General features: G+C 34.8%; 1 protein-coding gene across 1 annotated transcript; it reads left to right on the forward strand.

Moving 5' to 3' along the window:
• Positions 1–36745: 36745 nt before the first annotated feature.
• LOC114184984 (elongation factor G-1, mitochondrial) lies at positions 36746–57848 on the forward strand. Its single transcript, XM_028072434.1, has 20 exons — positions 36746–37244; positions 38354–38575; positions 39250–39371; positions 39463–39613; positions 40798–40869; positions 42280–42375; positions 42927–43015; positions 43138–43204; positions 44915–44953; positions 45143–45203; positions 45640–45749; positions 45833–45907; positions 45991–46059; positions 46146–46267; positions 49087–49212; positions 49414–49534; positions 49666–49766; positions 49843–49903; positions 57099–57152; positions 57243–57848. The coding sequence occupies exons 1-20, from the start codon at positions 36855–36857 to the stop codon at positions 57345–57347; spliced, it is 2253 nt and encodes a 750-aa protein (XP_027928235.1). The 5' UTR covers positions 36746–36854; the 3' UTR covers positions 57348–57848.
• The last annotated feature ends 14241 nt before the right edge of the window (positions 57849–72089 follow it).

Here is a 72089-nt window from a genome sequence, read left to right on the forward strand (position 1 = left end):
GAAACATTAAAGGATAATGCAATGGGAAAAAGCATGTACTATTTCATGTAGTCTCGTTAACACACCAAAAACTTTCTTCCAATGATGCGTCTTCCTACATCCATGTTATTGAAGTAACCAAACTATCAATGTTGCAATTACATCTATTGAAGGAGTATTGTATACTATGTGATCTTTGAATTGATGTTTAAATCACCTTAACACAAAATATGATTATGAATCTTCATTTATGAAATCTCTTACTCTTCTAAATGTTTGAGCAAGAACATTATAATGATCAATTATGTTAGTCAAATTTTGTATCAATGATTTATCAAATGTAGATTGTTCTATATTTGACCTACAAAAGAAATGAATGAAAGAGTTTATTTAAATAAATGTTATGTTTGCTAACAAAAAAAATTGTCACAATCCAAACCTAAAGTTACTAACTCTATTTGTTGTCTCATTTTGTGCCATAAATATAAAGTTGTGCAACCTTTAGACTACAAACCTTTTTTGGCAATGAACTTCCAATGCAATGATAGTTTTGATCATTCAGAATAAATTGAGGAGGATTAGGTCCATCATTTATTGATGGATGAATCTTAGGACCAATTGAACTAAATGAGAACATGTTGTTGTAACTTCTTATCTTTTGTAAAAAAATGCTTGCTTTTTTTGCCTCACATTTCAATAAAGATCCAAGCAACTTTGGATGTCTTTTTACAACATATAGAGAAATCAACTTATTTTGATATTTTTATTTTTTAGCTTCACAATAATGACATTCAATGTAACAGTCCAAACATTAACAAATTCTTATTAAAAAGTATAATACATAATAATATTTATGTTAACATACTAATATACAAAATATACAAAGATAATGTTAACAAACAATCAATTTTCACCTTGACATTTAGATTTTGATTACAATTCATATGTAAAATAGTTTTGTATATCATCAGTAAAATTATAAACAACGTAATTCATGAAATTGAATATATAACAGTATGAATTATAACAATTGTAACATATAAAATTAAATATTGAAGATATAACATTATGAATTAGCATAAATTTCTTCTTTCGTAAAACGTTTGTTGGAATCCAATGTCTTCGAAATTGATTTAATAATGTTCAAAGGATATTTAGTATTGAACTTACTAAAAGAATAATCAGAGAGGTTTACAACTTCATAATAAGGACAATATTGAATTTTGTTTATGGTTGCAACAAATGAAAGCAAAGATTCATCTGTATAACAAAAAATTGTATATTAATTCAAAGTTATATTTTGTGTTTAATAATATTTTAATAACTTGAGGATGGTATTGCGTGACAGGTCACAATTTTATTTATATCATTGTTGTGAATATCAATAACAATAAGTCTTTGTCTGTGATTATAGTTGTAGTACTGGTCAACTTCTCATTAACAATGCATTTCCTTTGTTTTCTTACAGTTGATGAATGATTTTAATCTATATTGTGCTACCATTAGTTGTTTATTAAAAAAAAATGCTTTCATGCTAATAAATATTGTTATGAAAAAGTACCTACCAACTATTAAATCAGATATTGGTTTGGTATTTCTAATACAAATTGCTTCGTTATGAACATGTATATATTCACTTACGTCTTCAATGAAATTAGTAAAGTCATAAATGATTGCACATAACAATGCAATTAAAACAATTGAATATCAAATTTATATTTTGTTTCTAAGAAAGATTCATCAACCTTGTCAATTATTTTGAACTCACTAATGTCAACATGAGTGATGTTGTTGTTGTCAATAACAGTGGTTTCATTTATTATTGTTGCAACAATATTCAGTAAAAATTATTGTAAGCAAATTGTTATAGAAATAAACTTAGAGATGTACCATGTACTTGATATGTGTTAATAGGTAGTATTGGTCAACTTCTGACTAAGAATGATTTCAACTTTTTTTCTTAATTTTTTTTAGTCATTTTGATCAATACATGATAATTATTTGTGAAAAAAGTTGAAGTGAATTTAAGGTTTAACTTAAACACTTGTTCACATGGCAGTACAAGTAGATAATTTTGCATCTAAACATTTTAAAGTATCCATATGCAGATTCAATAATAGGAATATCAATGATTTACTTGTGTTGTTGAGTTTTTATACCTAAGCTTATAGTTCTTCTACATGCCAACTTGTGATCAAGAATGAACTTCCTCTTTTTTCATGTGAATCATTTTGATCAATATCTGAAAAATATTCACAATGAACTTTTACTAAATTGTAGGTTAGATCCTAAAATCTTGGTTTTAAAAAAATTAAATAAATAAATATTACCACAAAATATTAATTTAATCAGTGGTTTGCTATTTTTAATATGAAGTTGTCAACACCAAATTTCGTCCGGACAATTAAAATTGTTTTTTATAAAAATATCAAAAGATAAATGTTAAATAAAAAGGATAAAAATAAATTATCTTAAAATAATAATAATAATAATAATAAAATGGATTAAAAAATGTTTCCTTAACTTATGCTTCTAAAAATTAAAGTAAAATAATTTTTTTGTGTTTTAGATTAAAAGTTAAAAAGATAGTATTAAATATTTTTCATTTTTTATTAATTAAATTCAAAAAATTAAAAATTAAAAATTAGAAAATAAAAAAAATAGTTTAAAGCATGGGGAACAATTCTTCTTATGGTTTCAATTTCCTAGTTTCAACTTCCTCTCACGGTTCCAACCACCGCCATTCCCAAACCGTTAGACAGTTTTTTATTAATATTCATTGGATAAAAAGAAATTTTTGGGGGAAATTCATTTTTTTCACTATTGTATCACACACGTGCATCATCTTCTTCCTTACATCTCCTTCCATCACTAAACTCCACACGCTCATCCAATGATAGTAGTATACAAACAATCCGTCAGAATAGTAGTATATAAACACTCTGAGAAAACAATACCCACAGGCACAAGGCATCATGGTCCATTTCACCAACGTTTTCCCGATCAGAAACAGAGAACTTTCAAAGGAAAAAGGTAGTAAAAATATAGAATGCATTGAACTTGAAGGTACACTTTTAATTGTGTTCTTATTTACTCTATTTTTCTTCCTCTTCTCTGTTACAATCTCAAATAATGACATAAATCAAACGAGAGAGATTGAGTTAGTGCCGAAGTAATTTGGGGTTTAGTTTTGGAGAAGAAGTGAACTTCTTGTGCAAGAGAAAAGTTCGTCGTGGTGGCTTTGTTCAGACACCGATGGTTGCCATGACGGCAAGCATTGGCAACACGGGTAAGTATTCCGATGACGAACATGGTAAGCGCGAACCACAGGGGTTGTTGTGCGTTGGGATTTCGCAACTGAAGAAAGGATAAGTGTTGGCTCGCACCGCCGTTGGTAGTGGCGCGATGACGGAGGTTGTCGCTGAAGCATCACCGACGGTCCTGGTAGTGAGCAAAGTGTTGATGTTCTTGTCTGCAACAGTGTGTCGTGAGGTGGAAGACGAAGTTTCAGAGAAAAAAGCTTTTGAATGCAGTGTTTTGAATGGTTAAAGTAAATGGGGCTTAGGGTTTGGCAGATTTAAATTCTCTTCATGCACCCCCACAATTAATTCTTACACCACCATATTAATCGGGTTAATAACTTTAAATATTTTGACATGCACTCCCATAATTAATTCTTACAACACCATGTTAATTGAGTTACTAGTTCCATTAATTTGGCATGCATCCCATAATTAACTCTCGCACCACCACTCTAACTTGGTTATTAATTTTAATACTTTCTGCACCTCTGTGGTTAATCTTTGCACCTTTATTCTATTTTGGGCTTTTCATTTTAATTTTTTCGTGCACTCCCAAATGTAATAATCACACACCCCTTACATTAAGTTTTATTTTACCCATTTTCACTTTGCACACACTCCACTTTTTTAATTTCCTTATTTTAGGCTAGGATGTGTTTACATTGTGTACTAGTTTCTCTTTATGCACTCCATTTCCATGTGTATAGTTTTGCTCATTGCACCCACATACTCACTTATGCACTCTCATTTTCTATTACCAATTTTACCTTTTTCTAATTAAATATCACATTACAACCACATCATTTTAAAAAATAATAAAAATATTTTAAATTGAAATAAAAATTAAAATAGTTTTCAAAAATGATAAAAATAAGAATAAATAAAAATTTAAAATTATTTTCTTTATTTTTTTTTCTTTTAGTGTCTAATCGACCATCCATGTCACACAACACTTCTTTTTAAAATAAAAAAAATTATAAAAATTGTATTATAAAAATAGTTTTAATGTCTAATTGACCGTTCGTGTCGTACGACACTTGTTTTTAAAATACAAAAAAATATAAAAACTGTTTTGGTGTCTAATCGACCGCTCGTGTTGCATGACACTCCTTTTCAAAATATAAAAATCATATAATACTTTTGGTGTCTAATCGGTCGTTCGCGTTGCATGACACTCCTTTTCAAAATATAAAAATTATAGAAATGTTTCGGTGTCTAATCGACCGCTCGCGTCGCACTACACTCCCTTTCAAAAATACAAAGTATAAAAAATGATTTTGGTGTCAACTCGGCCACAAGCGTCGCATGACACTTATTTTCAAAAATGTAAAAAAATAACTTTAAAAAATTAAATATTCTAATCAAGTTTTATCAAGAACAACGTGATCCTTGATTCTCCATTGTGAATTGAGATACATAGGAGCAGGGCAAGTCCTTGTCAAGTTCACTTCCCAAAAATCAAAAGATTTTCCAAATCATTTTCAAATAATTTTATGAAGAACTACATAGCCCTGATTTCTCATTTTTAATGAGAATACGTAGGACCAAGGTTAATTCTTGTCAGGTCCTTTTTTACTAAAAATATATTTTGTTCAATTTATTTTCTTATTTTTGGGAAAAATAAATATTATAAAATAAACACATCTCTTCGCAAATTTAATTAAAGGTATCGTCTTTGGACGGGCGTTGTAGGGTGCTAATACCTTTCCTATGCGTAACCGACTCCCAGATCCTAAATTTGGTTTTCGTAGACTTTATTTTATTTTTATGGTTTTCCATAGTTTTCCAGACTAAACTATGATGGCGACTGCAAATCTCGTTTTCCAAACAAAATTTATTTTTAAGTTCGTCGTTTCGTCGCGATTTAGGTTGCGACAAAAGTTATGTTTTTGGACAAAATTACGATAGATTTTTGAACAAAATAGAAATAGTGATATATCCAAATCCTCAAAATTGTTTGTATCATAACTTTTAAATGAGCGTACATTAGATTAAAAAAAGTAAGACAATGATTTCTTGAAAATCATGAATGATATATAAAAGATTAAGTCGATCATTAGGAACAAATGTTGCATACCTCGTTATCTAAGTAGATGCTAACAAACTTTCACATGGTTCTTACGTGAGTTACATTTTTTGGATACTCCATTGAGTATGGACTTGGAGTAACACTAAAAAAATTATTTTTTATTAGCGGTTCTTTATTTTTGGTTACATGAAATTGTAAGAAAAATTATAATTTTAACAAAATATTATATTGTTTAAATATTTTTAACAATTTACAATTACAATTTCAATATCTTCATTTTCACATTTTTCTCTTATATGTTGCTCTTATGTTTGTCTACGTCTTCCTCACGGGAGAGCATGTGCCTATCTTCCTTTGTACAGTGGTCTACTTCCTCTAGTGTATTTTTGTTCATGTGTAGAAGAGTCTCAATGTGATTTTTGGAAGTTGTTTCAACAAATTAAAGTCATTAGCTTTTTCAAATTTCAAAGCATGTGAGAGTTCTCATTTTTTGAAGTAATATGCCTTATGTGACCTATTTTAGTCAATTTATCATTGTCAATTTAGTGTTTGGAACTTCTAATCCCTAGATCCCTCATTTTGCAATGAAAACCCATGTCACAAAAGTAGTGGTCAATATGGGTTACTTGTAGTCTATAACTAAAGCTAGGATTTCATTAGATTAGGTAAGCTCTCAAGTTTAATTTAATTTGTTTTGTCTATATGAACTTTGTTTATGGAAGAAAAGCCTCAACACAACAATATTTAAAATACTTACACACGAAGCAACATACCTATGAAGTTAGTTAGGGTGTTCACATTAATAGAAGTGTAACAACTAAATTATTAGTTTTATCTCAACTATGAATGATTGTGAATTGTTATTTTTATCCCTTGTGATGGAAAATGGCTGAAGAACAATTCAATTTCTTATTTTGTTGTGTACCGAGGTTCCCCTCTAAGAATCTTACAATGGTCATCATAGGTACTCGTCCTATTAGAGTAGTACTTCTACCCAATATGCATTGGTTTAAGCTTCTATTTGCAAGTGATATTAGCAAATATTTTTTGGATTTCTTTCTATTATATTCAAAAACTATACTTTCTTATTATTATTTGGTTTTCAAGGACGAAAAATCCAATAATCGAATTGAATCTAATAAATGCTAATGGAAAAAATATATAATTTAAGAAACAAATTTTGAAGAATTAAATTATTTTAAGTTTTTCATTGTGAGAAAAACACTTAAAAGGAATAAAATCCAACAAATGAGTTTGATAGATAATCAAATATACAACTTACACTAAACTGAAAGATTTATTAACAACAACATTAAATTATTATAAAACGGAATGTATTTTAATTTATACTAAATTTTTGTAATTATTAATTAATTAATACTCATCATGAGCATGCTTTAATTGGCAGAAAAGACTATCTCTTAATCAAATAAAATAGCTTTGATGGAAATGTTGTTTGTGGAATTTATCAATTGAGTTTTATCTAATGTTTGAATTTAGGACCCTCTTTTCTTGTTTTGAACTAAGTTTCATGTCTTTATCTAAAAAGTTTGTATCCAATCTTTTTATTTGAAAGAAGGGTTTGAGGGGGGAATCTAAGGTCTGGAAGTAGTTGCAAAAAAAAAATTGAGGAATATACATAGAAGCTGCAAATTTGATCCAATGGCCAAAGTTGAACATATTTTTGTTTCATGACACATTGCAATGTTTCATGGCTAAAGAGGAACATATTTTTGATCCAATGGACAAAGTTTGGATTTGGCATGGAGAGATATATGACACATTGCAATCAAAAGACACAAAAGTAGTAAATGTGCCATTACAAAATGAAAATGATATATATGATAAATGATGTTTTTGGGATTAATTGAAATGATGATGTGGATTTTGGTGTATATGAAAGACCTTTCAAATTTGTAGAAACCATGTCAAATGAAGAATATGTAGAGTTGCTTAGAGATTGTAATGAAGAGATGTATGAAGGATGTCAAAAGTGCTCAAAGTTGTCTTTTCTATTAAGGTTGTATCATAACAATGTGTGTGGTATGACTAATAATGCTATGATGATGATTTTAGAGTTATTAACATACACATTTGAATATGGAAAAATTCTTACTTCATTTTATGAGGCAAAGAAGGTGATATACAAGTTTGGTCTTAATTATACCAAGATTGATGTTTACCCAAAAAATTGTCTGTTGTATTGGGGAGAAGATGAAAAATTGGAGAGTTACAAATATTGTAATAAATCTGGGTGGAAGAAAAATGGTACTGGTGGAAAAAGGAAACTACTAGTAAAGTTATAACGTTACTTTCCCTTGAAACCAAGCTTACAAAGGTTAATCATGTGTCAAAAAACAGTAATGTCCATGAGATGACATGTTTTAAACAATAGCCCAAATGGATTGTTGAGACATCCAACATATGTTAAAGCATGGAAGAGTTTTGATCAGCTTCCCCTTGAGTTTGCTTTAGAACCTAGAAATGTTCGGCTTGGCCTCGCAATTGATGGCTTCAATACTAATTGAACCATGAATAATAGTAATAGTATATTGCTAGTGATTTTAATTCCATACAATAGACCTCCTTGGGAGTCCACGAAGTAATCATCTTTTATTCTTTCTATGATCATTCCAAGAAAAAAAGAAATGCCAAGAAACAATATATATATATATATATATATATATATATATATATATATATATATATATATATATATATATATATATATATGTACTTAGTACCTTTAGTGAAATAAGTTGAATGAGCTATGGACCGAAGAGATGGAAACTAATGATTATGTTTCAAAAAAGTTGTTTATAATGTGAAAGTCTCTCACGTGGACAATTAGTGATTTTCCTAGACTTTATAATCTATCTGGTAGAATACTTATATTGGTTATGCTTGTCCAACTAGTAATTTTGAAGTTTTTCCTTGTCGATTAAGACATAGTAACAAATGGTGTTTCTTAGGTCATCGAAACTTTTTAGAGAGAAGCCATAAATTTAAATTGTTGAAAAAACACTTTCATGACATAATTGAAGAAAGAGGTGCACCAAAATCATTATCTAGGTTAGAAATTTTGAAATAATTTGATGTCGTAACATTTGGTAGAAATCTTGAGTTAAGTAATAGAGGAAACCAATGGAAAAGAAAAAGCATATTCTTTAATCTTCCTCGTTGGAAGGACAATCTTTTACGTCATAACCTTGAAGCTATGCATATTGAGAAGAATGTGTGTGATAATGTGTTGTATATATTGCTCAAAAACGAGAAATCAAAAGATCATCTTCAAGCTCGTCAAGATCTAAATGATATAGGGATAAAAGAGGACCTTTGGCCGGATGAAAATGGAAAATATATTCCTTTGCTTTTTACAATGACAAGAGAACAAGAAAGATATTTATTAATACATTAAAGAATGTGAAGATGCCATATAGTTACTCAAGTAACATATCTCATTGTGTTTATGATGAAAACTATAGGATATTTGGCCTTAAGAGTCATGATTCTCACATTCTCATGCAACATTTACTTGCAATAGTTATTCGAAAGGTTTTGTTTGACCATGTGACTATAGTGTTGGTAGAAGTTACAACATCGAATTGTGCTTACTCTTTGCCATTTGGAAATTTGTTTGCCTCCATCATTCTTCACTATGATCGTCCATTTAACTTGTCATATTATAAAATAAGTGAAATTAGGAGGACCAGTTTATTACCGTTGGATATACCCAATTGAAAGGTAAAAACATGCAATTATTTTTAACCCATTTTCTCTGAAGAAAATATTGGTTAAATTATTGTTTTTCCTTTTTGTAGAATGTCAGGACATTTGAAGTCCTTTGTATTAAATAGAGCACAACATGAAACATCTATAAGTGAAAGTTATTTAGTAGAAGAAACTCTCACTTTTTACACATTGTATGAAGAAGTTGAATAGAACTCAATGTGTTGATGCTTGTCCTAATGAAAGTGAGCATCTTCAAATTATTTATCCTCAAATATGCAGACTAGTCTGAAGTTCATCAACTTTCACTCTTACATCATTAGAGAAAATACAAGTGCATACATATTTGTTACTAAATTGTTTAAAAGTTTAGCCCTGTGTTGAGTAGGTATTTAGACATCTTATATGTGGTGATTAATTTCCATGAATTAAATTTAACATTATATTCTCTCATGGCAATGAATTCAAAATATTCACCAAGAGGAAGACAAGAAATCAAAGACTTTCAAATATAGAGTTAGAAAAGATAGTTAGTAAAAAATTTGCAAATTGGTTTAATCAAAGGGTAAGTTGAAAAATATATTAGTGTAATTTATGATTTGGTTTTATGACTAATATGATTTCTTATATAGGTTACAAATCTAGACAATGCAAATGTAATTCCATAAGAAATAAAGTATCTAGCTAGAGGCCCTTGCCAATTGCAAATAGATATTCTGCATATAATATCAATGGGTACAAATTTAGAACTGTAAGGTGGGATGAAGGTTTACAAAGACAAAATAACATTTTTTTCTAACCTCAAACACATCATGTGTTGTAACCAATAATGATAAAAATTTGAGGCTAGCAAATTTGCCATACTATAGGAATAAGAAAACATAATTGTGGTTAACTATTACAGTTTTCTTAGAGTTGTCCTCTTTAGATGCAAGTGGGTTGATACTACACGTTCTAGAGGATTTAAAAAGGAGGCTTGGCAATTCACTTTTGTAAACTTTTCTCAATCTATTCATACAGGTGAACATAAAGAGCATGTCCCATATATTGAAGCTTCGCAAGCACAAATGGTGTATTATGTTAATGATGAGGTGAATAAGGGATGTAGTGTTAAACCACATTTTGCCAAGGAATTTGAATGATATGGGAGAAGTTGGTGAAGATAATTACATTTGAAAGTGAGTCATACCATGATCAAGATTTAAACAATTTATTTACAAATGAAACTGAGACAATAATATTGGCAAAAGATGATTTAGATTATGAATTATCACAAGTCATGATGAAAACCCCCTTCAAAGAGATATAAATATGTTTAAATAATTAGTAAAAGTATAACGGTAAGATATTTACTTTATTGTCATGCTTTTGACCTAGAATTGATTTAAATTGTGTTGCTATTGTACTTTGCTACTTTATTATAGTTTCTCTCGTACATCTTCATTTGTAGTAGTTTAGAATTGTACTCTAGTTTAAATAACCATGGTTCTTAAAACCAAACGTATTAAAAAAAACTACACCTAATCAAGAACCACATATTCCTCCTCTTGTGGGTCCTACTTCCTAACCACATGTTCTTTCCATTGTGGCTCCAACTCCTTGACCATATATTCCTCCACCTATACCTCATACTCAACAACCATATATTCCTTTTCTATCTACACATTAACATCTTCTTCCTCCTATGACTTCTACTCCACATCCACATATTCCTCCTCCTATGGATCCACAACCACATATTGCTCATCCAGTGGATACTACATAATGACCATATGCTAGACGTGTGTCAAGTAGAGTATGAAATGTACATGTTATAGGTAATTTTAAGTTTCATTCTACTTATAAATGAGAATTTATAATTTGTATAAAACTTCTTGCTAATTATATTACCATTTGATAGGTGAACAAGGCAATACAAAAACCAAAATTCAGTTGACAAAGCCATGTTTATTTGAGATGCCTTGTGGTGAACATATAATTGTACCATTTGACAGACAATTGCAAGCCTGTAGAGAAACAACTTCACTTCCTTCTTCAACTTGTGGGCTTATTGCTAAATATTTCCATTAACCTTGATAGTTGGACAAATGTTCCAAAGTTATACAAGGATGATTGTTTTAACATTTTAAAGGTACATGTTGAATATCATATTTTTATGTGGTTAACTTTGTTGTTCTTGAATTGCTTTTTAGCTCTAATGCATATCTAAAAATGGAGTTAAGTTCTTCTGCGAGTTTTACCAATTAGAATTTAGTTTGAAACAATATACACCAATTAGAATGTAGATTGACATTTGTTCTTTTTTTTTCAGTTGTTATTGCTTTCCTTTCCTTAGTTTCATATTTCAACATTATCCTACTTCATTAAATTTCTACCTCTCCACTTTTAATTTCAATTTTCTACATTCATTCACTTTAGTTTGTAGTCCAAAACAAACCTTCAAACTTAATTCCATTTTGCATCCATTTTCAATTTTACTCAAAATTGAAATTAGGTTTTCCAGTTTTTATGGTTAGCCCAAATTTAGAAACTCTCCTCTATCATAAAAATTAGGTTTTGTGGTAGTGTTAGGAAATTATGTGCGTGAAGAAGATCTAGCAGTAGCAAAAGCCCCAAAACTCTTCCCCTACTTATCATGTGTGTAGATTCGTCTTTTTTTTTCTGCAATATTATATACTAACTTTATTTTTAGAATTTATTTCATTTCTAGGCATCGGAGAAATTCGTTTAACGTTATTATTCCCTTTGCATGTCAAATGAGTATAGAAATTGAAAGATGAATTTGTGTATCTATGTTTATGATAGTTCATTATCAAGAGAACAATTAATTGCTAACGTCTCTAATGGTATTAAAAAAGATCAATGGTCTTCATTTGTTGATTACCATCTAAATGTAGACTATAAGATAGTTTTCACAAAGGATTGTTATGAATAAATATTTTGTTTATCTTTCTTTTTAATTAATAACTTGTTTGCCTAAAAAATTGTGTAAGAGATTAGAAAAGAACAAAAATTCCTCATATTGATGGTGCAAAGCTTTTGTTTACAAAACAACATGAGATGGTAAATATTTTTTCATTATTAAGTTTAATAAAAGTTTGCGTCGTGTTTTATTGTTCTTATATGCCCATATGTATTAGAAAGTAAACCCTGGACATGTTATGGGTAGAGGAGAGATGTATATTGAGACTCGTAAGAAAATAAATGGGTCTTATGTCAATAAAGAGACAAGGTCTATTGTTTTAAGTTTAGTTAAAGTTTATATATTCATATAACTTTACAATATGTTTTTACTCTAATTTTCATATATTGTTACGATATTGCCAATCAGCTCACCACTTTCAGCTTACGTGTTACAATATAAATATATTTAAATCTTCAATATGTAAGTGACAAATGTAACATCCTGACCGGATATTATGGATTTAAATAATAAAATAAAAAATAATAATAAATACACTTCCTTTATTGAAATCTCATTTCCCCACAAACACAGGAAAACTAAAACTCTATAACATTATAAAATATCGCAAAACCTCTATTATAAACGCAATTATAAAATCCATGTTCAATATCAAAGATTAGTAATATAAAATATTACAATTTATTTAAAAACATAAAACATAAAACTCTGAAAACTCTTTTCTCCCAAACTAGCCTCGCTCCGACTCTATGCCTCACCAGATCCACCTACAACATCATCTGCTCCCGTATACCGCGTACACGATCATCGCCAAACACAAGCAGATAAGTTGAGCTAACAAATAAATAATCATATATATATATATATACGTGTTCTACGTCTTCTGATGAGTACCTCGAGATGTCTTGCTGTCACACCTACCAGCCACATCTAGTAGAGCACGTGTCGGAAACCATGCTACGGACCACACTTTGTAACGCCAAGTGGAGTTCCCAATACGAATAACATTCCTAACGTCCCAAGACTACCAAACTTGTCAGCTTCATATTGAGGAGGGCAATCTAACTGGACCCATCCGTACGTGCCACAACACGTACACTCACACCGGCAACACTCGCTAACCCAAGCCACAACTCAAGAGTTCCTCGTGTTCATCTACCATCTCGAGCCACAACTCAAGCAAAGCCACGTGCTTAACCCCTATCTCGAGCCACAACTCAAGGGATACGTTCTGAGCCACAACTCAAGGAACACCAGCAAGCCGACCTTCGAGATATCATCAAAGCCTTGTAGACCACGCATATCCAAAGCAAGTAAAACACATGCCTAATCTTTGCTTTATCGATTGGTTCTGCTCTTGAGCCGCCACGCGAAACACTCTTCCAAACCGCCTGGCAGGGGACACATGCTATCAGGCGCCGAGCGACTCTGGATCCTTTGCCTGCAAGTGTCGCCTGGCGGAACAACCCTCACCGCCAGGCACCACACTTTCTAGTAGCCATTATGAATGTAGCTATCGCTTGGCGGTCTAGACTCCACCGCTAGGCGCTACACCAGTTCAACGAATTATACTGGTTTAGGCTTCTAAGATTTGATTTCAGTCTTGCTCAACTCATCCATGATCCATCACAAAATTTCCAATCATACAAGTTCCATTCTATGTTCTTGAACTTGCCTTTCTTAAGTCTTGTTATCATAATCGTCCTCATTGATAAATTCACTCTCTTGACTACATAAATCTCTTTAAATCAACTAAAGTCAAACCATATTACTCTGATTTATACCAAAGTCACATCTAGACCTGAAACTTATCACGGTTTACCCACTATTACATCAATCTCAAATCAGTTACAAGTAACCTACCCATTTATGCCTTATCTTAGCTTTATATCATTTCTTCACCTTAAGCAATTCCCCCTCACAACCCATTCTTAAGTTAGATTATGCCTCGTCATTCAGTGATGTTTTGGCTTTTAATAACCTATATTGCATTATCATTATATTCAACTCTTTTAGCACAACTTAAACTTTATAGTTCCTTCTAGTATCACTCCATGTATCACAAACTCTTCCTAATACCATAGCCAACACATTTCAACTCTGCTTTTATATACCACAAACTGACCCTACACTGAATTTCCCACTCGCTACCAACTTAGTTGCACCCTCCATTGTTCTACACATGTCGCCTAACAGCATGTCATGCCCCGCTAGGCGGTGCATCAGTTTCTGGAAATTCCAGAACTGATTCTGCACCTGCGCGAGTTCTCAACTCCAATTTCTCTCGATTTTCCATTTAATAGGCTACCCCAATGTATTTAAGTTCATAATTCTATTATACTGCTTCCAACTCACAGAATTATATTAACATTCTCCCATTAATTCAATCAAAAATCTATAACCCCCAATTCTCAAGCCCTAAAAGATGTTCATGGCTATTTTATGCAATTTACTTCCAATCTCAATCTAATTCAATAATTTTAGCATCCAACAACCAAACAACTAAATTAAATCCCTCATTCCCCGATCGAAATCAACTTAGAATCCAACAATATCACAAAATCGAGTCATGTTGCTCGCATCGCCTGGCGGGTGTTCATCACCGTCAAGCCCTTTATAGAAAACCTAGAAGACTGGTTGATCAGCCATGCGTCGCCTGGCGAATAAGCTCGTGCCGCCAGGTGGTTCCATCTCTGGGACCCAAAATTACCCATAAAAAGATGAGTCGCCTGGCGGTGGTTCATCACCCGCCAGGCGGTTTCTGGAAAATTCTAAAAAACACGAAAAATACACGAAATAGGTAGAGTATATGCATCAAATTCATCATACATTTCAAGCAATTAACAACACTAAAGAAAAGGTACGGTCTCAATGGCTTGCCTTAGCTCTCTCCAATTCAGCCTCTTATGCCTTAATCAATACCATAATTTCACTCTGAATTTTCTCTCCTTACTAAGCACAACAAAGGCAGCCTCTAACCCTCTCTCTTTTTCCTCTTAATTGCCAATTTACTAAGCCTTAATCAAGCTTAATGTCAAACGAAAATTGACATTAAACGTAGCTTAATGATCATTCAATGGTTGTTTCATGATCATTTTCATAGCCCTCCTAGCTGTGTAACGGCTAGGGTTTCTATGACCTTTCCATTCCGTGCCAAAAAGAATTTTGGTGAAAAGGAAAGTTTAATTTAGTTCTACCAAAGTTTGAACCCCTAACCATGCCAATGTCAAATCAATGCACAACCATTCAACCAATTCATGTTTCGTGATAATTATTACAATTCTAGGATTATATTATCAGTCATCATGATCCATCATATTATTAAAATAATAATAAATTAAATAGCACATAAATGCCACACATAAAACTTGAAGCCAAGTCCTCTCACACAATTAAGTACTCTCAACCATTTGAGTTAGTACTTTTCCACATCACGACAGTCAATATTAAATGTCATAAAGGCTCCCACTACCCACATTTATTAATTAATTAATTATTTACTTAATTAAATTTTGCGGGTCTTACATTCCTCCCACCTTACAAAATTTTTGTCATCGAAAATTGGACTTACCAGGAAATAGGTGAGGATAAGACTTCCTCATGAGATCCTCCATCTCCCACGTCATCTCTTGAGTTGCCTCGTCCCAGAGGACCTTCACAGTCCGGATCTCCTTCCCTCTAAGTTGCTTGACTTTAGAATCCAAGATTCTCACTGGTTCAACTCCAATTATCAGGTTCTCGCGTACCTGAACATCGTCCTCCTCCAGCACATGAATAGGATTTGCAATGTACTTCCTCAATTGTGATACATGGAAGACATTGTGCAGGTTTGCCAAGTGAGGTGGCAAAGCAATCTCGTAGGTTGCCGGTCCAATCCTCCTTGTGATCTGATACGGACCGATAAATTGAGGAGTCAACTTCCTCGACTTGAGAGCTCTCCCAATTCTTGTTGTCGGTGTAACTCTGAGGAATACATGGTCACCTACCTCAAACTCAAGTGGCCTCCTTCTCTTTCCTGCATAAGACTTCGACCTGCTCTGAGTTGCATGCATTTTATCCTTTATTACCTTCACCTTCTCAGGGCTTTGCTGCAAAAATTCTGGACCAAGTACTACTGACTCTCCATCCTACTACTAGCATAATGGTGTCATGTATCTTCTGCCATACAATGCCTCGTATGGTGCCATCCTGATGTTGGAGTGATCATTGTTGTTGTACATGAACTCAACCCATGGAAGCATATCACCCCAAGTCCCCAGGTGATCCAACACACATATCCTGAGTAAGTCCTCCAATGATTATATGGTTCTCTCAGACCGACCATTTGTCTGAGGATGATAGGATGAACTCATTCTTAACTGAGTACCAAGTATTTCCTACAACGACTACCAGAACCTTGATGTGAACCTCGGATCCCGATCTGACACAATACTCATTGGTACTCCATGTAACTTGACAATCTCTCTAACATACAATTTTGTCAGTTTGTCAATAGACATCTTTTGATTAATTGGCAGGAAATGTGCACATTTCGTCAATCTGTCTACAATTACCCAGATTAAGTCATGACCCTTCACTGGCCTCGATAGGTGTGTGACAAAATCCATGGAAATGTTGTCCCATTTCCACTGAGAAATATCAGGAGGCTCCAATGTACCACCTAACCTCTAATGCTCAATCTTTGCCTTTTGGCATACTAAACATGATGCTACATAATCTGGTACATCCGTCTTCATACCAATCCACCAGAAAGTTACTTTTAAATCTTTATACATCTTAGTCATACCTGGGTGTATGTTAAGACGACTCTTATGCCCTTCCTCCAAGAGCATTTTCCTCGGTGCAAGTTTTCTAGGTACACACACCCTTTCTCTGAAACGTAGGATACCGTCTTTGCCCATCCTAAAGTCATTTCCTTTATCAGTGCCCAACCATCCAATGATCTGCTGCAGCTCTTGATCATTGTCATGTTCCACTCGAATCTCCTCCAGAAACTCGTTGGTGATTCTCAACATGCTACACCTGATATGACATGCACCCATATTTAGCCCCAAGTTCATATCGTGTAACTTCTCCGTCAATTCTAGCTCCTTCATCATCATCGCCGACATATGCACTCTTTTTCTGCTCAGAGTGTCTGCGACAACATTAGCTTTACCTGGATGGTATAACAACTCAAAATCGTAGTCTTTCAAATATTCCATCCACCTCCTTTGTCGCATATTAAGTTCCTTCTGATCAAATAAGTACTTCAAGCTCTTATGATCACTGAAAACTTGGAACTAAGAGCCATACAGATAATGCCTCAAAGTCTTGAGAGCAAATACCACTACAGCTAACTCCAGGTCATGCGTCGAATAATTCTTCTCATGCACCTTTAATTGCCTCGACGCATAGGCCATTGGCCTTTTTTCCTGTATCAGCACACAACCCAAACCCTGGTATGAAGCGTCACAATACACCTCAAACGTCTTAGTTGTGTCTAGAGTAGCCAACACTAGGGCGCTTGTCAACCTTCTCTTCATAGCAAGCTTCGCACTCATCTGCCCAAGAGAAAGGTTGATTCTTTCTAGTGAGCTGTGTCAACGGACTCACCATCTTGGAAAAGCCCTCAACGAACCTTATGTAGTATCCTGCCAGACCCAGAAAACTTCTCACTTCAGTCACGGTCTATGGTCGTTCCCACTTTATCATTGTTTCTATCTTTGTTGGGTCCACCACGATTCCTTGAGCTGATATCACATGACCCAAGAATTGTACCTCCTCCAGCCAGAACTCACACTTTGACAACTTCCCATACAACTGATGCTCTTTGAGAACTGCCAGCACCACTCTCAGATGATCTGCATGTTCTTCCCGACTTTTAGAATTTATCAGTATGTCGTCAATGAATACTACGACAAACTGATCCAAGTATGGTCGGAAGATCCTGTTCATGTAGTCCATGAAGATTGCAGGAGCATTTATCACCCCAAATGGCATCACCACATATTCGTAGTGTCCATATCATGATCTGAAGGCTATCTTCTGTACATCCTCAGGTTTGACCAAGATTTGATGATATCTAGACCTCAAGTCAATCTTGGAGAATAATGTTGCTCCTCTCAGCTGATCTAACAAATCATCAATTCTTGGCAGTGGATACTTATTCTTGACGGTCAGTTTGTTCAATTAGCGGTAGTCAACACATAGCCTTGAGCTGCCATCTTTCTTCTTCACCAATAGCACAGGTGCGCCCCATGGCGATGCACTCGGTCTGATGAACTTCTTTTCTAGTAGATCCTCAATCTACTTCTTAAGTTCAGCTAGCTTTGCTGGTGCCATCGTTACTAGGCTAGCTCCAGGGATGAGATCAATAGTGAAATCAACATCCCTACTTAGTGGCAATTCAGGAATTTCATCTGGTAACACATCTGCATATTCATCAACCACTAGAATCATGCTAATTTTTTCAGTCGTGCTCTTCTTTTCTGCTTAAGACCCGTGAAATGTAAGACCAGTGGAATGCAATTGATGACATTAAATGGTATTACGTGGAAAAGTACTAGCTCAAGTGATTGAGAGTATGTGAAGAGGACTTGGGTTCGAGTCCTATGTATGCCAACTATGTGTTTTTAGTTATATTATTTTGATAATGTGATCGATCATGATGAGTGATCACTTAATCTTAGGATTGAATTAGTAAGAAATACGAATTTGGCATAATGGTTGTGTATTGACTTGATGTGTGGACGGTTGTGTGTTCAAACCTTGATAGACATGAATTAAACCTTACTTTTGCTAAATTTAGCTTTGGCATGAATGTGAAAGGGCAAAGGAAAACCTAGCAAAGGAACAGCCAAAGGGGGCTGGGAAACTAGTATAAACCACAAATTCAATGATCATTAAGTAGGTATAAAAGTAATTTTCGTTTTTGCACTATTTACCTCTCATTAAGGCAATATTTAGTGACCAAGTAAGGGAGAGAGAGAGAGAGGGTTTTTGGGGCTGTCATTGTGGCATAGGAAGAAGGGCACAAATTCAGAGTGTGTGTGGTGAGAATTGAGTGTTATTGGGAGTAGACTTGAGTGGAAGAACTAGGCGGACTGGTGAATCGAAGAAGAACCCTCAAAGTCTACAATCTTTAAGCAAAGGAATCCAAGTTAGGGTGGGTTGTCCTTATGTGTTTAAATTAAATGAGATGTGTTACGATTCTGAGTCTTGCTCTTATCATTTGATTCCTGCGTGCTATGAAATTTCGTGCTATATGTGATGTGATTGAGACGTTGGTTCATTGGATGTTGTTTGCAAGGTCTCTTATGCCTTTGTATGAATAGGATGAGGGTTTTTGGTATTGTATGGTTGTTTATGGGTAAATCACAAGTTTTGGTTGTTCAAATGGACTTAAGACAAGTTCATGTAATTTGCTTGTTGATATAGATTGCTTGGTACTGAGTAATTCATGGTTTGGCATGGTTTTTTGGTTTTCTCGTGCGTGAGCAGGGAATGCATATGTTAATTTCGCTCAAGCGAGCAAGCCTCGCCTAGAGTGTCTCGCTTAAGCGAAGAGCCCATGTTTAGGGTGACGAATCGTCTCGCTCAGGCGAGCGTGTCTCGCCTAATCGAGAAATCGTGGAAAAATATGTGTTTTTGCTTGAATCACAGCCAGGCGAGAGACTGTTGTTTTGGGCGAAAGATGATCTCGCTCAGGCGAGAAGGTCTCACCTAAGCGAGAGCTCGTGGAGAGCCATTGTAACTAACTCGCTTAGGCGAGGAAGTCTAGCTTAAGCGAGACAAACATACTCGTTTGGGCAAAGGCTCCTAACCTAAGCGAGAATAGTGAAGATTCATGCTTTTGATTCCTGATTAAGCTAGTTTGCTATTTTATTTTCGAAAATTACGTGAATTATGTGAATGTGTTGGGATTTTGGGCTTGAAGGACTAAGTCCATAAGATTTGGGATGTGCTTGGTTTAAGTCGCGAGCGAGGAGTTCGCGATGGGTGGACCGCATGCGGAACGTGAATGGTTTAGTTTACCGGAGGTACTCTTGTTTGGGATGAGTGAGCAAGGGAGTTCATTTCATGCTTAAACTTGAGAATGCTATGAGCGAGGGAGTTCATAATTGGAAAGACAGGTATGCATGTCCAGGTCTGAGTGAGAAGTTCGGATGACAGGCGAGGGAGTCTGTGAAGTAGGACTACGAGCGGGATAGGCTTGTAGGTTGGACCACGAGCGAGGAGGGTCGTGGAAGCACAGGAAAGTCCCATGATCAAGAGTACATGCATAAACTCAAAATGTTTATGAGTTTGGGAAAGTGAGTGTTTATTGTAAAAAGATAAATAATTATGAATGTTTGGGTGGGTTTATTTCACATTTATTTTATGTATGTGCATAGCTCACCCTATTTGTTTGTGTGTGGCGATGATCGGTAACTTGTTATCCGGGAGCAAATGATGTTACAGGTGAGCCAGGAGATGCTTAAAGGTGGAGAGCGGGAGTAGATTGCATGAGGATTTATATAGACTTCTTTATTAAACTTTCATGTAATTTAATTATTGGTTTTTACGGCTGCTTTTCACTTTTGAATTGTAAAGTTTAAAAATTTTCCCGCGTTTTAGGAAATGATTTGATAATAAATGAGGTATTATTTCAATAAATTATTTATTCAACCCGAGCCACAACTCAAGAGTTCCTTATGTTCATCCGTCATCTCGAGCCACAACTCAAGAGATGTCATTCTGAGCCACAACTCAAGGAATATCACGTGCTTAACCCCTATCCTGAGCCACAACTCAAGGGATATGTTCCGAGCCACAACTCATGGAACACCAACAAGCCAACCTTCGAGATATCATCAAAGCCTTGTAAACCACGCACATCCAAAGCAAGCAAAACACAGGCCTGATCTCTACATTATCGCCTGCACTACTCCTAAGCCGCCAGGCGAAACACACTTCTAGACCGCCAGGCAGGGGACACGTGCTGCTAGGCACCAAGTGCCTTTGTATCCTCTCCCTACAGGTGTAGCCTGGCAGGACGATCCTCACCACTCGGTGCCACACTTTCCAGTAGCCATTGTGAGTGTAGCTATCGCCTAGCGATCCAGACTCCACCACCAGGAGCTACACCAGTACAACGAATTGTACTGGTTTAGGCTTCTCAGATTTGTTTTCAATCTTGCTCAACTCATCCATGATCCATCACAAAATTTCAAATCATACAAGTTCCATTCTATGTTCCTCAACTTGCCTTTCTTATGTCTTGCTTTCATAATCGTCCTCATTAATAAATTCACTCTCTTGACTACACAAATCTCTTTAAATCAACTAAAGTCAAACCATATTACTTTGATTTATACCAAAGTCACATTCAAACCTGAAACTTATCACAGTTTACCCACTGTTACATCAATCTCAAATCAGTTACAAGTAACACACCCATTTATACCTTATCTTAGCTTTATATCATTTCTTCACCTTAAGCAACTCCCCCTCACAACCCATTCTTAAGTTAGATTATGCCTCGTCATTCAGTGATGTTCTAGTTTTCAATAACCTATACTGCACTATTATTATATTCAACTCGTTTAGCATAACTTAAACTTTATAATTCCTTATAGTCTCACTCAATGTATCACTCACTCTTCCTAATACCATAGCCAACCGATTTCAACTCTACTTTTACATACCACAAATTGACTTTACACTGAATTTCCCACTCGCTGCCAACTCAGTTGCACCCTTCACTATTCTGCAACTATCGCCTAGCGGCACGTCATGCCCCGTTAGGCGGTGTATCAATTTCTGGAAATTCCAGAATTGATTATGCACCTGCGCGAGTTCTCAGCTCTAATTTCTCTCGATTTTCCACTTAATAGGCTACCCCAATGTATTTAAGTTCATAATTCTATTATATTGATTCCTACTCACGGAATTATATTAACATTCTCCCATTAATTCGATCCAAAATCTAAAACCCTCAATTCTTAAGCCCTAAAAGCTATTCATGGCAATTTTATGCAATTCACTTCCAATCTCAATCTAATTCAATAATTTTAGCATCCAACAACCAAACAACTGAATTAACTCCCTCATTCCCCGATCGAAATCAACCCAGAATCCAACAAGATCACAAAATCGAGCCATGCTGCTCGTGTCGCCTGGCGGGTGTTCATCACTGCCAGGCCCTTTATAGAAAATCGAGAAGACTAGTTGATCAGCCATATGTCGCCTAACGGATAAGCTCGTGCCACCAGGCAGTTCCATCTTTGGAACCCAATGTAAGACCCAAGAAATTTAAATAATTAAATAAATAATTATTTAATAAATCCGGGTAGTAGGAGCCTTTAAGGCATTTAATGCAGATTGTAATGACGTGGAAAAGTACTAACTCAAGTGGTTGAGAGTACTTGATTATGTGAGAGGACTTGAGTTCAAGTCCTATGTATGCCAATTGTATGATATTTTATTATGTGCATTATTTTAATGATATGTTTGAATGTGATCAGTGATAATGTAATCCTAAAATTTTAGGAATTATCATGAAACATGTATTGGTTAAATTGGTTGTGCATTGGCTTTGTAATTGAGTGGTTGTGGGCTTGAATCTTGTTAAGAATGAAGTTAACTTTCTTTTTGCCAAATTTTCTTTTGGCATGAATGTGAAAAGGCTAAGAAACCCTAGCTGCCAAGAGAGGCAGCCTAGTAGGCTGGAGACAACCAAATAATGGTTCATGATTAGCCATTAACATAAAACTTAATGGCATTTTTCGTTTTAGAGTTAATTACACTTAATTAGGGTAGTAAGTGAGAGAGAGAAGGCAATTGGAGGAGAAAGAGAGTGTTGCATTTTCGTGTGAGGGTTAGGCAAAGGTTTTCCAGAAGAGGTGGTACTGGTTGAAAGGAGAGGTGAGGCTGAAAGACGTTGTTAGAGTGGGACCAAAGGCTAGAAGGGTTTTGGTTGAAGGATAAGCACACCAAATTCGAGTTTTAGCAAGGAATCCAGGTAAGGGGAGCTATTTCTTGTGTTTTAATTCGCGTATGAATGATTATGCATTTCCATGATATGATTGCATAGATTTTCCCCGTTCTTTCGCACTGTTTACGTAAGTTTCTGGGTTTCCGCCTAGAAATTGCCTTGCGGGCATGAAGATGCCGCCAGGCGACGCATCAGTAGTGACCCAGTTTATTGGGTTCTGGTATGAACTGCCTGGCGGGTCAAGGATTTCCACCAGGCGACGCGAAGCTATTCTGGGTTGTTGGTTATGTTTTGGTGCAGGAGTCATTGACACTTCTAGAATTGGTTGTTGTTTATCGTGTATGATGCATCATAATGTAAATTGTATGATTTAATTGTATGATAAAGTGGTGTGGAAATGATGTGAGGATAACCATTGAATCATGAGTCGAGTTGGATTCTTGAAAGGGAAAAGTGATGAATAGAGGTTCCTTAAATCAATAATTATATGATGTGAAATGAAGGATATTGCGTTGTGTTGTTCTGACAAATTTTATGTGAATTGGTGCAGTTTGGTTTAATTGGATTGTGTGTCAAATTAGGGGGAATTGGATTTCTCGCAAGTGCAGAAAACCTGGTTTTTTAACTAGGAACTGGTGCGCCGCTTGGCGGCCATTACGATGCTATTAGGCGACAACAATGAACCAACACTGTTTTAGAAATTTGGTTGGTGACTGTGAGGGAGGGTGCTAGTGAAATGAGTCTCTAGGTCATGAGTATGGATTTAGGTGACGAGAAGAGTACATTAAAGTTGGGAATCAAAAGGACTAAATGAGGAGAATACAATAATGGTTATTCTAAGTTTGTAACTAAGGAGTACGATTAAATGATAATTGCAAGGGAATTGTAAGGGATAGTTAGGATCCCATAAGATGTCCAATATGAATTGTAGGAATTTCAGATTCTGATTTTGGGTAATTTTGCCATAAACATCCTTGTGAACGTTAAAGTATCAACCATAAAATTTGGGTAACTTGGAATGGAGATATTAAACAAAACGTTAGAATCATTTCAGTAGGGAAGTTGCATATAGTCTAAATTTCATGTACTAGATTGGTAGTCTTTTCCATGAGCTTGATTGAGGTATTATGAAATATTAAAGTGCTCAGTAAAATCATAGGTTTGGAATGAGGGGAGTTACAACTACGAAGGAGAGGCACTAGAAACCACGAGAGTGGCAGATTATCAATAATTCAACTTTGCTTGAAAAGTGTATAACTGAACTTTGGGAGTAATTTAGACTGCAAGTTAAACTGTTTTGGGTGCCAAAACCAGCAGAGGTGTGTTTCTGGTATAGCGCCTGGTGGCACGGGTATGTGCGTCAAGCGATAGGACTAGCGCGAGGGGTCCCTACACTGTGTGGCGCTTGGTGACAAGGTGTCATTCGCCAGGCGACAGACCCTAAAATAGTGGGTCTGTCTGGAGCTTAACGCCTGGCGGTGAAGAGGTTCCGCTAGGCGATAATGCTACAGTTTGTGACTTACGTGTGTTGCTCTTAAGTAATGATGCTATACTTGGATCAAGAGATGTTGTGCCATGAGCGGGTAGGTTCATGGATGGTGGTGAACACGTGATGATATGAGCGGGCAAGTTCATATCTTGTTACTCTCATGTGGGGATACGAGCGAGGTAGGATCGTATGTTTCGTGCTTACACTTGAGAGATGTTGTGTGCGGGGGAGGTACATAGCTGGTGGATCACGTGAGTTGGACTACAGAAGGGCAGGTTCGTAGAGCAGGACTACGAGCGGGGAGGTTTGTAGAGGCAGGACCACGAGCGGGCAGGTTTATGTGAGCATCGTCAACCCTGAATCTGAGGCTAACTATTTGTGTGTTGTAAAGGCTGAAAAGCCTTGGGGATAAGGTCTTGGCCAAGAACTAACTAGGAGGAATAAGATGGGTTTATTGCTTTTATTTTGTTAACTTATATGTTATTTTGTGTATAAGCTCACCCTTTTTGTTTGTGTTTGGCGATGATTGTGTGATTCGTTACACGGGAGCAGACTATGCTACAGGTGATGTTGTGGATGTGTAGATGCGGAGAGAAGTCTAGCTTGTGTAACATCCCTGGCTATCCCTCCTCGGGCCCTAGAGGCTGTCAGGTTACTACAGCCCAATGCACCCGAACCCATCACCATTCTCCGTCCATTCATATTGGGTGGGTTGTTGCTAGTGGGGATCGAACCCCCAACCTGACCTTTAACACCTCTGGCACACCAGTAGATGCTAGAGGTGACCCCAACTGGTAGCATCTACTGGTGTGCCAGAGGTGTTAAAGGTCAGGTTGGGGATTCGATCCCCACTGGCAACAACCCACCCAGTATGAATGGACGGAGAAGGGTGATGGGTTGGGGTGCATTGGGCTGTAGTAACCTGACAGCCTCTGGGGGCCGAGGAGGGGTAGCCAGGGATGTTACAGCTTGGGATACTATGAGCTAGGGATTTTACTATGTTTTCATTTGTTTATCGAACTTTGGAACTTGTAATACATTATATTTTAGTTTCATTTAAATTTTGGCGCACTCGATTTTTATTTTAAATTTTCCCGCGTTTGGGAATAATAAAAGTTATGACGTTTGAACTTCATTTCTTATTTATTTTATTTAAATAAGTAATTTTCAGTAGGGACGTTACACCCAAAATTACCCAGAAAAAGATGAGTCGCCTGGCGGTGGTTCATCACCCGCCAGGCTGTTTCTAGAAAATTCCAGAAAACACGAAAAATACATGAAATAGGTAGAGTATATGAATCCAATTCATCATACATTTCAGGCAATTAACAGCACTAAATAAAAGGAACAGTTCTAGCTCTCATATCCTGAAAATCCTTGCTTAAAACTTGAATATTCTTGATTTCTTCCTTGATCACAATGCTTGCCTTAACTCTCTCCAATTCAGCCTCTTATGCCTCAATCAATACCACAGTTTCACTCTGAATTTTCTCTCCTTACCCTCCTAGCTGCCCTCTGACGGCTAGGGTTTCTATGACCTTTCCATTCGATGCCAAAAAGAATTTTGACAAAAAGGAAAGTTTAATTGGTTCTACCAATGTTCAAACCCCTAACCATGCCAATGACAAATCAATGCACAACCATTCAACCAATTCTAGGATTATATTATCAATCATCATGATCCATCATATTATTAAAATAATAATAAATTAAATAGCACATAAATGGCACACATAGGACTTAAACCCAAGTCCTCTCACATAATCAAGTACTCTCAACCATTTGACCTAATACTTTTCCACATTACAATAGTCAATATTTAATGACATAAAGGCTTCCACTACCCGCATTTATTAATTAATTATTTATTGAATTAATTAAATTTTGCGGGTCTTACAACAATAGTATGTTTGTTAAGAAATAATTGTCCAATATTAAACTCTTTTTCATTTTGCTACACCACTTTCTTGAATTGATTTTGAGGACATGAGAATCATGCATGTCAAAATTATGGATGATAACAAATATTATATATTCTCATCATAAGGAAAATCAAATCAAATTAGAGGTACCTATTTCTAGTGAGAGGATTACAATCTTTTATAAATCAATCTCACTCTAATTTCCATTAACTTCTTCAACATTATTGTAATGGTTTTTAGAGTTCCAGAATTGAGTAAGTATTCGTGAAATTTTTCTATTTTTCTTGAAATATGTATATCTTTAAGCAATATTAGGGAATTACATGCAAATCTTGTACTCCTTTTTTTTTTGCAACTTTTGGCAAATTCCAAAGTGAAAACAGGTAGTCTTCATTGAACTCGTCATCCCACTACATGCTACCAATATTTAAGTGTTTTCATTAAAAAATATTATGTGCTTTAATTTTTTAATTTTGAATATTTTTTAACTTTGAAAGTAGATATACTCAAACACACATTATATGCCTTCCTTTATCATGCACTATGAAATTTTGAATGTTAAGGAATGGATACTTTGAGAGTGTGAAGAAAAGAAATATCATAGGTTTAGTTTGGACTCCTTATCACAACTTTCAGTTTCATTGCCAAATACACATTTAAATGGACTTGGTTTCAATATTCTTCTTCCAATTCCAGTTTCAATATTCATTGAGTACTTTTATATTTACAGGAGAACATAACACAAGAAATTAGTCAAAATATTAATTTTAATGAAATCTCAGCTGATGATTGTTTTAGTAAAGTGTTGTGAAAGAATCATCTTGGACGTGTATGTTGCATAGGACTAGGATGTCTTCATAGTGTTGCATTTCAGTCCATAACAAGATTTAGTAGTGAAGGGCACAATATCTCAAATTTTGATTTGAATGAAACTTCTCAATTAAAAGAGGAAGTTATTAATTTGATGGAAAAGTTAGCAACTTCTTAAGAAAATGTAAAGACATAAAAATGTCATGCTTGCATACATCCAAATGAAGAAAGAATATATTTCTCTTTAGTTAGGTGTATAATAAGGACATGAAGTTCCAAACTATATGGCTTCCATACAAAACAAAATACAAATGAAGATAAATAAAATGTTCATGGCTTCAAAATTGCGCTCAATCATATAAGTTAAATTATGCTGCAAATACACATGATATTAATCCCAAATGCATTTCAATAGATAACATTGTTCTTTAAAACACATAACGTGCTAAGCAAATCAGCTACTAAGCATTTCAATAAATAACATTGATAAAGTATTGTTCTCTCCTACATATTCCAGTGACCCATCATTGAAAAACTTTCCCCCATGGTGAAACACCACTTCAAAAACAGGCTCATTCATCTCAATTACTATATTTGTCTCTCTATATATCCCTATAAAATATGAAAGTGCCCAAAATATAAAACAAAATTTACATTCTATACCACAAACACACCACGACAAATCAATTTAAAATGGAGGACCACAACCTCACCACAGTCACCGTCACATATAATGGTGAACCACCATTGTCAACCAATTCAATGAACTAATACTGACTCCACCACATTACATAAAGAATTTACAACTTGAAACACATAAAATACACTAACCCTGAACACAAAAATCACCAGAATCTTCAAACACTTCTAAAACCCTAAAATAACCATACTAATTATTTATTAATAACAACTTCAGATTTCATTTTCACATACTAATCGCACTAAAACCCCAAAATCTTCTCGTCGTGTTCTTCTCATGTTGTTCTTCTCGTCATATTTTATCAACAACACAAAGCCTCTTCCCTAAACCCTAAACCTTAAATCCTAAAGGGTAAAAAATTCATGTTGAATGAGAAACAACTAATTGTTGCATTGGAGAATTGAGAATTGATTCAACTAGAATCAATTCTCCAACGTTGAACCAAACACAAATCAGTTAACGATTTAAACAACATCAATAAAAAGACTTGATTGATGCCCATTATCCACTTTAGGGATCAAATTGACATTTTTTTTTAAAACGGGTACCAATTTGACACACTACCCCAAAATGGGACTATCCGAGTATTAAACCTAAAAACAACAAAAAAGAAACAATTAAATAAGTGCATAAAATTAAATAAGTAAATATTGTTCCCTTCTCGAAGCCTATTTTGACAATAAAATTCCTCCTGTAACATCCCAATTTAAGATGTCACAAATAGTTGTGAAACATACACTTCATACAAAACCACAAGAATAATAAATATATAAATAAAACTTCGATAATATTTCAAACAATTAATTCAAAATAAAGTTGTCTAGGAGTTTTAAAATAGTAACAGTAAATAAATAAAAAAAATTACATCATTTTTCTCATTTAACTTAAAATCAAACAAGAAATAAACCACGAGTTCTTCCCACACTCACGTCAATCTACTCTCGTTCGAAAACACCTGCATTATTACTTGCTCTCGTATAACACACACGTCATACGATCATCGCATACACTACAACACACAAAACAGGGTGAGCTAATTGTAGACAATTGTTGTATATAAGGATTTAACAGAAAAAACAACACAAATAATATACATATCATTACATCAAACCAACTAATTGCAGACAATTATTGTATATAAGGATTTAACAGAAAAAAAACAACACAAATAATAAACACATCATTACATCAAACCAACAAGATATTTCAAAGTGGTAATCACTACCACTCTCCAATTGCCGTCACTTGTCTCCAGCCACTATAACCCATTCCCTAGAACCATTTGATTCGAGTTGTCTTGCCCTCGCAGCAAGGACCTGTTTCCCCTATTCCTCGACTACTTATGAGTAAAAACTTCGGTGAATCGCTCACCGAGCACTATACTCGGTTTCGAGCCGGAACTAAGGGTGAAACATTTTTCCCCTCTCCACTGCCTCGCGTAGGCGAGAGAGTACAATACTTAAACTTATCCTCTACCACTACCTCGCACAGGCGAAGATGACCTCTTTCCACTGCCTCGTGCAGGTGAAAAAATCACTACTAATATCTAGGTAAGACGAGAAAACCTTTTCCACGAGCTGTTCCATATTTCTTTCTTCTCAAAGTCATATGTTAAGTGAAACCATATGCCATCCACTGCAAAGTCGAAACTAAAACCAAAATTTGACAACCTATTAATTAGGCATTCCTAGAATATAATAAAATAAAATCCCTGAAGTATGCTTTAGATCTAATGCCAACTTTATTCACAATCAGAAAAAAGAATTATATATTATAAACTTATATCTAATGCTTCCCAAACAATTAGTAATCGTTAAACTAAAATAAACCTTAAAATTTTTATGTGCCTTATATATTATAACAATACCATAACCCTAGCTAAAACAAAACATAACTATAAGCAGCTTAAGTCTTATATATCTAGCAGTAGAATTTTAAAACTCCAACACCTACCAACTTACTAAACCCCGAAAGCAAAAGTTTTTTCACCCTTCTACGTTTTTTTATTGTTGTCCTAATAATAGTAATGTTGTGGGTCGTAGCCCTACTCTCCTTATGTACCAAAAAGTGAAAAGTCTTGTATACTTTTGTACAACTTCTCTCTCCTATAAACGAACTTGACGCATGTAGTGAAAAGGCCAAAGAGAACTTATTGTAAAGGTGAACTCAAAATAGCATGAAGAATGAAAACCCAGGCTATATGCAATGACCACATGGTCTCCTAGCAATCCCAACAAAACGTAAGGTAAGAAAAGGGAAGGCCCCAACAGTTGTCCAAGCACGTGCACTGCCTCCCAACGGAAATCGTGGACGTACCATGACTAACGAACCCAGCCTATATAACGTAGAGTTTGAAACCCACAAAATTGCCCCCACCAGGTTAAAGTTCTTAAGAATCCTAACTCTGAATGCTACCCACCTCCGTAGTGGAACTAATCACACAATGAAAAAAAAAAAGTCGACGCACCACCAACTGTTAAAGGTTCACGAAGGAGAAAAACTATGGCCTCTAGAACGGAATGAAACTCACACACTTTCACGACAGCATGAGAATAAAAGGATCGTGGTTTACCAACATCAAAGCAAGTTTGAAAACCAGAATACCAACATCAAAGCAAGTTCAAAAGCCAGAAACTAACAAAGGTAGGATACCATTCATCGTCATTGCATTAACACATTCTAAACATTACAATTCTCACGCATAAGACCTTAATGAACAAGGAGAAAGGACAAGAGTAGCACCCCATACCTAGTTGTTCAGTAGTTCCTCTTTCTAACCCTTCGTCTCTCATTCTCCTCGCGTCCCTCTCTGCTCTGGTCGTTTGCTTATATTTTTTCTTTTTCCTTACTCCCCAACTCCTAAAACTTATTACCTAGAAGGTCCTTAACCTAGCATTCACTCAGCATTATTTCCTTCCTTTTTATATGGTTACTCACATTAACTAAGGAATTTGCGGTTAAAAAACACAACCTGGCCATTTCTTTCCCTAGTATGGCAATGCCAACCAATCTTCTCATAATCAAAAACTAAAACCTAAAACCCTATTGATGAACACGTGCCTCCCTAACCCAAATGAAAAAAAGAAAGAATAAAAAAACATACAATTAATGTTTTCATTGCACGTGCCCCAAAATAATGAAACTAGAAAGAGAGAGAAAAACAACAAAAATAAATCAATCCACATACTACCTAGTTCAAACCCAAGCCCCAAAGCACCCAACTTACACCACCAACGATTAAAATACAACCTTACATATGATACAAGGTGCACTACTAAATTATAAACACATGAATGTTGTATGCTATACATAATTAAATATATTTATAAAATCAAATAAGCAATAATTCTCATCAACCAATTATATATTTCATGTGTTTCTAAAATTTTATGTCCACGTGATCCTTACCCCAACAAGCATTCTCACTTTAAACTTCACATGAACTTTTTAATTTTTTTCCCCGGGTCTTAGACCTCTTATCATTTGCCAATTTTGTTGGATTTCTTTGGTTGGGTTTTAATAAATACTTTGCATTTAACTTTATGAAATTCTTCATGAAGCATAAGATATTTGAACATATGTTTACGAACATAATTTTCAAATTATAGTGGCAAATCTTGTAATAAAATGACTTTCAAAGTAAACATAAGAAATATCTTTATAATAATAATAAATATGCATAGGAATAAAAGAATGAAATATAAATTCTCACGAAATGATTTTCTTTGGATTTATAATTGGTCAATTTTATATCGAAAAGAGTAATTTTTGCTTGTTTTTGAAGACAACTAAAGTACTTCTTTAAAGAAAGTTTTGCATCTTCCTTTAAAATAATTATATGAAATAAAATTATTTTCTATGTACCAAAACAAAAATGTATTAATCCCCTTGGAGACCGTACAAATTTCGAAGGTGAGACCAACCTTTAATAAGAGTCAGGTAGTCTAAGTCCATGTTATTAGACATAACATTTGTGTTTCTTTTATTGTCAACGAAATGTCATTAGGCAGGACAACTCAAGAGTTTGGGAGGTTTAAAACAAACTTAAAAAATGAGGCTTTTTATTTAAAATTATTTTTTGAGTTTTTTTTTTTATGAAAAAGATGAGGCCTTTGAATATAATTTGATGAAGAAATGTGCCTACAATGTATATCCTTACAAAAATCTACATCATTGATTTTAATAGAACCTTTTTCAAACAATTATTCTATCATCCACAAAAAGACTAAACCTTAATCTAATTAATAGTTTTGTAGAAAAATTTTAGTTCCTCGTCAAGATATATGGAAAAAAAAACTCTCAAAATCTGTAAATCTAAAAGTACCGAAAAACAAAACTAAGCAAAAAAACCACATTTCTAATTTTAATATAAATCCAACAAACAAAATAAAAAAATAGCAACACAAATATAAAGAAAAACATACTAAACAGAAATGAGGATGAAAAGATCGATACATACGAACAACATGATATTCAAATAATGTAATCTGCCAAAATCCTAAAAAAAAGACTATAGATTAGAAGAAATCAAAGAGAGGCAATAGAAGTCACATAGGGATAAAACAAAGAAAGTAGAATCAAGATTGGTTATACAAAAATAAAGATAACTAATCATTCTCTTTTTTTAAACAAAATTATAGTTTACCAAAAAAGAGTTTTAACTCATAAAATATCATTTTTAATACCACTAAAAATTAACAATACACTAATAATAATTTAATTAAATATCATTCTCACATATAAACTTATAATTAATTTAATAAAACTATATTATTAATAAATTATTCTTTTTGAGACTTTTTTCTTAAACATAATTTTATAATTAATTTAATAGATATATATTAATATAAAAAAAATTTAAGCTTTTTTTTCTCTAAAATATAATATTATAATTAATTTAATATAAAAATTATTAGTAGTAATAATTTTTTTTCAAAACCTTCTTTATTAAGACATAAAACGAATGTATTATTTACTTTATTCTTGAGCTCATCGTATTATTAGGATCAAACTCTAATAAAAAAGCAAGCGCAGATCCATGATCCACGTGTGTAAAATCTGTCTTCCTTTTGAGTTTTCTTTGTTTTGCATATTTTATTTTAGACTTCGGAAGAATAATGTAATAATGTATTTTGGAATTGCTATGATTTTTTATTAATAGAATGTGTATAACTTAACTTTCAGCTTTTGTTGACAAACCATCACTCCTACATACTCAATAATTAAGAAATATTTCCTCCGAAAAAGCAGAAGAAAAGTTTAATACATGGCTACTCTTATTAAAATATTTTTTCTTTATTATACGGGGTCCAGAAAAAAATTTAATTGAAAGAAACTGACTAAAGAACATTTTCACCGTCTTCATTTCATAGATTGGAATCTCTCCGTAAATTGAGAGAAGAAAACATAAATATAAATATATGTAAAAATCTGAAACAGTTTTAAGATAACGAAGAAAGAAATAATATTATTTAAAAATTGCTAATAGAAAATAAAAAGTAAAATAACAAAAAAATGTGATACGAATTGTAAGTCCATTTTTCAGTTTCTAAGTGTATGGGTCTCGCCTTTACGTAGGCCCACGGTCAATCCACTAGGGGGACTCCAATACTTTGCCCAGTCTCCTCACAATCTCACTTTACTCTTTTTCAGAAAAATAGTTTCTCTCCTATCTCTCTCTACGAAAGCAGAAGCTCTACTAGGGCATATAGAACCTTCCACCCTCGAGCTAGCTCAGCTTGTTTTACTACCAAGTAAGTTACTCCTTGAATCTGTTGTAGCCTTCTTCCCCCTTTCTCCTGTTGGGTGATTTTGTTGCGTTTGGGGTTCATCCTCTTACTCTCGTTTTGGGTTCTGGGGTTTCTATTTCAGCTCACCATCTTAGTCCGTGGAGCTATTGTGCCTAGGTTGCGTTCTTTGAGTTGTTGCTCCTTTTCTTGTGACTAAAAAGGTAAGGGAAGCTAGGTTTTAACTGTTTTAAGGCATTTCTCCATGTTTTTGGTTTGATTGAATACCTTGGATGCTTGAAGGATGTTTGGGTCGTATGAAACTGGTTTGTTTGTGTTCTGGTATGTTATTTTTGGGTATGTGTTTTTGCTGCATGCGCGTAACAGTGGCAAGTACTGTCATTCTCGCCCAAGCGAGCTCGTCTCGCCTAGGCGAGAGTAGCTGAGACTCGCCTAGGTTCTGCTCGAGCACCTCGCCCAGGCGAAGGGCTCTTGTTTTGAGCGACGCATTGTCTCGCTCAAGCGAGAGTGACTCGCCCAAGCGAGCTCTCGAAGAAACCTGGTGTTCTTTGCTCGTGTTCTCGTTTAGACGAGGAATCTGTGTTTTGGGCGAAGAGCGATCTCGCCCAGGCAAGATGGGTCCGCTTAGGCGAGGACTCGCAGAGTGCTCACTGTACTACTGTTTCAAGTCTCGCTCAAGCGAGAATGCCTAGCTTAGGTGAGATCGTTGATGTCGCCTGGGCGAAGGCTTTTAGCCTAAGCGAGAATAATGCGAAATTTCATTTTTTTTATTTCATGTTTCTGTTGTGGCTGAATATTATTGTGAATATGCATGTGTTATTGGATTTGTATGAAATGAAAGTAGCATGTTTGGATTAATGTATGGCTTGGAAATGTTGGATGGTGGTATTGTGGCATGAGAATTGGATGCATGAGATAAAGGTGATGGTTGGTATGAGAGACATGAAATTGGTATGAGCAGTGGCGGAACTTGAAGAAAATATGTAGGGGTGCCAAATTAGATGTTTTATAGATAATTTTTTTAATTAAAAAAATTATTTTCTTTATTTAAATCATGCAATTCAAACTTTTCAATTTTTAATTTTCTTAATTTGTTGAATTCACATAAATGAGTATTCTAATTTTTATTTCAATTCAAGAGTATTCAACTAATTTATTGTATGCAGTTGAAAATACAAAATATCAACATTTTATAATGTTAGGTTATAGTAATTTGAGAAAATATAATTAGGGTTCATGCCAATTTCATACCAAAAATTCCTAAAATCATAGTTAGGGTTCATACTAATTTGGGGAAACTTAATTTGGGAGAAAAATCATAATGGAAGAATCATAAATCTAACATAGATATATCATATTAGGATACTTATTCATGAGATCGTGTGAGTATGCATATTTGTCATCTTTGTTCTCCAATTTCTTTTTCCTAATCTGTCTTTCTTTTATTTCATACCTTTTTATGACTTGTTGTGGATAAACCTTATAATGATATAAAACCTTAATCTCTTTAATCCAGTTATTAATCCATCAAATTAATTTTTATTTTACTTTTTAAACAATATATATATATATATATATAACTTAATAAAAGTAATAAAAATTATATATATATATATATATATATATATATATATAATTAAGAGTTTGGGGGAGCCATGGCTCCCTTTTGTCCCAACCAAGGTCCGTCATTGGGTATGAGATAGGCGTAATTCCATGAGTCTCATGGGGAGATCTCATGGTGGTGTGTAGTTTATATAATTAAGATAAGGATTCAAGTAAGGATCGCATCCCGAAACTCTAAAGGATCAGTGAGTCTCATGTAGAGCAAACTGACCCAAGTGGTGAGAGTAGCGGGATGCCCTAGTCTTTGGTAGGATAATGACCTTAAATGCTTAAAGGCTAACCTTGTGTGTGGTAGGGTGAAACCCATTGGCAATGGCTCTGGAGAGTAGTAGAGGCCACCATAAGTGCAAGCGTCCAGGGAATCTGATCTTATTATATTTATCCGGATAATGGAGTCATAATGTCCTGCTTGCTTGCCATAACATGATTCAGTGTGCCTAATGTGTTGTATACTTGGAATTGTTTTAAGTACTTGTTATAATATGTTCAAATGATTTTACACTACTTATCCTTTCATTTTCGTGTTTGTGCTTGTCTTTCTTTTTCTTTTGCGATGATCACCTCTTGGTGGGAGCAAATGAGAGAAACATTCAAGGTGAGTTTGGTGGTAGTAGTGGTGTAGCTTAGAGTATCATGTTTTTGGTGGCTCTTATGAGCAGTTTCACGACCATGGGGCCTTTTTGTAATAGTTGTCCTAGTGGCAACCCCTTTTGCAAACTGTTATACTGTCAACTTTTAGATTCTATTTTGTTCATGGCATGGTAGTATGTCTAAGCTTCCTTTTCCAATACTCTTACAGATGACTGTATCAATTAATTTTTTTATGCTTCCTGTTCATCTGATTGCTCCTTTAATATTATAATTTAGTGATACTTTATTGAGTAGATTTATTCTATTTAAATGGGATGTCACATAAATTATTCCAATATTGTTCGATTACTTAAACTAAACATATCAAATTATTAAATAATATAATTCTTTTATGAAAAAATATTCTAGAAGACGAATTATTTGAAAGGCTATTTGATTTATATTAAATATGTGTTATTTTTCTATCATAATAAAAATTAAGAAAATTATTATTATATTTATGAAATTAAATATAATTAATTTTAATAATTTTATTATAAATATTATTTATCCATTTTATACGTAGTTTTATAATTAAAAATCGGTTAAGTTTATAAAAATGATGAAATTGAAAAAAAAAAAGACTAAATTTAAACAAATGATAAAATTATTAAACTAAATATTTTAATTTAAAATAATTTTTAATTAAAAATAAATTTGGAAAATAAATATGAGTACCAAAAAGAAAATAAGGTACACATATTTACGAGTTCCTTTCGAGAAATAAGACGACTATGGAGTATTTATTTTTATTTTAAATAAGCTTATTAAGATTAATGTATTATATAAAATAATTTATTTTAAAATAAATAAACTACAATTAGAATATTGAAAAGTGTATTAACAGGTTTAAACCTTCTAAATATAAGTTATATAAATTATATTTGAAAATAAAACATTGTAACATGCAGGAACCGATCCACGGCAAACCCATTGCGCTAGGATTAGGGTTTAAGTTCCATTTCCTTAGTTAAAACCCCAGAAAAAGAGACCGCCAAAAACCCTACACCCGCCATGACACGCTTGTCCCGGTCCTCCGCACCGCGCCTCCTTTACGCGCTCTGCTCCACCGCGTCGAAGTCACCGGCGGCGTTCCTCCTGGGCGGCTCCTTCCAGCTCCGGCACTTTTCTGCCGGTAACGCGGCGCGTGCGAAGTCGGAGAAGGATCCATGGTGGAAAGAATCAATGGAGCGGCTCCGCAACATCGGTATCTCGGCGCACATCGACTCCGGGAAGACGACACTGACGGAGCGGGTTCTTTACTACACGGGTCGGATCCACGAGATCCACGAGGTTAGGGGCAGGGACGGCGTTGGCGCCAAAATGGACTCTATGGACCTGGAGAGGGAGAAGGGAATCACAATTCAGTCTGCTGCCACATACTGCACTTGGAAGGACTATAAGGTTTGACTTTTTTGCTGTATACGTCGCCGTCTGTTGGATTGAAGTAATTAAATAAAGTTTGGGGAGTTGGCTGTGCTATTTGATTTCTAATTGAATTGAATTGGATTGAAATTTGAGGTGTTGTTAGTAAGGTTTTGAAGAAATGGTGGGAATTTGGATTATATGGTCGCAAGGGTCTGGTTGGACATATTTTTCCATTAGGACTTAGAAAAAAAATTAAATTAGTTTCTAGTAGGGTCAATTTAGCTTATGCATAAGCTAATTTGTTGAAGTTCTCACATATATCTTCTTTCAATTTTAATTTTTAACTTGTGGAATAAGCTAATTTTAGCTTATGAAGAAGTTAATTTCTTCTTTTTTTTTTTGTTAGAAGTCCTTATATGTAAAAATATTTATACCGTCATTCAATTACAGATTGTATAGCGGTGTTGACTTTTACAATAACTAATGGTTTAAGATTCTGATTGGTTGAAAAGACTTTAAAAAGGATTATAGTGACAATGTGTATAATTTAAGTTTTTTTTTTTTCATTTCTAATAAAATTGGAAGAGATGAAAGAGTATGTGACGTTAGCTGAGTTCAAATTGAATCGAATTTGAACTAATGGGAAACAACAAATATTAAAGGAGAATTTAGATTTATCCATTAGAGTGCTGCTGTTGCTACTAATTTTATTATCAGTATTAATTATTATGATTACTTATTGAGTTTTAATCAATTTTTATGTGGTGGTAGTGAGGTTATGGAGTAACAGGAATCAGAGTTTGGAATTTGGCTGTTGTTGTTATTATCAATATCAGTGTTAGTTGTGGTTATGATTATTGATTACTTATGAAAAATAAGATTGAAAAGTTACTCTGTCTCCTGTCGTGCATGATTAAAATGGGTGGGGAATATAGTGAAACCGAAAATTGGTGTCAAAACAAAGCGAATTGTATCTTGAAGTCAATCAGAAATGTTGAAAATTTGATGGACAACTTGTTTTTCTTGCTTGTAGTTTGCCTATAAGGTAACTGATCTATTCTTCTAGGCATTTGAGAAAATGTATTTTTTTTTCTTTGTCTTGCATATAATTTATATTTTATATCTTGGGTAATGTGTTGTTGCAGATTAACATTATTGACACACCTGGTCATGTTGATTTTACCATTGAGGTTGAAAGGGCTTTGCGTGTCCTTGATGGTGCCATTCTCGTTCTTTGTAGTGTTGGCGGGGTGCAAAGTCAGTCCATTACTGTTGATCGGCAAATGAGAAGATATGATGTTCCAAGACTTGCATTTATCAATAAACTTGATCGGATGGGAGCAGATCCATGGAAAGTGTTAAATCAGGTGTGATTGAGATTTATGGAAGGCATTGTAGACAACACTATCTTTGTTTATGTGCCATGTACACAATTTTAGTTATTCTCCTTGTTAGGGGTACGAATTGATTATATTAAAGATATGCTTTGATTACATTAAATTGGTAGATATGATTTGATAGAGAAATATCTTACCAAGTATCTCCAATTATTTGATATTGAATTTTGTTCATCATTTATTGTATCCCTTTTTCTTTCTAAATAAGAATACCCATGTCTGTACCCAACGCATCGAATTCAATATATTTCTTCTCGGTCTCTCTTCTCAACATGGTACCAGAGTGGTACCATCCTCCTTGACCTATATCCTTCCAACACCCCTTTTACTGTTCCAGTGGCCTTTGAGAAAGTGGGTATTTTAATAAAGTTGGTTTTCAAATTCTCTCAAAGGTGTTTCTTTATAAACATTGGTCATGATTGAAAATCATCTATGACTCTATTTTTATACGCAGAGGCTATCCTATCTTAATATTGATTTTAGCATTATGCAAGTCAAACTTTTAGTTTTATGATTTATTGACCTCTAGATTTATTTTATACTAAACCTGTGCATTTTAAAAATTCTCTCTGCCTTATTTAGATTTAAAATTGTTACCTTTTTGAGACCATTTTTTGTTTTATTTTTTATTTTTTATTTTTCAGGCTAGATCTAAGCTTCGACATCATAGTGCTGCAATGCAAGTTCCAATAGGTTTAGAAGAAGATTTTAAGGGACTTGTTGATCTTGTGCAGTTAAAGGCCTACTATTTTCATGGTTCAAGTGGGTAAGTTTCAAAACCTTCTGCATTTTTTGTTCCTATGAAGAAGTCTCCTCTTGCATTCTTGTTTTACTTACACTACTGTTGCTTATTGCAGTGAAAAAGTTGTCTCTGAAGACGTGCCTGCGGATATGGAAGCATTGGTGGCAGAAAAAAGACGTGAACTTATAGAAACTGTTTCAGAAGTTGATGATAAACTTGCTGAAGCTTTTCTTGGCGATGAGACCATATCAGCTGCTGATCTTGAGGTGTGTAGAACAATTATTTTTTTCGTAGTAATTTTTGTTAAGTATTTGATTCATTGAGTTGCATGCATCATATTTATTCTACTAAGCTCTATCAGTTAGTTTCTTAGCCTGTTGTCTGAAAATATGGAGGACATGATGGCTTGAGCATCATAGATGTGCATAAAAAAAAATAAGGCATATATATATATATATATATATCTGTTAGCTTGTGATGGAGAAAAGGCATTATTTTAAAAGAATATCTATTCAGAGTCTCTATTTTCTCTTGATAAGTTTATCATGACACAGTTTAGTGCAGTCATCTGAAAACTATAGTAATATCTGTACATCAATGTTTTAGATTTGCCACTTGCTTTGCCCTTTGGTAAGAGTGAAACATGCTTTATTACAGCCAACAGTAGTACTACTCTCTCCTTTATCATTATCTGTGATAACAGAGTAAAGATGGGTAAGCGGGTATTCATGTATGGAGATAAATTTGAAAGGTTAACTAGGCATGAAAATGAAGTGGATTGAGTTGATTACAAAGCCCCTAGTCTAGCGGGGAGCAAAAGTATTTATTTCCTAACATAAAGATAAGTCTAGGAAAAATAATAACAGGTTATTGATTTGAGCTACAAAAGTGACAGGTGTAGTGGTCAACATGCCTGCTTTGTGTTGGATATATTCATTATTCCAAGGGGCAGATGGGAGATCTTGTTAAGCAAGTTAGATGGGATAAATTTAGCACCCAAATATATATGGTAAATTTTGAGTCAGGTAGAATACGTAGAAGTTGACTCATTTGTTTTGAAAAAATATTTCACTGTAGCTGAGACATGCAGCTATTCTCACTTTTGTCTTGCAATTTCCCCCCTCATACATATCTCTCAAAGTCAAAGTATTGTGATCTTTTAATTTCTTATGTTTTATTTCTTTATAAAATTTATAAATGCATCAAATTTTAGTTCTAGAAATTATTATTTATACACACATTATCAAATTTTAAACTTGTCATTTAATTTATACATATCTCTATCTCCAAATACACACACACACACATATATATATATATATATATATTATCTTCTAGAAATATTTAGTGTTACATACAGCATATGTTAGCCTCTATCCCTGACATCCTCCCTCAACGTTTTATTTTTGAATGGTTTCACTATTGTCACTTTATATCTTTTTGTGCGTAGGAAGCAGTTCGTAGGGCTACCATAGCGCAGAAATTTATACCCGTATTCATGGGTAGTGCTTTCAAAAACAAGGTAATCATTGAATTACTTTCCATTTGTGTTTTTTTTCCTCTGTAAAATGATGGAAGTAATTGCTTTCAGTTTGTATATTGATGCATAGTCATTACCTTTATTATTCCCAACCCTTTATCTAGTTAATGCAGTGATATTTTTTTCCCCATAAGTTTACTTAATGTTATGATTTTGGTGTAATTTAGTTTGGGTCTGTGTATTATGTTTGTAATTGAGGACTTGTTTTGGGAAAACAACTTAATTAAGGGCGTATAGATTAAGTGCATATCATATAAGTACTTATACATAAGTTGTTTATATAATTGAAAAGGAAATATCTAAGAGAAACTGATGTGATATATTTTATTATTTCTATCTAGTATAAATATGAATGCAAAGGAGCCTTTATAAAAAGCTACCCTTGAAAGAAAAAAGACGAAAACACCCTAGACAGATTTACCAAAGGGGACCGCTGGAAATAACAAAGCAGAGAGAGAAACAGTGTAACAAAAAGACAGATAGATAAAATAAATTCTCTTATTTTCTTTTATTCTAATATATTCTAATAAAATAGAGTACAACTTTTTTCATGTAAGTTATAAGTTGTTTCCATTAACTATTCTGGGTAGCTTATTGAATTAAGCTAAAATTTAACTTGTTGACATATCATAAGCTATTTTATATGTTTTCCCAAATGCTTACACTAGTAATTATGTCACGAGTCCTAATAAGTTGCAAGTAAGCTCTTTCAAATGCACCTTGAATCCATCTGAAGCTGTCTTGCCAGCAAACTAGTGTGATACACATTCAACTACCATAGTGGTGAGTGTGTATATATGATCCATCATAAATGTCATGTTACATTGGGCTTTTTGGGTCTGATAACATTTTGGACCAAAGCCTAACTTAAATTCTGATTACCTTATGACCTTAATAATTAATAATATAATTTTTTAAATTAGCTATCATATAAGTCATTCCCTTGCAGTGGTTTTGTAGTGGAATTTTTTACTTATGTAGTCACATTACAATATCCTCCTCATTTCTGAGCATCTCTGATCTCTTATCTATTTCACTTTTGAAAGCTGGGAATATATATATTTTTCTTTATAAGGGCTTTGTTCCAGAAATTCTGACATTTTTTTTTTTATTTGCGTTCTGTTAATATTTCCCCCTTTGCATTTATCGTGCTAACACAAGTGCTATGTTGCTTGTATTGCCCTTTTATTATGTAACACAACGAACATTCTTTATGCTTTCTTAAATTGATACTCAATATTGATTGTGTAAATGATAATATTTTAATTATCTATGCATCCAGGAAAGTGGCCTTGCTCTCAATTCCCATGCATTCAAGATTTCATCCTACTCGTTTGTTGTTAGTGTTATTACCTTCTATCTCATATTTTTTATTTTCTGTTGCTGGTACAGGGGGTGCAGCCACTTCTGGATGGTGTACTTAGCTATTTGCCATGTCCAATTGAAGTTAGTAATTATGCCCTTGACCAAACTAAGAATGAAGAGAAGGTACCTGATTCATTGAAAATTGATCTGTCCTGGTTTAATAGAATGTAGTTATTGTGATTGTCATATATTTCATTTTAAGTTTTAAATTAAAGGCCATATTTTTGAATCATGAATTATAGATGTAATATTGAAATGATAAAATTTGGTTTGAATTTGTTCTATGTAATTAAATGTAACTCCATTCAAATAGTGAAAAAGTATCAATAGTGACATAATCATGCATGCATGTGATCTTTAAGAAAAATAACATAATGCAGGCAGTGTAATATTTTTTGTAACTAGCCAGGAAGAAATGCAACACCAAAATAAAAATTGTCATGACCAAGATTATATCATGGTAATAGTCAAATTGCTTTAGAATTTGAAAATATAACTCACTGTCTTTTAAAAGAAGACCAAATTAGAAACCTTTTAAAAGAAGACTAGTCTGATTCATGCAAACTCATCTGGAGATATACAGTCATATTGGTTTGTGATATGCATGCATGTTTCGGTTACTCTTTTTTATCTTGCTAGTTATCGAGTCATTGTAATTTTCTATTCTTGTTTAGGTTGAGTTGGCTGGAAATCCTGATGGGCCACTTGTGGCATTGGCTTTCAAGTTGGAGGAAGGGCGGTTTGGTCAGTTAACATATCTAAGGTACTTGTCACATTTGGAGGCTGTTAACCCATTTCAAACTATTTTTCAGCTTATCTTTTGTTTTCAATTTATGTTAACCTACATTATATATAAGTAATTGTCCGTTTTTTTTTTGGCTGAAGAATATATGAGGGTGTAATTCGGAAGGGTGATTTTATTGTTAATGTTAACACTGGCAAGAAAATCAAGGTAATTTTATAGCTCTTCACAGCTTGAACATTTTTTTGTCTTCATCACGAGTGTTTTGCCCTATGGATCTGAATTTCTATGTTCTATATTCATGTTATGTTTTTTTCTCTCCTCGTGTTCATTTTCCAAAATAGGTACAAGCCCGTTGAATATTTTATTCAAGATAGTTTTTTGAAGACCATTCTACAATAGTGTTAGTTCAAATCTTTTCTGTTGTTTTAAAATTAATTTAGTTTAATTTTAAAGGAAACCCTGTTGGTTCATGGTTTTAAATCTCAAAGACTAAGTGCATGGATTCAAACTTTTACTAGATACTGTCATACTAGCATTATGGACTAAGTTTTGAAGGAACTTATCCTACATTAAAAGGTATTTTATTGAATTTAGCCACTCATCTTACAATGAACCTCCCTGTATCTTCTTGTTGGAGGATGTTTAGATCTATCTTCCTCCTTTTCTTGGATTGGTTTTTTTGCACATCCAAAGACACCGAATTAATAGGTGGTCTGTATTAGAGATCCTTAAAAAACTAAAAAGTGCAACAAAGATTGGCCTGGTCTTAGTTTTTATTAGCCAAGTATAAGGCAGGACACAGAACAAAATGCTGCACAGTATCTCTTTAGTCAAGATCAGGTGTCATCGAACTTGTTGGTGACTGCCACAACAAGGCGGTGGCAAATTGGTTTTTGGGTGGTGGTCCATGGCCCTCTTCACATAATGGTGTCATGGAATGGCCACTTTTCCTGGTTTTCTTTTATTCTTCTTTTCTTTTATGCTTTTTTCCTCTTCTTTTTTCTTATTTATCTTCTCTCTTATTTTCCGGTAGTTTTCTTTTTTCTGTTGTTTTTTATCTTCTATTTTTATGTATGTTCTTTTGAATTTTCATTTTCATTTTTTCTGTTTTTTCTTTTCAATTTTTCTTTACTCTTCTCTGTTTTCTTCTTCTCTACTTTTCTTTCTGTTTTTTTTTTCTCTTTTCTATTTTTCTCCACTCTTTTCTGTTTTCTTTTTCTCTTTCAGTTTGTTTTTCACCTTTTCTGTCTTCTTTTTTATGGTATTCAACCATTTGTTTTCCTTTTAGTTCAACAAAACCCTAAATCTAATGGCAACAACTGAACACGCCAGTTCAAGACCATCTAATAGAAATGACAGGGTTGGAAATATTGTCATCCTTCGGATGAATAAACCTAAACACTACAATTTGTAATAATTGTGAAAAGTTTATGTATGGAGGAATTACACGAGCCAAAGAACATCTAATGGAAAAAAAGGATAATGTTGCACGTTGTCCCAAAGCTCCAGAAAATGTTAGAGAAGAACTCTGGAAATTAGTTACGGAGACTGCATTTTAGTTATCTAATGGCAAACTGGATTTTACTTATTTATTTACACACAAAAACATATATATATATATATATTTATATTTATATATATATATGTATATATGTATATATATACATATATGTATATACACACACAGGGATAGATAGGATAGATAGATAGATAGATATATTCTTTTTTTTTGGTTTGCAATGCTTCTGCCATAACCTATTATTGCATCTGATATATTTTCATAAAGGATTTTTTAGTAACCATAAAGGATATTTTAGTTACCGATATTGATAACGCTGGTGTAATTTCTCTTTTCCTGTATTGTATTCCAAGATTATTGTGAATTTGTGTCTGAATCCTTTCTTTTATCTAATGTAGGTTCCACGCTTGGTTCGGATGCATTCCAATGAGATGGAGGTTTGTTTTCAGAGTTTCGGTAGTCCTATTATGTTGGTTCCACGCTTAGTTTTTTTATTTTTTTATTTATTGAGCATAAACTGGTGGGGTTTTTTCTCATGGCTATATACTTCTGAAGAATTTGAATATATTCAGTTATTGTATGCCAATTTCTATGAACTTCTAATTGGGTTTTCTAACTATCTGTAGGACATTCAAGAGGCTCATGCTGGGCAAATAGTTGCTGTATTTGGTGTTGATTGTGCATCAGGTTATTCTTTTATCTTTGGTTTAACCTATATATATCTAGATTGCTGAAAAATTCCAAAATGTTTACTACTATTAATCGATTAATAGTTATTAAATTATCAAATATTAAATTTGATAATCATTTTCACTATGACCTTTGAGTACAATCACCCTGTGTATCTGCCCGTCAGCAGAATGATAAAAACCACTTTCTTTATGCCACTCCATTAATTCTTTTTGTCTCGTTTTATTTTCTTTTTTTGTGGGGATCTATTGTTTACATCATTTAATGTCAGTTAGTAGTGCTATTTTTTTAACTAAATTTTCTAGTGCTTTCTGGATTATATAAGCTGAAGATTTGTTGTTGTAGCAGTCACTTTCCATTTATTATTAATTTCTGGCTGTATTTTTGCTTCATTTTGAGTATATATTTCCTTAATATTTGTCTTGGTTATCAGGAGATACTTTTACTGATGGTTCAGTTAAGTACACAATGACTTCCATGAATGTTCCTGAGCCAGTGATGTCGTTAGCCGTTCAGCCAGTCTCTAAAGATTCTGGAGGCCAAGTGAGTAGAGTATTTTATCACATGATTGGAGTTTTATCACATGATTTATTACATGATTGACTTTCCCCTTGAATTGCTTACAGTTTTCAAAAGCTTTGAACCGCTTCCAAAAGGAAGATCCTACATTTCGTGTTGGCTTGGACCCAGAGAGCGGGCAGGTGATTTTTAATTATTTTATGATTGTCTTTGGAGTAGCAATGACATTATTCTCATGTTGGTATTAGTAAACTTCTGTTGTTAGACAATCATTTCTGGAATGGGAGAATTGCATTTAGACATCTATGTTGAACGCATCAGGAGAGAGTATAAGGTACCATTTTCTCCACATTGTTTTCTCGTTGATGCTTTGCAAATATTTGCTTCTTCTGCTGTTTAATTCATCTGTCTTTACCTAAGGTTGATGCTTCAGTTGGAAAGCCCCGTGTTAACTTCAGAGAAACTGTTACTCAACGTGCTGAATTTGACTATCTGCATAAAAAGCAAAGTGGAGGGCAAGGACAATATGGACGGGTTATTGGGTAAGTATTGACTGTTCATTCCTGTTTTATTTTCTGAAAGTATTATCTTTGCTTCAAGATAAATTTATGTGCACACGTTTGGCTAGCACTCCATATTCCCCCCACTTCTAACATCTTGTGCATTTGAACATTGAACTCTTCTTGGCTAAATATATGAGTAGTATTCTTTTTCTCACATAGGACCTTGAAGATTCTTTGTTCTTTTTTCATGTGCTCATTAAAATCATAAAATAGTTATTCATGGATTATAAATTTTAAACAAAAATTTCCCAGTCAACTTTGTACCTGTGTAACAAAGCACCCACCCTTAGTTCCTTGCAGATTAAGTTCACTCTTAGCTTCTGTGGTGCTTGTCTATTTTTGAGTGATTTCTCGGTTGGATTTTCGGAAAATGTCAGGCTGTGCTCACTTGGTGTTGATTTTCTATTTATCTTGCATTAAGATAGTCAAACTATAGGAAAGAGAGAGACATTAAGTTGAAATCTTACGTTTTGAGACACAATGGATGCTTTATTTATATTGAGAAAAAAGGTATCAATAAATATAATAAATAGAAGATATTTGATATCCTCTAATAGTAAAGATATGATATGAGAATAAATAAAAATGTCTAATATATATATATATATACACACACACACACACACACACACATATATATAATCTAGATACGTTTGATTATGCAGGATCTGCTCCTTGTTTCTATAATTATAGCAAAGATATCAGGAAAATGTCTCATACTGAGTTCATGCGCTCCTTTCTCCTTTCTTGGTTAAAGCTGTGAAAATAAAAGGATAATACACAATTGGAGGGTCTTAATAGATCCCTCTCGTAACCTTCTATTTATAATGATAAAAACCGATACAATGGAAGATGAAAGATCAAAAGACTATCCTAAATACCTAGGTACAACTCATAGAGTGCACTAGACTTATAAGTACAGCTGGAAGTAGTTCCCAACACACCACTCCCTATTTTAGACTTAATAATTACTCTAACATACATAAATTTAATAATTACAACAAAAGCCATCTCCTCTCATAAAAAAGCTTATGAATTAGTAGAGTCTTGATAAAGTATAACAATATATTTTTAACACATTTAGGCTCTTGTAATTCTTGCACTGACCCTGCATTGTATAAATAGGTTTTTTACACTGATATTTTTTTGAAGTGGTCTATTCCCACTTTTGCCTGGCTGCTTTAGTCTATGTTAATAAGGTTTTGGTGACTAAAATATTGTATCCTTGAAATTTGTTTGGGAGTTTGGATTTGTTAACGGGTTCACAAAATTCTTCAGTATATGGTTCAGGTGCTGGGTATGTGACCTTAACAAGTATTGGTATGAGGGGATATAGATAGTTGGTATGCAATTTTAATTTACAAATTGGAGATAACATTGAAAGTGCTGTACAGAGCTCTATAACACCAATCTTCAATTACCACTAAGTTAGAGAAAATAAAACTCAGCAGCATTTACTGTTCAACTTCCGTTTCCATCTTCTTTTACTATGCCTAGCCTAACCACTACCCTGCCTTACACCTTTCTCTTCCCACTGCTAGCTATCTTTCCTATTCATAAACAAATTAGTTCTCAATCTTTTCCACTCAAAGACTAATTTGGGCCCCTCGGTTGGTAAACAAACCTGAAATTGGTATGCACTAACCAATACATGGTTCTGTACTAACCTGAGCCGATTATGTTTCTACAATTTGGGCATTATTATAATTAAATTCCTTCCTGGTTTAACATCCAATACTTCTGTTTGGTGCTGTTTGTAGGAGTCTTGATCCTTTTATTCTGTATGTCATACTATGTCTATTGTCTTTCAATACATTACTGGCTTAGAAGGCAAAAGAAAAATGGTTTATGTTGGAAGTTCCACATCGATTAGAGATAAAGTCAATTTAGTGTATATATATGTGGGTACAAATCTCATAATACAAGCTGGTTTTGTGGGGTTGAGTTAGACTTAAGTCTACTTCTTAACATGGTATCAGAGCCATTGTTAAACTTTATCCTAGCGAGATTTGTTGTTTGTTGGACATATTGTTACCCATTAATGTCAAGTCCCACGCTCAAGATGTATATACCTCATGTGGGTGTGTTGGAAGTCCCACATCGACTAGAGATAAGTTTAATTTAGAGTATATATATGGGTGCAAAGCTCACCTTAAAGTCGGTTTTGTGAGGTTGAGTTAGGTTTAATGTCCACTTCTTAACAATCTAAAATGAGGCTGCTTAAATTGAAACTTGTAATCTTTTTTATGTATTTTTTTTAAGATGTTCAGTACAATACTTGTGATGTGAAGCTTGTGTAAATAGATTAATTTTTCATTCAGTAAGTTTATGAGCTGGCATGCCAAAATATTTATATATGATATACATAATGTGGTAAAATAATTCTTATGATAGTACACTGTCCTCAAGAATTTATTTTGGGAAATGTGGCCAAAAACTTGTGTCAATTGGGACTGTGTTGTAAACTATGTTCATGCTTGATATGAATTATTTCCTACTAGCTTGACACTTAATTCTATATTGTACATATTTTACCTTTTCCTTGTGAACTTTGAGTCTATATGATACGTGTGATATAATACTTAGACAAATCTGTGTTTCTGAGTAAATATAAAATATATTTTAGAGCACCTGCATGGAATTGGAAAATCTATTTATGGTGTTTTACATATGAACAGATTGATGATATATATGTTAACTCTTATAACTGTTCAATTTGATAGAAATTATTTGTGGTTCCACTTCTTCTCTGATCTCCCTCTATGTCTTGATGTGTATTCTATTCAACGTGTTTGCAGGTATATTGAACCACTTCCTGTAGGGTCATCAACTAAGTTTGAATTTGAAAACTTGCTTGTTGGTCAAGCTATTCCATCAAATTTTATCCCCGCAATTGAGAAGGGTTTCAAAGAAGCTGCCAATTCGTGAGTAAAATGTTAATGTTTGCTTAATCATGTATTTTAAGGTCTAATTTCAAAGATAATTTTTGTGATTTGTCATGTAGTGTGTTATCTGTCCTCTATCAAATGACAATCTACATTTTTGTTTGGTTTATACAATTTGGTATGTCTTGTATGATTAATTTTATATTTGTTACGGCAACTCAATTTCTCTCTTCCACACAGTGGTGCCTTAATTGGACATCCAGTTGAAAATCTTCGAGTTGTCTTGATAGATGGTGCTGCTCATGCTGTTGATTCCAGTGAACTTGCATTTAAGATGGCTTCTATCTATGCTTTTAGACAGGTCCTTTTATTTCTGTTATCCAGAGTTCTTTTCCTAAATAACAATTCACACATTCTCCTTGTAATCATCTGTTGATTCATTCACATGCGATGGTCTAAATCTTTGATAATTCATTGTTATATTTTTAACAGTGTTATGCAGCTTCCAGACCGGTTATTTTAGAACCTGTTATGCTTGTTGAGCTGAAAGTACCAACAGAATTTCAGGGAGCCGTTGCTGGTGACCTCAACAAGTGAGTTTATACTTTTTTAAATGGATATTGTAGTAACATTTCAGAATTCTGACATACTTTTATAACTCATGTAAAGGAGAAAAGGTGTGATTGTGGGAAATGATCAGGAAGGAGATGATTCTGTCATCACTGCTCATGTAAGTGCCTCACAAGTTTCTTAATAATATTTTAACTTTTAAGTACTTTGTAGTTAGCTATGGTTGACCAATGGAGAAACAACAATAGCCGTGTCCCACTAGATGAGTACATGGACACATTCTCAGGAATATTATTCACCATGAGATTTCTTTTAATAATTTCATCTACTGTCCTTGATTGCATTTATCTCTTTTCACATGATGCAATGTAATAAGTATTTAAATTGCAAGGACAAAGAAACCAGAAATTGAGAACTGAATGCACTGATCCAGTTTAATTGAAAACAAGAAAATACAGAAGGATAGGAATATCCAACTGCCCAGAGCCAAGCTCCTAAGAAGCAATCACAATGGTCCCCCTCCAAAATGACCATCCCCTTCCCCCCTTTCTTCTCTCTCTTCTAACCAACTTATTCTTCCTAGTGTGCCACGTCATTCTTCCTAGACCGTTTCCTCTCATACACCCTGCCCCACCTATTCTTACCATTCTCTTCTTGGATCATGGGCTCTTTAAACCCAATTGTATTTGGGTCTGTATCAATACCCTCTTCTTGAAATAGAGCCTTGTCCTCAAGGCTGAATTCCGGAAATTGGTTGTGGATGGTAATCGTATCCTCCCAAGTCGCTTCCTCAACATCTTGCCCCTTCCAATGTACCAATACTTGTGTTTTGGTCTCCCCCCCTTTTGTGTTGTTCCTAGTCGCCAATATAGCCTCTGGTATCATTAATTCGACTCTGTCATCCTCCAGCCCTTTGGGAAGATCCTTCTCTACCTTGTATTTTCCTACTGCCTTTTTTAATAGGGATACATGAAACACGGGATGAATTTTCGAAGATGGTGGTAATTTCAAACGATATGCCACCTCCCCTATCTTCTCCACAACCTCAAAAGGTCCATAATATTTAGCATTCAGCTTTGACTGCACTCTATTCATGACAAAATGTTGTCTGTTCTGTTTCAACTTCAAAAAGACGAAATCCCCCACAACAAAATGCCTCTCCTTACGATGCTTATTTGCTTGATTTCTCATCCTGTCCTATGAGATTTCAACTGCCTCAAAGCTTCATCTCTCTCTACAAGGTCTTTTTGGACAGCCTCCACTCTCACTTCCCCTTGAACCACTTGAACAATCTTGGGTGGTTGTCGACCATACACCGTTTCAAAAGGAGTCATTCCCGTAGATCCATGGTAAGTTGTGTTGAACCAAAACTCAGCCCAAGGCATCCAAATCACCCAAGTCTTAGGTTGATCAGTGATGAAACATCGTAAATACGTTTCAAGACACCTATTGGTTACTTCCGTTTGTCCATCCGTTTGAGGATGGTAGGCTGTGCTCATTTTCAGCTTGGTTCCCTGCATTTTAAAAATCTCTTTCCAAAATACACTCATAAATAAGGGGTCTCGATCACTCACAATGGAATTCGGAACTCCATGTAGCCGCACTACCTCCTTCACAAAAATTTCAGCAAGAGTCTTCGCGCTATAAGGATGTTTAAGAGGCACAAAATGACAGTATTTTGTCAATCGATCTACAACCACCAAGATTGCTTCAAACCCTTTTGATCTTGGTAATCCCGTGATGAAGTCAATACTAATGTCTTCCCAGACCCTCTCTGGAATTGGTAATGGCTGCAAAAGACCACTAGGGGCTGCTGTAATATATTTTTGTCTTTGGCACGTGTCACAAGCTTGAACATACTGTTGGACGTCTCTCTTCATTCCTTTCCAATACAAATTTGCTGCTATTCTTCTGTATGTACGATAGAACCCTGAATGACCACTTTAAGGAGTAGCATGAAACTCTTCCAAAAATTTCGGAATCCAAACAGATTTCTCCGAAATGACTAGGCGATTTTTATAATAAAGTACTCCTTGTTTATAAACAAATCCCGCACAGAACTTCTCGCCACGTCCTTGCTGCACTTCTTCAATTATTTTTTGCAACCTTTTATCTGCATGTACTTTAGTATTGAGCTCTTGCCAATCCAACCATACTGGGAAATAAATCATGTTGTTCAGCCCCATTTCATCTTTGCTACGAGACAAAGCATCAGCTCCTCGATTCTCTTTCCCTGGCTTATAAACTATCACAAAATTGTACCCCAAGAGTTTTGCCACCCAATTTTGCTGCCCTCCCGTTGTAATACGTTGTTGTAATAATTGTTTGAGACTTTTTTGATCAGAAAACACAGTGAATTTCCGCCCCAACAGGTAAGGTCTCCAATGCTGTACTGCAAGTGCCACCGCCATCAATTCTTGTTCATATGCTGACTTAGTTAAGTTACGGGGACTCAACGCTTTGCTGTAGTAAGCAACAGGTCTCTTGTGCTGCATTAAGATAGCCCCAATTCCTGTCCCGGAAGCATCACACTCCAAAAAAAATTCGTCATTAAAGTTTGGTAATTGCAACACAGGTGCTGTAGTAATCCTCCTTTTAAGCTCCTCAAAAGCTTCTTGGGCCTTTTCATTCCACTTGAATCCATCCTTTTTTGTCAACTCCGTGAGGGACCTTGCTACCTTACCATAATCTTTAATGAATTTACGGTAATATCCCGTAAGCCCCAAAAACCCGCGGACTCCCTTCACATTCGTAGGGATAGGCCAATCAATAACACTACTCACTTTATTTGGGTCAACCGCAACTCCTTGTATCGATATAATATGACCCAAGTATTCGATACTTTCTTGCCCAAACGTGCACTTTTCCTTGTTCGCAAATAGCTTATTGGCCCTCAACGTACTCAACACCTTTTCCAGCAATTGCAAATGTTCTTCCCAGCCCTTACTATATATGAGTATATCATCAAAAAACACCAATACTCCTTTCCTTAGCCAATTGCGGAATACTTCATTCATAAGTGCTTGGAAAGTGGAAGGGGCATTCATAAGCCCAAACGGCATTACGAGATATTCGTAATGCCCCTCGTGTGTTCTAAAGGCTGTTTTCGGGATATCCTCCTTTCTCATCCGCACTTGATGGTAGCCCGAACGAAGATCCAATTTTGAGAAGAATTTGGCCCCATGTAATTCATCCAAAAGCTCTTCTATCACTGGAATAGGAAATTTGTCCGGTATCGTGGCCTTATTTAGTGCTCTATAATCCACACACATGCGCCACTTGTTGTTTTTCTTCTTTACTAAAATAACTGGGCTGGAATATGCACTTTGGCTATGCCTCACATGACCCACCTCCATTAATTCCCTCACTTGTTTCTCAATTTCATTTTTCTGGTGATAGGCATAACGGTACGGTCTCACGTTAATGGGACCTTGCCCTGGTTGAAGGTTGATACTATGTTCCTTCGCACGTACAGGTGGCAGCCCCTTGGGTTCATCAAACACCTCCGCAAAATTCTGCAACACATCATTTAGCACACGTCTCTGTTCTTGGCTCAACCCATCTTTTTTTATTTCCCTTTTTTCCTCCAACAAGCCAAACATTGACACCAACAACGAATCTTCACGAGGTGCTCCTTTTAACACTCTCTCTCCTTGATCCGTTTTGACTCTCATAATCTGCCTTTTCCAATCCACCGTAGTTTCCCCTAATGTGGTCAACCAAGACATACCCAATACCATATCCATGTCCTCCAAATCGAAGAGAAAAGCATCAAGTACAAATTCCCCTTCATCGAATGTCACCCTCATTCCGCGACATACACCTTGAGTTTCAGATTTATGCCCGTCTCCCATCAAAATTTTCATGTGTTGCGTCCTTTCCCATTCCCAACCCAAGGCTTCAACCAACTTCCGTGAGATAAAGTTGTGGGTTGCTCCACTGTCTACTAGAAACATCATTGGGATTTCACCCACCTTTCCTCGCAACTTCATCGTTCGTGGTTGTTCCTCCTTCCCTTTCGTCATAGAGTACAAACTCAATGCAGTACATGCCCCTTCGACATCGTTAATGTCATCTGCAGTATCTTCTATTATCTTCTCTTCATTTTCTTCGCATTCGACTCGTATCTCCTCATCAATCATTATGACCCGAAGTTGTTTAACGAGACACTGATGGAGCGGTCCAAATGAACCTCCACACTTAAAACATAAACCTTTTTTCTTTCTTTCCAACAACTCCGGATAAGAAAGGTGACGAGCCCCTCTATCCTTGGGCCCATTTTTGCTGTTCTCACCCCCATCATTTTGTGCACTTGGGCTTGACCCTTTTCCTCCCCAACTTCCATTATTCTGCCATGGGCCGGTTTTACCCAACACATGAGAAACGGGTCGAGTTCCAAGTTGGGTCTTTCCCTCTCCACGTGTCTCACCTCTTCCCTGCCACCCCCTGCTCCTACCATAGATTTCTACGTCAATAGCACGAGCTACATTCATCATTCGTCCCCTGGAAAGAGGATTCGCAACATGTATACTTCGCATCCTTGCCCGGAGTTCGTCCTTCAATCCATGTGTAAAGTACGAGAAGTATTGCTCATCTTGCATACTAGGCACCTGAGCAATCAGACACTCGAAGTTTCGAATGTAATCCTCCATAACCCCAGTTTGCTTCAACGAGGTCAATTGATCATAAACACTTCCTTCTCCCCTTCCACCATACCTCTCCAATAACTCTCTCTTCAAGTCCTCCCATGACAGATTTTCATACTCATTTAACAGAGATTGAAAAAAATGTATCGTACCCCCTTCCATACAAAGTTGAGCAAGACTCACTCGAACAGCTTCTCGTGTCTCTTGAACGTTGAAATAAATTTCAGCCCTAGCAATCCACCCTGCTGGATCTTCCCCATAAAACGATGGTAACTCAATTTTCTTCATCGATTGACGAAATTCGTCCAAATCATCTCCTTCGAGTTGTCTCAAACTTCGATTCCCACTGGACTTCACTGTTCCAGGTCTCGACTTTCCTTTTGTTACTGATCCCTGGCCTTCACCTTTTTCCTCAAATTCCTTCGAAAATGTTGACATGAGATTGAGCAGCTTCATCTGATTTTCAGCGGCCTCCTTACGTAACGTTTCCATTTGACTCTGGTTCTGCAATGATTGTGCAACAAGCTCCTCAACTACGGCTTTGAGCTTGGTTCTCAGTTGCTGGTTCTCCCTGAGCATTGTTTCTCTTCGGTGGCATTGTTTCCAGATAAAAGAATTATCCGGCAGGTCGGACCACTTAATAAGTATTTAAATTGCAAGGATAAAGAAACCAGAAATTGAGAACTGAATGCACTGATCCAGTTTAATTGAAAACAAGAAAATACAGAAGGATAGGAATATCCAACTGCCCAGAGCCAAGCTCCTAAGAAGCAACCACAATGGTCCCCCTCCAAAATGACCATCCCCTTCCCCCCTTTCTTCTCTCTCTTCTAACCAACTTATTCTTCCTAGTGTGCCACGTCATTCTTCCTAGACCGTTTCCTCTCATACACCCTGCCCCACCTATTCTTACCATTCTCATCTTGGATCATGGGCTCTTTAAACCCAATTGTATTTGGGTCTGTATCACAATGCGATCTACTATCCTTATTTGTCCCTTTAGTCTCCTTTGCACAACTTTAATCTATTTTTCATCATCTTTTCTTTGATAAGTCTCACAGCAACATCTATCATCAGATTCAATATTTTTCTTTCTTGTGTGGTCATACATCCATCTTAATATTCTGGTTTTTGCTACTTTCACTCTTGCGTACACTAGAAAGAACTTTTTGGAACTTAATTTATTCTGTGTTGTTCTTCTGAATGAGGATTTGTCCTGTTTTATCTAATCACATTTTAAACCATTAATACTATAAGTTCAGAATACTGATAATTTTTTTTTTGATAGTTTATTATCAGTAAAACTTGATCTTAGGACAGGGGCTTGACTTCAATATTTTCTTAGTTATCAAAATCTCATTCAATATCTTAGTAAAGCCAAATAATATTGTGTTTTCCTACATATTTTTAAACGTCAAGGGGAATATCACCAGGACTGATAGTTTTACCATTATCCATCCTCCTTAAGGTTTCTTTCCCTTCTCTATTTTGAATTCTACTATGGTAACCTAAGCATTTTTGGTCCTCTTGAATTTCTTACCCTTCAGTAGTAATACAAGCTGATTGTTGCTCATCAGCAAAAAGCTTATAAAAGTAGGTTTCCCATCTCTCTTTGGTATCATAATTTATAACCAATTTTTTCTTCATCCATAATACATTTTACTTGGTATCTCTTGATTTCCTATCCTATTTTTGTCAATGAATTCTGTTCCAGGATCTTGTTCTTCTCTCAACTTTTCTTTTCTTAATTTATTTTTTCATTTCTAGGCTTTGTAGACCTTAGTCAACTTTTGTTATTATTGCATTCATACAAGGCATTAACATGCTTCCTTTTGTGTTTTTACCTTTTCTTACACATTGATAAGCACCGCATTTGGGGAACCACACTCGAAAGCTTGTTATTAAGGGGTGGAGGGAGAATCAAGCACTTTAATACTTTATTGAATATCCCAAACTACTCAATCTGGGTACTTTCATCCCGTAATATCTAAGTCCTTATCATAGCACTCTCTGAAAAGCCAGTGTTCCAACAGTTTTCACTCTAACATCTAACTAGGTGACACTTCATTCACTAGTTGGTCAAAGCCTTCCGTATGTAGCCCTTTTTGAGATACCAACATGAACTTTGATAGATAAGCTCCCAAACACTTGGAGAGCCCACCCTCAAAAGATACCTTTTAAGGAGAGAGATCTAAACATTTGAGTAGTTCAACGAATATCCTATACTACCCGATGTGGGACTTGTGACTCCATAGTAACCAAGTCTCTGTCACATTTTCTCATTCTACCACATACACATGCATTGTTAGTCTTCATGGGTATGAATGTGTAACATGTTTTGGTGGCATCCAATATCACGTAAGACCCTGAAGCACGCATCAGGAAAATATGACTTTGGTTCTTGATGTGATTTTAGAGGATCCTCTGAAATTAAAATATGCCAACTAGCCGTGATAGTTTCTACCTTCTTGAAGCGTTGATTAATTAGTTGCTAGATCTTTAAACTGCAGTTGAGAGCATACTCTAATGTTTAGATGCAATTATGGAGTTAACGGGGCCTTATAATCAATCTGCTTGTAAAATTGTTATTTCCGAAGATTGTACGTCTCCTTTGCCATGATTATTTACTGGTTTTATTTGTTATATTTTGTTTATAGCCATAACTTATTCATTTGTCATTGCTAAATAGGTTGCTGTTAATTATTTCAGGTCCCTCTAAACAATATGTTTGGGTACTCGACAGCTCTTCGTTCAATGACACAGGTGAATATGACGTCACTAGAGAATATTTCTTGTTTAAATGTTAATTTATATTTGATTTTTAATTTCCTGTTGGTTCTTTAATAACTGCAGGGTAAAGGTGAATTCACAATGGAGTACAAGGAACATTCACCAGTTTCTCATGATGTACAGACGCAATTGGTAAACACGTACAAGGGCAGCAAGGAAGCTGAATAACCAGCTTTTGTCGATGTGCACGGTCAAAATATTTATGACAACATCTATCCAAAAGGCTGGGGACAATAATATAGATAAGGTTTGTATCATTTTATTTGGCTCAACCAATTTTGGAAAGCAAATAAAAGTTGCTGTAATTGTGATCGGGTAGTTAAATGGTAGCTTCAATACACAAGTTACACAAGATCGTATTTATAGATGAAGATGCTCGTATTTGAGCTATTAGATATGTAACTTTATGTTCATTACCACACTTCCATTCCATTCCCGAATTTTGTACCTAAGTTACTGATTTGGTTTTAGGGAAGGTAGGCTTTTGATTGATGGGTTGGAGGGGAACGGGACAAGTGGGGTGGGGATCCCAGGAAAACCGTTTTACCGGTGATTTATTTAGAGTCTGGCTTTTAATTTTATTTTTAATGTTTAAGTAAGAAGTTCAAATGTTTGGTTTGATTAAATTTATTATTAGTATTTTTATTATTATAAATTGCTTTTATACAATTTATTTATTCTTTTCACTTGTAAGCAAGCCGGCTGAAATTTTATTATTTTATTATATCGTAAGTTTGTTGAATTTGTTCTGATATTTGCTTGTGAAACAACCTGTAATGACATTTAACATCACAGAATGAGGATTTTTATTTAGTGTAGGATTATTTCTAGAAAGGTCTTCTTTTTGAACCGAGAAAATTGTTGTTAGGTGTAGTGGTCTAAATTTAACAAATCAGGAAACTTGGCCATTTTTTCATTTTTTATCGGTTGCAGACTGAGACTCCCAGTGTTGGAAGAAAGTTGTTCTCACTCACTTCCATTTGTTAAGCTCAGTTTTTCGAGTTATTGCTAGGTTGTTGATTTAGACTTGGTGATTTTGGTTTTGTATTTTATCGTGACTATTTTAACTCTTGCTTTTATTTTGCTTCTCATGTTTCCATTTCTGTAAGGTTTATCGACTCTATTTAAATTAAATTTTCCATTTTAGTGTGTGGAATATAATATTTTAGTCGGTCACCCTGAACGTAAATAGAACAACTTGGTAGGGAAAATGTGAATCTCTTTGGTTGGCTCTTTTCCACGCGGGATTAGGAAATAACAAATATCCAATAAAATCATATGTGCATGAGTAAAGTTTCTTTTCACAATTTCCCCTCAAGCAAAATTTATTATATTATTAAATGTTAAATACCGCAATAGAGGATAATGGAACTGGCAAATACAATTATATGCAAAGTTACCCATTTTAAGTAATGTAATCATATTAATAATGATTACATAGATGGGGAGGGGAGGTGGATCACAATGCAGATTGTAACAACACCTTATGTGATATTATTAGATAAAGTATATATTATATAATTTCTTTTGGAATAAAGTTTTCAAGAAAAAATTTAAAATTTATGTAGTTGCAGTTGAATTACACTTACACTATTCCATCTTTATTACAAGTTCATTATAATAAAGAAAAATATCAAAAAATTTTAATACAAAATGCCTGAAGTAAAATATAGAGAAAAATCCTCCTACAGTTTGTTCCGTTTTGTCTCTATGCATCAACATGCTTACTTAGATTCACATATGCTTCTGTGTGACAAGTCATATGATCATTGCCAAACACAAACATAAAGAATGAGTTGAGAAAGAAAATAACATAACAAATAAATAATAGATTTAACCTTCACCTAATCCCTCTCATTCAGTTTTAATTCATCAACTACATTTCACATTCTACCTCAATCTCATAACCTATATGAGAAAGATTCATTCACAACCTTGGCCTTTAAGGATTATCATGCTCTCACGAACCTACCTGATTGTGGTCCCACGGACCTCTCCGCTTCTAGTCTAGCTCTACGAACCTACCCGCTCGTAGTCCAACATGTGTGAACACCTATTATGAACCTCCCCGCTCATAGTAGCCTCAAGTGTGAGCATGGAACATACAAACCTCCCCGCTCATGTGCCTACACAAGAGTACAAAAGATCCCTCTCCGTCTGCATCAATCATACATCTCACATCTTCGTTACGAACCTCTTCGCTCGTAACTAATCCAACATATCCCTGACTAAGTCATCAAGATCATCCATGCAAATCCATTTGCAACGGACCCCTGCCTCTATCACTTGGTGCTGCCTAAGTGCCGTCAGGCGAAAATATGCTCTAGACCGCCTGGATAATCCCTTGTCGCTAGGCGCCACACGACCAATGGCCCTTCTATTCGTGACTTATCGCTAATATAATATAAGTACATGAAGTGTTTCCAAATAGCTAACTCCTAAACTTTTAAAACATGCTAGCAGTCTACTAACAATAATAGTACCTGATGGTTATGTTTATTTTCCATAACTCAAACCACTACTAGTTTCATATAATCCATAATTCTAACTCATGCACCAATACATCCAAGTGAACCCATATTTATCATAGAATCATCTAAATTTTCAAGCAAGCCCCGTCTTCAATGCCCCACGATTTCATTTTTCCATTGAGCCAACTAAAACCTGCTACTGGTTGGCCGCCTTTCATTGCCTAGCGGCACACATATACTGCCAGGCGGTGCACTAGGATTCTAGATTTTCCAGATTTCCTTGCACTCATATACAATTATTCTGATAATCCAATGATACACAAATTCAACAGTAACATATTACCATTTCACATCCCTTTCACAAACCCTTAATGACCCTCATGTTCATCAAACCCTCAAATCATAAAATCAAAGAAAAAGGTAAGGATTATCAATCGATTATAGCAAGAAACATATCAGCAAGGACCCATAAATCGCATAACGCATCACGAAAACACTAAAAATCAAGCAAGAACACATTTTGCCAGTTCACGCCGCCTGATGATCCTTCCTTGCCGCTAGGCAGTTAATCATATAACCCAGAAAAATCATGAACAATGGTTGCATCGCCTGGCGGCGGTCCGCTAGGCGGTTTTTGGGCAGAAACCCAAAATTCACGAAAACAACTTAAATTGAATAGGAAATCAAACACTCAAACTATGAAATCATGCAGAACAATGTAATCGAAATTAAACAAGTATGGACAACTCCCCTTACCTGGTTTCCTTGCTCTTAGTGCACTCTCAATGATCCTTTCTCGTCCCCAATGCTTCAACCCTTGTTCCCACTCTAAGAAGTCCTTTCCAGCACTCCTTTTCTCTCCCTCAATTGAAATTTCGTTTCTTTGCCTTTCCTTGCTACCACACTTTATGACTCTTTGCTTTCTCACTCACTTTCTTCTCCCTTTCAATTTCCAGCCCCCAAAATAAATAAATAAAATATACTAAAACGAAAAATAATTAAAAGTTAAGGTTAGTGACCATCAACTTGTGCTTTTACTTCCCCAATAGCTGCCCTTCTGGTTTCTCAAAGGAGCTCTAGAGTTTCTAGGTTTTTTCCTTGTTTAGCAAAAACATTAAACATGAAAAAGAATAACTCACATCCTTCCACCCCTCAAGCATAAACACAACCACCAAGCTATCATATATTTCATGTTAAATTCATGCATATATACCATCTTAAGTCATACTTCCGCATTCACAATATATTTGTAATATAAAACACATTTAAATAAATACACAAATGACAGACACAGGACTCGAATCCCAATCCTCTCAACTTGACAAAGTAATAATGAATTACAACTAATGCCAAGAACCCGATGATCAGACAAAGATAATAATTAAAAGAGATAAATGAATTAGAAAAGTCCATACCACAATATTATGTTTTGCCAAGGATTAGTCATTTTATGAGAATTCATGATCCAAATTCACTCCTAATAGTTGTTGGATAAAAAGTCAAACATGTTTTGATTGAGTGCTTGAAAATAATAAAGCATACAACTTCAAACATGAAGAATTTGCTTAGACGTTAATCAAATCATGAGTACATGTATTTTATCTAACAAATAATATATCATCATGCAAAGTTTCATTGGTCTAATAAGTTATTAGTTAAAAATGATGATCCAATCATACATATAATAATAAAAAATTTAAGCTAACACAAATGCTGAATATTCCTAAAATTTAATGTAGGGAATATCTTCACCATCCTTTAAGATATTTGTACAAAATTTAAATTTCATTCAAATATCTTTTGGGATTTGATTCCAAGATGAAATGTCTATAACTTTATCTAACACAAATTATATGTTAATTCTAACCAAATTATCTATCTAATACGATATTTGCTTTTATCATTCTTTGAAGTAAAAAATAATGTCAACTACCAGAGGAATTTCATAAAAGAGAAGAGTAATTAATGTTGCGTTTAGTTGAATGAAGTGTATTTAGTGCTTCTCAATGTCAGAGCTTAATAGATGACAAAAAAGAAAAGAAACCATTTATTTGAGTTCAAAGCTACTCAATACGAAGAAAATGATTTGTAGTAGTTACTTCTTCTTGAGCCTATATAAAAGGACACATAAAAGGACACTTCTTGAGTAAGTAAAAATCCTAATATTTTGACCACATAAACATCACTTATCTTGAGCCAAGAATGACTTGCTGAAAGAATACTTGACAAAAATGACTTATAGAGTGAATACTTGAATTACGTTAGAGCATGGAATGACTGAAAGTTAAAGGAGTTCTTGGATTGAGTGAGAGTGACTTATTGAAAGAATACTTGATTGAGTCAAAAGTGATTTGTTGAAAGAATACTTGAACGAGATTAGCTAGAAATGACTCAATCCATAAAGAATACTTGATTTATGGTTTTAAACGTTAGCCTACTTATCAGAAGATCACTGGTTGGTCAACAACTAGATGTAGTTTGTGTAATCAGGCAAACTACTGTAAAAATACTGAGTATCTCTTCTCTCCTTTATTTATTATATCTTATGTCATAGATGTTAAACTATAAAGAAGAAGGAAGAATAGTTAAAAGTCATCTTGCAAAAAAAAGAAATTGAAAAATAATCCAATCTTCATTCATGTATGTCTGATGCCACATTATTAAACAATAGAGGCGGAAAATTGCGTGAAGTTCAAAACACAACTTAACCATGATTTCTTGTGTTATTTCCTATTTTTCATAATTGGTATCAAAGTTTAAAGGGTTGAGCACCTAATAGTGCTAGAGGAAAAAGATTCAACAATTGTTAACTTGAAACCATAGTTGATTGTTGAAGGAACTTCATTTTTTAGCCCTTTTACAACTATGGGGAAGAATTTGTATACTAGAAAGGTAAAATGAAGATGTACACAAAATTGACTTCCCCTAAAGGAGGACTAAGAGTAGTAAACAATATAGTCAAAATGTAGTCGAGTAACAAATCGAGGTATATGTTCAATGAATAGTGTAGAAGTTAACAACTACCAAGGATATATGAGATTCCCTAGTGTTAACTTGGAAGGGAATGAAAATATCCAACTCTGAAAAGTTGCCGTCCTTACTTGCCAATATAAGTCTTTCCCCATGGAGGATGGAGAATGTGTGGACGATTTATTTGGGAGAATGCAAGTTTTGCTGATGGTTTGGAAGCCCTTGGATAGAGATTCTCAAAGGAACAAATAAAGCTAAAGTTGATGGATAAAAAGCCTAACATTTGGGAGCCAAAGACAACAAGCTTATGAGAATCTTAAGAGTACATGGTGTGATGTGGCTCTAGAAAGGAAGGGGTGAATAAAGCCTACAATTGTAATAACCTTAAGATTTCACTATCTACGGATGCATATATTTAATATATTGACAATCTCATTCATATAAAGATAAATATAGTCCAACAGGGTCAAATAAGATGATTACAAGTTTATAGTTTAGTGTGTGTTGACTTGCATATCAAAGTTATTCCCTTTTAGAAATTTGACACAAGAGGGCTTGAGGTAAACTTTAGCTAGGAAAAGTTTGGTTATTAAGTAATCTTTCTGATTCACCTCCCTTTGTCTAGAAGTGAACTTTAGTTTCTTTTACCTCCTTAAGTCTCTTAAGGAATTCCTTTTGAAATTCAAGTTTTCTTTGTGCATAGCATATAAAAAACTTTAACAATGTCTAAGACACCTTCTTACTAAATTGGTAGTGATTCTAGTGAAATGTCCAACCAAATTTACACCATTTGGCCAAAGAACTAAAATCACTAAAACTTTGGCAAAAGTAAGAGATGATTTTAAAGGAAAAAGAAAAAGTTGAAGGAGAACAATATCTTACTACTCTAGAGTAAGGGGTATGAGCCATTTCAAGAGAAGCTCCAAAACTTCCACACAACTCACACTACATGAGTAGGATAGTAGAATTCTCAATCAATGTTGTCAACCTTCTCCACCTAAAGTGCATAGAAGGGAGCGTGAAAGAGAGCATTATCAAGAGAAGTTAGGGTTGACCTCCCTTTGTCCATGGAAAACAAGATGTTGAGGCTTACTTAGATTACTAGATGAAAGTAGAACAACTTTTTGAGTGCCATAAAGTGAGTGAGGAAAGAAAAGTCTCCCTTGTAGCCTTAAGATTTCAAGGAAATACCATGTATTAGTGGACTTGCCTGGTGAGAGAAAGAAGACTCTCTCATTCCCCTTAACTCCAATATTGGAATGAGTTGAGAAGTGTCTTGAGAAGAAGATACAGACCCTCCTACTATCATAGGGGGCTTATGGACAAAATCCAAAGGCTCCAACAAAGAGGGATGAGTGTAGATGAGTATAGGCAAAAGATGGAACTCTATATAATGAAGGTGAGAATCAAAGAGGAAGAAGAGACAACTATCTTTAGTGGTCTCAACCTTGAGATTAGAGATAGAGTGAAAATTTTGCCCTATCAATATTTTAATGATTTAGCACAAATATACACTAAAGTAGAGCAACAACTCTTAAGAAAAAGGTTTGGAAACTCTCCACTCTAATTCTAGTGTTAAGAAAGACTTTAAGAGAAAGGGCAAGCAAGTGAGAAAGGAAGAACCCTCTAGGAATCTAGGAAAAGAAAAAGAAAAACACAAACAGGGATCATCATCATCATCCATGTGCACAAGTGATATAAAATGCTTCAAGTGACTAGGTAGAGGTCATATTTCATCTCAATGCCTCGCCAAAAAAGACTATGATCTTAAGGTGTGTTGATTCATATAGTGTCCAAGAAGAGGAAAATAATAGTGCAAGTGAGGGGTTAAAAGGAGAAGATTCCTACCCTTGCAAAGGAGACCTTATCATGATGAGAAAAGTTCTTAGTAGTCAACCTAGTCACCAAGCCCTAAGCCAAAGAAAGAGCATATTTTATATAAGATGTAGAGTTTCAAACAAAACATGTTCTCTCATTGTGGATAGTGATTGGTGTTGCAATTGTTGTAGCACTAGGTTGGTTGAAAAGTTAAGTCTCATAATCATACCTCATCCCAAACCTTACAAACACCAGTGGCTAAATGAAGGTGAGGACTTGAATGTGAACTAACAAGTGGAGGTAAAGTTCTCCATATGAAATTATGAAGGTAAAATGCTTTGTAGCATAGTCTGTATGGAAGTTTGCCATATTTTATTAGGAAGACCATGACAATTTGACAATTAAACTACATCATGGTCTTACTAACGAAATCACCTTTCACCACAAGGATAAAAAATTTGTGTTTCATCCCTTACCACCTTCTAAGGTGTTTGAGGATCAATTACAAATGAAGAAAATGGGGATGAAAAGAGAAAAAAAGAGAAAAAAACATAAGGATAAAGGTGACATTAGTGCTCCTTCCAAGGTCACTCATACAGAGAAGAATTTGACTAAGGAAACTTTCAAGAAAACTCTCTTTTATGAGCAACCTTCATACAACCTCCTTTGTAAAGGAGCACTTACATGCACCACTTCAAATCTAGAACTCAAGTTTCTATCTCCTTTGGAAGAACTTTTGAAAGAATATGTTGATGTTTTTCCCTAAGAAGGCCCTAAGGAAATTCCATCAATTAGGGTAATAAAACATCAAATTGATTTTGTTCTTGGGGCAAGCTTACCAAATAGGGTCGCATGTAGAACTAATCCCTAAGAAATCAAGGATATTGAAACTCAAGTTCAAGACTTGTTAGACAAAGGTTGGGTGCAAAAGAGTTTGAGTTCGTGTGTCGTGCCTATTTTGTTGGTGCCCAAGAAAGATGGAAAATGGAGAATGTGTTGTGATGTAGGGCTATCAACAACATAACAATTAAGTATTGGCACCCAATCCCAAGACTTGATGACATGCTAGATGAGTTGCATAGGTCCACCATGTTCTTCAAAATTGATCTTTAAAAGTGGATATCACCAAATATGTATAAGATTAGGTGATGAGTGGAAAATCGCATTTAAGACTAAGTTTATATTATACGAGTGGTTAATGATGCCTTTTTGGCTTAACTAATGCATCTAACACCTTCATGAGATTAATGAATCATGTCCTTAGGGACTGTATAGGAAAATTTGTGGTTCAATACTTTGATGAAATCCTAATGTATAACAAGAGTCTACATGAACATCTAAGACATTTGAAGGTTGTTCTTTCCACTTTAAGAGACAACCATAATTTTGTAAACAAAGAAAAATTCACATTTTGTGAAGATAATGTGGTCTTTCTAGGATTCATATTCTGTAAGTATGGTGTGCATGTTGATCATTAAAATCAAGGCTATCGAAGAGTGGCCAACTCCAAAAAATGTAGGAAAAGTTAGGAGTTTTCATGGGTTAACATCCTTCTATAGGAGATTTGTCCCTAACTTCTCAAGTATAACTTCACCTCTCAATAAGTTAGTGAAAAAGGATGTTAAATTTGAGTGGGGAGAGAGACAAGAATTGGCTTTCAAGCAACTCAAAGAGAATCTCATTAATGTACTTATTCTAGCTTTCCCAAACTTTTCCAAAACTTTTGAGATAAAATGTTATGCAAGTGGTGTAGAAATATGTGGAGTTTTGTTGCAAGAAGGGCACCCCATTGCCTATTTTAGTGAAAAACTCAATGGTGTCACTCTTAACTACAACACCTATTACAAGGAATTATATGCCCTTGTGGGGTCTCTTCAAACTTGGGAGCAGTATCTAGTCTTCAAAGTGTTTGTTATTCACAGTGACCATGAGTCACTTAAGTATTTAAGGGGACAACACAAGCTAAACAATAGGCATGGAATGTGGATTAAATATTTGGAACAATTCTCTTTTGTGATCAAATACAAGAAGGCAAAAACCAATGTGGTGGCGAACGCTCTTTCTAGAAGGTATAGTATTTTCTCAAAACAGGAGCCAAAATCCTTGGTTTAAATAACAAGGCAGAGTTGTATGAACACGATGATTTCTTCTCCATCATCTTTGCAAGTTGCGAAAATAAGGCAAAAAATGGGTTACTATGTGTCCAAGGAATACTTATTTAAAGAAGGTAAGTTATGTGTGCCTTAAGGTTACTACAAAAAACTCGTAATCAAGGAGTCACATGAGGGGGACTCATAGACCACTTTGGAGTGGATAAAACTTTAAGCATTGTTCAAGAAATATTCCATTGGCCCTATATGATAAAGAAAGTACAAAGGCATTGTGACAAGAGACTAGGATTATGCCTCATAGTTTCTATACCTCTCTTCCTATTGATTCATCTCCTTCGAAAGACATTAGCATGGATTTTATCTTAAGTCTACCCAAGACCCAAAGGTGATTTGATTCTATCTTTGTGGTTGTGGATATGTTTAGCAAAAAGGCTCATTTTATACCATGCCACAAGGTATATGGTGCAAGAAATATAGCTAATCCCTTATTTAGAGATGTGGTTAAACTCCATGTGTTACCTATAACTATTGTGTTCAATTGAGATAACAAGTTCCTTAGACATTTTTGGAAAACTCCTTGGTTAAGGCTAGGAACCAAGCTTCATTTCTCCACCTTTAGTCAATAAATAGATGGCCAAACCGAGGTTGTGAATAGATCTATAAGGACCATGCTAAGGGAAACCATAACTCTTAGGATTAGTAACTTCCCCATAATGAATTTGAATACAATAGGTTAGTTCACAAGACCACCAAAGTCTCTCTTTTCGAGTTTGTGTATAGGTTCAATCCTTTCACTCCTTTAGACCTCATACCTCTCCAAATTCGAGTGATTTTATTCATAAGGAAGAGGTATCAAGGTTTTAATTTGTAAAGAAAATCCATGAGAGGGTGAAGTCTCAAATATAACACCAAATCATGAGATACATTAAGCACAATAGCAAGTGCAAAATGGAAGTGATTTTCTAAGAAAGAGATTGGGTTTGGCTCCACTTAAGCGAAGATAGATTTCCAAAAAAAAGGAAATACAAACTTAATTCTCATGGTGATGGTCCTTTTATAGTGATTAAGAGGATTAACAAGAATGCATATAGGCTAGAGTTGCCATGTGAATATGATATGAATCCGTACATTCAATGTGTGTGATCTAACCCCTTTTGTATGAGGAATGAATGAAGTTGAAGATGAAGACCCTCTAGATTTTGGGTCAAATCCTTCTCAAGTGGGAGTAGATTATGGAAAACCCCTAGCCAAGGGACCAACCACAAGGAGCATGGCCAAGCACATCCAAGAAGAGCTAGAGACATCTATGAAAGTTGACGCCAAGCTCTTATTTTCATGGGTCATCATGGAGCACTTCTAGTAGAGTAGGAATGTATTTTAGCCTTGTATCATGCGCCAAGTAGTGTAAGGTTTTGGTCAACTTAGGTGAACAAAGGTCAACACCCATAGTTGACCCAAGATAGACACATATGTTGAGTTGACCACATGGGTCAATGTTTTTTCTTTGCGTCCCACCTAGGGAAAGAGTGACCATGTGTCATGCTCTTGATGGAGAGGATTTCCTTTAGGTAGTGGCCATGTTCCATTTTAAGAATGAAGAGGATTCTCCCATGTTAATAACTACATATCCTTCTCTTAATGGATAGGATTTTTATCTTGGTCTCCAAATGATGTTTCAACACAAGTCTTGAAATGATATTTCAACACTTAAGACCAAAAGTCTCAACCAAGCCATGACAAGGTTAACCCCACTAGTTCCTCAAGTATGATCCTTTTCCATATCATACTGTTTACCTTGTGGAATCTCCTTCGACTCACACGACCTAGATATCATACTTTATGTGAGTGAGATACTAGTTATTGTTAGTTTTGAAATGGTGATTTAAGTTAAGAAGGGGGGGTTGAATTGACTTTATAAAACTTTCAATTGAATCAAATAGACTGGAAAGTTAGGATGTAAAAGCAGCAGATCAATACAATTTCAATAGATTAAAAATAACACAACAAACTAATTTATTCTTGAGCTATGAAATAGTCGATTAAAAAGACAAATTAGTCGGCTAAAATACTGGAGATTTATGCAGAATACAGAATTCACAGATTTAAGTCAAACAACAATCTTTTACATACAAGACTTGGTCCAATCAATATTTTTAACAAGTATACAACCTCAAATTACACAAGAACACATTAAATCACACCAAAGAATGAATTGCTTGTTTTTCTTGAGTTTTTTTAAAGAGATTCAAAGTGAGTGAGATAAGGGAGAGATAATTGCACAATTATTTTTATACTGGTTCACTAAATCACAAAGCTACGTCCAACTTACCAGGATAACCTGAGCTTGGTTTTCATTATATTCAAAAGTTTTACAAATCACACACTAATATTACAATTCTGAACAAAGAAACTCACAAGATTTTTGACTCACACAAAAATCTAGACACACACCCTGCAATAATCACACTTACAGACCTGAAATCACATCAGGCAAAACAACCAGAGGCACAAGAACATCCAAACTTGATGGTGGCTATTCTTAGTCAATCATACATGTGTTCTTCAAGCTACTCACAAGCAAAAATGCCTCCAAGATCAACCAAGATCTTTAAACCACGAGTTGTAGTTGTGTATTACAGAGAGAGAGAGAGTTTTCCAAAGAAGAATGACAAAGTTTCATGCTCAAAAACTCAAAAACGTTACGCTGCTCTCGTAAACACGACATATATAGTCTGGTTTAAGTGAAATCAGTGGATTGAATTTTCTGTACAATCTTTTGATTTCACTTGACTTAAGTAAAATCAGTTGATTGAAAAATAATTCAACTGATTGAATGTATTCATACTAGAAACTATATACTGCAAGCCTTTTAACCTATTAAAACTCATTTTAACAGTTTAAAAGAGACACACTAAGGCACACAAGACATCTAACCTATGTCATATAGCCTACCAATATTATATAACAACAAAACATTACATTTAACATGTTATTTTCAGATTTAACACACTAAAACTTAATCTTCAAGTGGATCTTCATCAATCTTCATCAAACACCTATAATCTTCATGCATATGACTTTATCAATTCTTTGCTTCAAGCTTGCTTGTGCCAACATTCTCCCCCTTAATTGATGAAGCCAACATCATCGAGTTGAATTGATGAGCTAAGATCCATAGAGAAACCTGAAAAAGCTTTTGCATACTAGATACCAAAATACTAAACATACATCCAAGCAAAAGCACACAAGCATACATACATATCACATATGCAGATGCTCCCCTATCACTAATAATGTGATTTAAATTCAGATTTTAGATTAAGTTTGTAGTATTACATTGTTCCAGCAGATTTATTTTCGGTTTTCCAATTTTAACATAATTTTACTCATTTTTCTCCTCCTTTGGATTCATCAAATGAAAGCAAATGCATAGATCAATTTGGAAAGATGAAAATTTTCATTAAAACATTAACATAGGGATCAGGGATCCTGATACGATATAAACACACCAAAATAAAAACAGAAATGAAAAATACATCATGAAGTTGGGATTGATATAATTAGTCGATTGAAATTTGGAAATAACTGATTAAAAAACTGGAGCAGACAAATAAACAACATAAAATGCAGCACGAAAATGCAATGCATGACCTATAAGCCATCCCCTTCACTCATTCCTAGGGTTGTCTCTATTTTAGACATTGGAGAGGAGGTCATGAACATTATGGAGTTGCTCATCCAAGTCTAGGAACCTTGTTGTGCAATAAGCATGGTATGCATTTTGTGCCATGCTGAGATCTTAAAGTTGGTTGAGAACCATTCTCTCAAACTGGAGTATGCAGGTCCAATGTTCACAGGAGGGTTATAAAGCTCAATTGCCATGGGCTGGAGTTCATCTTCCTCTTGGTTTCCTCCACTTGTTCCCGATTCATGGTCATTGGCTCCAACTTCAATATTTTCACCATGATCTCCTTCAACCAGCCAAGTGTTTCCTATCTTGGTGAATTCCATCTTGTGAATATTCAGTGTGAACACATGATTTAGAAGACCAGTAGACTCTTCAAGCTCTCCTTCCACATCCACTCCAAAGTGCTCAATGAACTTGGAGTTGAGCAGCACATATGGAAGCTTGAAATTCGTGAGCCTCTTTGCCTTCATCATGTGGTCACGAATGGTGTATGTCTAGTCCACCATCACACCATTTTGAATGCAGTACATCACCATAAGATCATCTTCATTCAAGGTTGCATGATTGCTTCCCCTTGGCATTATGATCTTGGTCACCACCATGGCTAATACCTTTTCCTCCACACGCAGCCTTCCCACATGAAATTTTCTAGTTTGCTCACCTTGATTACACACACATTGGTTGAATTATTGCACCTTGTTGAATTCATCCATTGCATTACTTTCACCTTTGCGGACTTGCACACCTCTTTGCCTTAGGCCAGCCACATCCTTCCATGTTTGCCTAATGATTTCCATCTCTACACCTTTGACACTTGTTTTAAGAATGCCATTGCTGAACTTAGGTTGGCATACAACACCTTCACCAAATCTGGATACACCTTGCCCGAAAGTTCAAGGAATGTTTTCAACTTTTAAGCTTTGAGATGTTGCTCAAGGGTGCCAAAGTTCTCTACCCTCAGCCACTTAGGAAGGATTATTTGCTTCCTATTGATTTCAATTAAGAAGGTTTGAATTCTGTCTTCATGGCCTTCAAACCATACTTCAATCCTTCCATGATTCAAAGCATTGGGAGAGGATGGAGTAGGTGGGGTGGAATTTTCATCATCTGAGGGGGTTGTTCGTTGTCTTAGGCATGGTGAATTGTAAGTTTGGCTCTTACTAGTAGATGATAATGCCAATGCATGATGCTTATGCAAGTATTTATAGAATCAACATGTTTATTTTCAAAATCAGTCAATAAATTTGTCTAGATTTTCTGGTTTCAATGTAGTACATGAAATCACAACCAATTAAATGTGGGGGAATCTGTATTAGAGTATGCAGTGATGTGTTTTCCATGCGTTTTATGAACAATCCACTCACAAATAGTTCACATCTAATGCATTTACATTGGAAATCATGTAATCAAAGCACTTTATAGTCAATGCAATATGAAAAGTTGATTTTAGCTGATGTAATAGTTGTTACATGCTGCAATTACAATCCAAAAATAGTCATATGATGGATACTTTGATTGGGTCAATCAATTAAAATCAATTCAAGCAAATCACATTAGTATAAGTGATTTTAACACATAAAAATACAGAGCCAGTCCACTAAAACTGTACCAGACAACTGATTTTTGTTGTAGTGGCATTTTTAAGTGAAATCTCTGTGTTAAATTTGCAGTTTTAGCTGACTGAAAATTTCAGATCACAAAAAATTCACACCAGACCAATTTAAATGAAATATATGTGTTGTTTTGTGAGAATTAATAGATTGAAACAGTTCCAAAACACAAATTATGCAGATTTTAACAATTTAAGTGAAATTTATGTGTTAAATTTGCAGTTTTAGCTGACTGAAATTCT

Source organism: Vigna unguiculata, chromosome 5, assembly GCF_004118075.2.
Source record: "Vigna unguiculata cultivar IT97K-499-35 chromosome 5, ASM411807v1, whole genome shotgun sequence".
Lineage (NCBI taxonomy): Eukaryota > Viridiplantae > Streptophyta > Magnoliopsida > Fabales > Fabaceae > Vigna > Vigna unguiculata.

What these genes read in the sequence shown, in the direction of transcription:
- LOC114184984 (XM_028072434.1), top strand. Translation starts at nt 36,855, where the DNA reads ATGACACGCTTGTCCCGGTCCTCCGCACCGCGCCTCCTTTACGCGCTC. An exon ending in TTCAAAGAAGCTGCCAATTC is followed by an intron (nt 49,213 to 49,413) that starts GTGAGTAAAATG and finishes TCTTCCACACAG; the next exon opens with TGGTGCCTTAATTGGACATC. An exon ending in CTCTTCGTTCAATGACACAG is followed by an intron (nt 57,153 to 57,242) that starts GTGAATATGACG and finishes TAATAACTGCAG; the next exon opens with GGTAAAGGTGAATTCACAAT.